At 42.8% G+C, this 72,089-nt stretch overlaps 1 protein-coding gene and 2 long non-coding RNA genes across 4 annotated transcripts; 2 read left to right on the top strand and 1 right to left on the bottom strand.

Annotated features, from left to right (window-relative positions):
* The first annotated feature begins 19,126 nt into the window (after positions 1–19,126).
* On the top strand, positions 19,127–40,632 carry LOC133266504 (uncharacterized). Of its 2 annotated transcripts, none has more exons than XR_009742430.1 (3): positions 19,127–20,890; positions 23,364–23,475; positions 40,417–40,632. It is a non-coding gene; the product is annotated as an uncharacterized LOC133266504 (long non-coding RNA). The 2 variants fall into 2 exon arrangements; XR_009742429.1 differs by lacking the exon at positions 40,417–40,632 and adding an exon at positions 31,985–32,671 and having other exon boundaries at positions 19,130–20,890.
* Positions 40,633–42,335: 1,703 nt separating this feature from the next.
* LRATD2 (LRAT domain containing 2) lies at positions 42,336–49,083 on the bottom strand. Its single transcript, XM_061447724.1, has 2 exons — positions 48,865–49,083; positions 42,336–48,507 (listed from the first exon to the last, which is right to left on the bottom strand). The coding sequence occupies exon 2, from the start codon at positions 48,500–48,502 to the stop codon at positions 47,606–47,608; it is 897 nt and encodes a 298-aa protein (XP_061303708.1). The 5' UTR covers positions 48,503–48,507; positions 48,865–49,083; the 3' UTR covers positions 42,336–47,605.
* Positions 49,084–49,561: 478 nt separating this feature from the next.
* Positions 49,562–51,740, top strand: LOC133266503 (uncharacterized). Its single transcript, XR_009742428.1, has 3 exons — positions 49,562–49,699; positions 50,587–50,667; positions 51,605–51,740. It is a non-coding gene; the product is annotated as an uncharacterized LOC133266503 (long non-coding RNA).
* Positions 51,741–72,089: the final 20,349 nt, after the last annotated feature.

Raw genomic sequence — 72,089 nt, 5'->3', positions numbered from 1 at the left:
CATCAAGAAAAATGATGTGGCAGTCTAAGTTCCCATTAGGATTGGGTGGAAAATATCATCCTGTGTTCTCAGTAGCAGACCTAGCTACATAGACCAGCCTCTGCAACCTCTAGGCTTCAGTACCGAGAGTCACAACAGTAATGAAACGCTGCCTGCTAGAGCTTCAGCTGGCACAGACTGCAGGAGCCTATCTCTTTTTGTCTTATGGGTCACTTCCTCTACACAAATTTCTGCCCCTTTGTCAGCTCCCTGGCTGCTGTGGGGTCCATTTCAGTGTCTCCAGAGCGGAATTTGTGCCTGACATTCCAGCAGGGCTTGTTGCTTCCAAGCAGTCACTTAGGATAAGAGAAAAATGAATTCCAAAGTGACAAGATAGCTCTAGACGCACCAGTGAACTAGAAATAAGTGGAAAGGTCAATAAAATATTCCTCTGCTGAATCAGAATTTGTGCTATGAAAGAAGACATGGAAATGGAACAATAGTTAATGCATTGTCTTTACATAGTATATTCTACTGAACTTTTATCTCATTTACACACTGAATAGTCGTTTTAGGTAGGGATAGACCCAACAGCCCATTCTCATCAAAAATAAAATAAAGGAAAAGTACAAATAAAAAGGTCCCAAACCTGAAAAACACAGAAGTTCATTAAAAATCCTTTTATTTTTCTTCTTTTTAACTTCAGATTGTAACAATTTTAGGTGAAACATTTTGCAAATTTCCTGTGCCATAGAAGCATTATTAACGGAGCACTGAAATGTTCTATTGAACACACACCAGGTGTCAGACTTTTAAAATCAGATCATTTCAATTACTATTGCATTTTCCCCTTTTTCTTACTGCAGATGGACATCATTTGAACAGACAATATTTTATGAACTGACCCACTAGGAGACAAGGCCACGAAACATTTGAAGCCGGTATTCTGACCTGGCACACAATTGCAAGTGATGGTTTCTATTCTAATAGCTCTCTGAAACCACTTTACAAAGGAAATGGTCAAGAAAAGCATTGCTGAATGTGACAAAACACTTCTGTAAGCACAGTGCATAGCTCAGTATCCTATTGTGCTCCATTCCTTAACACAACAGTTAATGCCAATGCTCCAGGTGCTGCAAAAAGAATTGGTAACAAGGTTGAATAGTTTGTTAGGAAAATTGCCCAAATGAGAGGGTGACTAAACCAGGACTCAGGTTTACACTCTCTTTCTTGGTAGTTCTGAAGTCTTCCTAGAGGCACCCCTTCTTTGTGTCCCACTTTCCCACCTGGAATGGGTGGATCACAGCACAGTCCTACCCTCTGGAGCAACGACTGCAAAGTTTATGGTGGTAGTGATAGGATGGGGAAAATACCTGTAACAATTAGGAAGGGGCTGGGGAGAGGGTTGCGGCAGGTATAATGTATGCCTTCATCAGGTGCTTGCAGGAAGAAAGGTAATCTAAGGAATCCTTAGCTGTCCTGGTGGAAGCACAACTGCTCTGACATTTGTCTGAGGGTGACATTCGGGCTAGCTGCTGTCAGAAGCTCTGCTAGTTGCTTAGACAGCACTTGAGATATGAAAGATGCCCAAACACTGAATCACGCTACAATTATAACAAGCTGCTGAGCTGTTGCAGAAAACATCTCAGTTTCAAACCATCAGTTTCTGCATATTTGGAGTAAATTTTACTCTAATGAGCTTGTTCGTCTAACAGGCTGGAAAATCTAGTAGAAACTGCCAATTTGTACACATTTGCCACTAATAGGCTTCTTGAGCACTGTGGAGCTTTCTATAGCAGTGTAGCCATCCGTGTGTCCTCACAGTCACTCCCTGGGGATGGACATTAGACCCATCACAGCTAGCCTCGAAGTTATGGTTAGTGTAATGGGTTGTAGTGAATAGAAAAATTGTCAGTATCCAGGGCTGAATTGTGCTTGGGCTGTCCAAAACCAGCCAGAAAGATGTCCCCTTTCCCAAAAAGCAGCACTCTTCATGTACAGAATGAAAACTCACCATCTGGTGTGTATGCAGCAGCATACAGGAGATGGACTAAAGGCGTCAGAGCCAGATTGTGGTGGATGAGTGTCACCAGTGAAAGGACAGTATGGACACTGGCCCAGATGCACTGCACTGCAAGGGATGAAAAGTGTTCTTAGACTTAGATTATTAATTAATTAATTACAGGTTCCAAAGAAAACGTGCATCTCTCTGCATTTCCTACATTTGGTGTTTGCTTACATCTGTAACTGAAATCTCTCCAGTATAGCTTTCTCTTATCTCTGTCTCTCTCTGCCTTTCCCTCATCTCTGGCTATAACGTGACTGCACAGCTATGTGAGTTTCCCAAGATGGGTGCTGGTGGGATAGGAATAGTATTTCCTTAAACCCACAACAGAGTGTTTTAAGTTAGTGTCCTGGGTTCAGCAGGAAGCAGGAGGAGTGAGCATGTGGCTGCATGGTTCTGGGTTGCCGGCTGGGCTTAAACCACGGCAGCTAGACAAAACCATTTCTTTTTTATCCTTTACAGAAGGTGAATTTCTCATCTGCTGGTAGAACACTTTGCTCAGTGATTTGATGCTTCCTGACTGTGTAGTTACTTTGTGGACTTAAATAGGATGAAGCTTTCATCCAAACTATTCCACCTCAATGAAGGAAAAAGTCTGAAAAATAGGACTTTGGAAAGTAATATTATCTCAGGTTTTGGCGGTTTCTATTCCAAGTTATTGGGGTCTCAGGAACTGGTGCCAGCTAGCACTGTAAAATATTGTCTTCCCCCTGCTGCAGATAGCAAGCGGAAACAACGGGTGTTGCTCCATTCTGCCTTCTGGCAGGGTTATTTAATCTAAGTGTGACTTTCCAATGGCAAGGAAAAATAACAGGAGGAGGAGGATGACATGACCTTCATCCTGGTAGTCCTTGACTAGAAGTCTAAGGTTTAACAACATTAGAAGGTTAACCCAAAGTCAGCAAACAGTTTATCAGTATGTAGTCATTTATCGAACATGGGATCAATTTGATGACCCCAGAAATTATTGCCTCGGGTTCTATTTGTGGTAGTTTGATTAAACTTACTTAAGTATGACAAGAATGAAAATTAATAAAGCTAGTGCTCCGGAGGGGACTCTGCAGTACTAAATCATTTTTCAGCACAGTAGCAAAAGTACTTGCAATCTATCTATAAAGTCAATTAAAGCAAAATGCAAGACCTTCAATTGTTTCTCTAAATTGTTTTTTGCTTTGTAACATCTTGTTTCTTCTGGGTTTGTTACCAAAGTATGGTCAAAAAAATAAAGATACATCTTGAAATTCCTCAGGTGGTTTGAAGATAATGAGAGTTTTAAATGTATATTCCCTTTAGCTGCTCTTTGAACTGTTAGAGTTTAGGATTTTGATTCTTTTGTATTCAGTATTTAAGTTTTCCCACATCAAGCAAAAACTGTCATTGTCAAGAATACACAGGACTCCAGGAGACAGGGCTTCTGCTAGAAAGCACCAAATAAGGTCAGAATACAAATGGTGCCAGAACTGTGATGGGCAAACATTTCTGCCAGTGGAGGATTCATGCGTTTGTAAGCTGAGAATTGCAAACAAGAAATTTCTGGTATCCTATAATGCATAAAAAAAGAATTTCACAAGATTATGACCACTAAAATGGAGTCATCCAAATATTTAGAAGTGGCTTTATTCACCTTCATAACTATTGTTCACTTTATTTCTATATAAATGTGACTGTATATAATGAAGACCTGTCCTTATGCTGTATCAATGTGTTTGTAATGTATTTGAGGAGATTTGGAAATTGCAGTTGAATTAATCCTTATGGGTATTAGGCCTTAGCTCTAAGCAGATACTGAGAAGTGGCTTAGTGCCTTATTTTTATTAGGACCCTGGTTTTGTTCATTAGAACTATGCATTAAACCCCACAGTCTCAATAGAAACTTGGGAGTAAATTGCTATGTTGCTTCAAAACTGCTGCAGCGTAATCTCATGTAGCTGCAAGAACTGCTTGTCCACAGTCTGACAGCTCTGCTTCTCAGATTGCTTTGGACTCGTCCATCTTCTCTCCTGCTTAGCATCATTGCTCCACTGACAGCCACTGGATGTGCAGCTCCCATCATTCTGTAATGTCTCCAGCCAGCCAGCAAGCGTTAGCATCCATCTCTGCACTGAAAGACTGACAATGTAGCATCTTATTTTAACTCTGTAGGGAATACTAGGTAAAGGGACTGCCTTTCACTGTCAACTTGATTGTTTTATGAGCCAATTCTGTAGGAGGAAAAGGGTTTTGGTCCCCCTTTAGAATTTTCTACGTTCAGGTAGAATAGTGCAGCCTGGATTAAAACAGTGAACCTCCACTTGGGCTCGACTGTGAAGAATCATTGAGTCATGGAATAATTTAGGTTGTAAAGGACCTTTAAGATCATCAAATAAAATTATTAACTTAACACTGCCAACTCCACCACTAAACCATGTCCCTAAGCACCATATCTACACGTCTTTTAAATACCTCCATGGATAGTGACTCCACCACTTCCCTGGACAGCCTGTTCCAATGCTTGATGACCCTTTTGGGAAGACATTTTTATGAATATCCAATATAAACCTTCCCTGGCATAAATTGAGGCCATTTCCTCTTGTACTATCACTTGTTATTTGGGGAAAAGAGACCAACTCCCACCTCACTACAACTTCCTTTCAAGTAGCTGTAGAGAGCGAAAAGATCTCCCCTGAGCCTCCTTATCTTCTGGCTAAACAACCCCAGTTCCCTCAGCCATTCCTCATACGACTTGTGCCCTAGAAGAAGAGATTTCAGCCTTCATTCTCCTAGCACTAAATGCCTTCAGGGAAACATCATAAAAAGTATTTTCCCACCACTCATAACAACTGGTTTGAAACCTGTATGTTTCAGATAGGGTATTTCTTCTGTATTTTCACTATGGTGGGTATATCTCTAGAGATAGTATTTGACAACATAGATGGGGAGCTCCACAGTCTGAAAGTACAGGAGCATTACTGGGGCAGGTTACTTGGAGCACTGCTGCTGTGTACTGGGTTCATGCTGTTCATCAGCTGTATCATGCAGTGTGTTTGTCCTTGCCTGTGTGGTCACTTGTGTCTGCATCCCAGCCCTTCGTAAACGGAATAATTGCAGTTGAATATGGGCAAGCCTGGGAACTGGGGGAGAGGTAGAGGGTTGGGGTGGGGCCGTATTGTCTTGGCCTTAAAGAAAATCCTTAGTTTCAGTCTCAACTCTGATGTTTTTTGGGGCCCATATTAACATCCCTAAAAAGTTTTGATTCATTTGGATTAAATAAAATACCATAAGGCTATTGTATGCCAAAAATTATTATGTGACAGTTCATTTGTATTTCTGAAGTCCTCAAATAAATTTTGCATATTTTCTTCATGGAAATTTAAAAAAGAAAAGCTATCAGACAAGGGAAGGCATGCAGAGTGGGGAATGGAAGTGTCAGAAAAACAAAGCCACCTTAAAAACTCTTCTACACTTTACCAGTTATTCAAGCCAAAGGGTTAGTTAGGCAATTTCTGCACTGTGCTGCTGTCTGTAACAGTGCATCACAGTGCCACAAAACCATGGGTTTCTGTTCCTGTCTTTAACATGTATATCCTTTGCCTGTGAGTTTATGCTCTTTAGGACACTCACTACCTCCTCTGGTGTGCTGATCCTGATAAAGGAATTTGTTTTTCCTGACAAAATCAACACACCCAACGGCTATTTTATTAGCTACTTTTACCATAAGAACATGGGGCAACAGGGAAGGAGATAGCAGATGTCTCTGCTGAGGGAGGCCTTTAGGAGGTCCAGGGAAGCTGAGATCAAGAATGCAAAAAATGTAGCCCTAATCCTCTCACTATTCTCCTCTTGGAGACAAAGCCGTGTCCAACACATTAGTCTTGGAAGTGATCATCTAATTGACATTACATATGGTAATTTTCTTCCTATTTTTGATTTCTGATTTCAACTGTGTGCTGTTTAGAAATTTTTTTTGCTACTGCATTCTGAGAGGGCTTAATTTGGGAGTTCTTACATATATGTATTTTTTGTGTGTACCAGATTCCCATTACGGACAAATATAGTGACCTGCAAAGTCATCTAAAAAGCAGTACTTTGGATAAAGTATTCTGTAGTGTGTACTTATAACTACAGTTGTTTTAATTGACTCTCTAACTGTTGTGACAGGGTATTTCCATTCGTGAGAAATGGAAAAACACCCTTCTTACCCTCTTCCTTTAAACTGCCTGAACAGTTGTAGTGGGAAAAGTAGAAATTTGGAAACCTGGGATTTTCAGAGAAGGTTTTGAACCAGAGAGCTGTTTAGAGTGTTAATATATGTTTAAAAGAGAATTAGAGATTGCTCAAGGAATCCACTGGGCATAGCAGTCAGTGAGGAATAATTCTTGCCAATTCCCAGTGCTGGTAATCAGCTCATTGGAGGTTTGTGCCCTGTCAGGAGCCGTATTCTGATTTGGTCTGGTTCATGATAACTAGTAAAAAATGGAGACAAAAGATGGCTTTGTGCTAGAATGAAGCACTGTATCTTGTAAATTGGCAGGTCTTGCAAGGAGCTATGAAGCAGTGTGGGCAAAAGCGGCTTGAGTTTAAAGCTTTTGTTTGTTGGTTTGTTATATTTTCCAAGAGAACACTTTTCCTTTAAATAAACAGCACTTTGCTGTGCTAAACAGAATTATCACTGGTTAAGCCTTGTCCTTCTCCCTGAGGAAATGTGGTGTACCAGGGCTTGAAGTAAACCTAAAGAATGGCAATAAATCGTGAGACCTAGAGTCACAGGATTAATCCTGGAGGGAAATATCACTCAGGAATAATTCAGACTGGGGTTATGCAAACCCTGCATTCTGCACAGGCTCTCAGAGAGGTCAGGCGCTGCCCTCCCTATGCCTCATATGAGACACAGCAGAGCTCTGAATGTAGGTCCGGCACCACCCTTGGATTCAGTAGAGCCAGATCTGCTCATAGAAATCACCTTGCACAGAATCGGGCCTTTGATTTGAAAGAAGATGATTACAGTCTTTATTCAAGCAAAAGATCTGAACAGAAACTGAACTGTAAGGGAGCAGTTAGTCCACCAGCTTCAGTGAACTGCACACACTTCAGCTTTACCTATGGGTTTTATGCTAAGATAAAAATGAACTTACCAAACATTTTTATTTCCACAGTGTCATTCCATTTTCCAGTTCAGTGAAAAGAAAACATCCTGACTTAGCAGAGACTTTCCCTGAACAAGCAATGCATAAAAGCAAAACAAGGCTATACGGTGCATGGAAAATTACGTTCTTCCATGTCATACCTTAGCTTTCTCTTTTAAATGATGACCGATGGGTTTCTGATTGAAGTTCAGGGGCTTGATATCAAAGACAGCAGCTCATAAGAGAGCTGCTCAAAGAGAAATTATGACTGTGTATTAGTGGCTGCTTATTATTTAAAAACAAAGCCTAAAACATATTGGCTACCCCTTTATCAGACACACTCTTGTGAGTATTCTTTTATGATTGTTCCATTTCCTAAGTCTCACAAAACAATTTGAAGTTAAACATAGCAGAGCTTATTCTGCTTAAGATATCAAGGGATTTTACATAATGACTAATTTAAAAGCAAATGCACAAATTAACTAAATTCACATGTGAAGAAATATGCTTCAAAAGTTACCACATTTTTTGCTGTCTGGGATTCAGTGGATAATTAAAAAACCTCAATCCTCTTGCTGATCATCAGTTGAGAAAACGTGGAAGTAGGTTTATAGAACAAAAGGCGAAGGCCCTGTCCTTGGCATCCTGTCTAGACAATAAGTTGACCTTATTTAAACTGGTGAAGTAGGGGGCATCTCCTGGGACTTGAAATCTATGGTAGTGAAGGGGCTAATTGCTTGAGATCTAATCAGAGATGTCTGAATATAGGCTCCAACAGGGAAGGTGTCCAAAATTCATATGTGCTTTGGGAGTATTTTCAAAAAGAAAATAAAACTGAAGAACCTGGGAAGGAAGGCTGCTTAAACAGGCAGCTGCAATTGCCTTGTCTGTTGCTCAAGCTTTCAAGCCTGCTTGTTCATCTTGTACTCTGCTAAAGAAAAACTTTCATAGAATAATAGAAGAGTAGAACAGTTTGGGTTGGAAGGGGCCTTCAACAGTCATCTAGTCCAACCTCCCTGCACTGAGCAGGGACATCTTCAGCTAGATCATGTTGACCAGCGCCACATCCAGCCTGCCCTTGAATGTCTCCAGAGATGATGCATCCACCACCCCTCTGGGCGATCTGTGCCAGTGTTTTACCACCCTCATTTTAAAGAAATTTTTCCACACATCCAGCCTGAATCTCCCCTCTTTTAGTTTAAAGCCATCACCCCTCATCCCATTGAACAACTCTGTAGATAAAGAACTGGCTGGATGACCGCATACAAAGAGCTGTGGTCAATGGCTCAATGTCCAGCTGGAGACCAGTAACGAGTGGTGTCCCTCAGGGATCGGTGTTGGGACCGGTCTTGTTCAACATCTTTGTCGCTGACATGGACAGTGGGATTGAGTGCGCCCTCAGCAAGTTTGCCGATGACACCAAGCTGTGTGGTTCAGTTGATACGCTGGAGGGAAGGAATGGCATCCAGAGGGACCTTGACACTCTTGTGAGGTGGGCTGATGCCAACCTCATGAAGTTTAACCATGCCAAGTGCAAGGTCCTACCCCTGGGTCAGAGCAATCCCAGGCACAGCTACAGGTTGGGCAGAGAAGAGATTCAGAGCAGCCCTGTGGAGAAGGACTTGGAGGTGTTGGTTGATGAGAAAATGAACATGAGCCGGCTGCAGTGTGCACTCGCAGCCCAGAAAGCCACCCGTATCCTGGGCTGCATCAAAAGGAGCGTGACCAGCAGGTCAAAGGAGGTGATCCTGCCCCTCTACTCTGCTCTTGTGAGACCTCACCTGGAGCATTGTGTGCAGTTCTGGTGTCCTCAACATAAAAAGGACATGGAACTGTTGGAACAAGTCCAGAGAAGGGCCACGAGGATGATCAGGGGCTGGAGCACCTCCTGTATGAAGATAGGCTGAGGAAGTTGGGGCTGTTCAGCCTGGAGAAGAAAAGCTGTGTGGAGACCTCGTAGCAGCCTTCCAGTATCTGAAGGGGGCTTATAGGGATGCTGGGGAGGGACTCTTCATTAGAGACTGTAGTGATAGGACAAGGGCTAACAGGTTAAAACTTCAACGGGGAAGTTGAGATTGGATATAAAGAGGAAGTTCTTTCCTGTTGGGGTGGTGAGGCACTGGAATGGGTTGCCCAGGGAAGTTGTGAATGCTCCACCCGTGGCAGTGTTCAAGGGCAGGTTGGGCAGAGCCTTGGGAGACATGGTTTAGTGTGAGGTGTCCCTGCCCATGGCAGGGGGGTTGGAACTGGATGATCTTAAGGTCCTTTTCAACCCTAACTATTATATGATTCTACAATTCTATCTCAACAGGCCTTGCTAAAGGTCCTTTCCAACACTACAGTATTCTGTGATTCTATATTTCTTTAGGCCCCTTTCTAGCAACTGAAAGGCCGCACACAATAATGTCTCCACAGAATCTTCTGCTTTCCAGGATGAACACCACCGTCTCTCTCAGCCTTTTGTCATAAGAGATTGTACAGTTGTGTTGTGAGCCACACTGACAAAATAAAGCAGTTGAAAGCTAAAACTTTTTCTCTTTAGGCGTTTTCCAGACAGATCAGTTCCTCAGTCTGATGGATCACCAAAGGGTCTTGCACAGGCACAGCCTGAGGAATGATGCTAGGACAGAAAGGAATAGCAAAGAAATTAAATAAAGGTATAATTATCCCTTTACTGACCATTGAATACATAATTCATGTAAACCCATGCTAGGAAATATGTTTATATGTCTTCTTGACTTCCAAGCTGACAGGTAACTATTGTAATAGACTGTGATAAAGTTTAGTACCTCTCTTTTCCCCAGTCCAATGTAAAGACCAAGATGTTCAGCATATTACTAGCAAAAGAGGAGAGACTAAAACATTCTGAAAAAGCTACATCATACCTCAATAATGACCTAATTAACCTGCTTATTCTGATGAGACTAAAACTATGATCAAATTGGCTGTCATTTAATTATGCTCTTTTCACTAATATTATTAGAATATTTCTTAGATGCACGGCATAGCTCATTTAGTGTAAATTATGCTCTGTTTAAATAAAGCTGTGATTGTGGGAACATGTGTAAAATGATCTTTTAAAGTTTTTTCACTGCATCAATCATTCTGTGTTTCAAAATCATCTGTAGATTATAACTGAAAAGAAAAATATGTGTTTATGTTGTACTTCTTATAATTATTTTCTTCTGGGCTTTGAGGTACATTTAACCATCCTAGTGAAAGCATGAGTCTTAGGATAATCCGTAGCATCACTGTGAAGATTAAATATCAATAGGGGAAGTAATAATCAAAAGCTTGACTTGAGGAAGGTCTGGATGTTTTGACTCAGCAAAAAGCTGCAGCACAGAATTTGAAGATAGAATGCTTTTTAATATCCTGAAAAAATAATTCATTGCACAAAACGAGCACTGAAGCAGTATATGTGTATATGTATGTATATGAAAGTACTCAGCTTGTATCTGAATTATTGTAGCTATTTCAGATTAAGTCTTGAGAAGATCTGCATGATTGTTTTAATCAGCATTCCTTGAGATAACATCATTCTCTATGGGCTAAGGAGTAACAGGAAAATTCTGAAAACATGAAGGTTTCGATTTTAGGCTACAAAACACAGGTTTTGTGCCATAAATTCAGTTATGTGGGGTTGTGGAGGAATTTAAATTAGTTTGGAAGTGATCGTTCTAGACTTTTGAGGTTCAGACGTGCAACAGAGCACAGAACGGCAGCTAGCTGTGAAGCCGTCTTTGCACCTGCTGCAATCACCACCTCTGCTCTCCCACTTCCGTCATGTCCTCTTTTCCTCCTTTCTGATTGCATGTCCTGTGGAAGAGTCATTTCATACATCATTATATCATTTACAATGTAGCTGGACTCTTCCAGAGCCTGAAGTCTCTTTGGGGGATCTACGCTGCATGACTTGAAGCATCCAGCTGAGATGCTTAAATCGGAAAGCTTTTTTCCCTTGCTGTGTCAGCAGTCAGAGGAGGAAGAGAAGCTCTTGTCTTTCCAGGTTTATTGAGGCACATACATTGAGCTTGTGGCTGGATTGCCCTCTCTCTCCATTGACCATGTAGGGAGCCTCATGAGACCTATGTCCTGCATTAGGCATCTAACATCAGATGACTCTAAATCGGCTTTGTGTGCTGTCATGTTTACAGGTGGTTTTTTTTCCTTCCAGCTTTATTTACAGCTTTAATAATTTCAGTTATTGTTTTTGGAGCTTCTATGACCTCTCTTTTTGATAGCAAGATGCAGTTTTAGGTGTTCTATCTTGGCCATACAGGTTAATTTTCTTATTCTAATAATAATTCACATAAGAAAGCCTTCACCTGCAGTTCCAATCCACTTTCTAAGCTGCTGTTAAGCACATCCTCCGAGGCCCCTATGAAGTAGGAAGGGAACCCATAAAACCAACATTGACATCCCACTGCAATTATCTACATCTGAGATGGAAAGTGTTGTCTGTTAAATCAAAATACCATGAAGCTACAATTTCACTGAAGTCATAGAATCATAGAATAGTTCTGTCAATTTAAAAAACATCAGCAGAGTAAGAAGTGGGTTTAAGCTGAGATTGCTGAGAAAGTGAAGTCATAGTTAAAGCTAATCTGGGGGAACAGTATTAGCTCGTCTTTGCTTATAAAAATGCTGTGGGAGCTTCATTGACCAAAGATCCAGCACATCCCAATTCTTGTGTGCTGTCTGGTCAGCAAAGTTTCTGGAGACAGAATTTTACATGATGCCTTATTTGCCAAAGCTGTCCCCAACTTCTGGTCTGTCTGACTTTACAAACTTGTATAAAATAAATCCTCCCAGGTTTCTTAGCATAGTGGAAAATTATTTAGTTTTATACACTAGTTATTTTTAATGAGTTTTGTCCATGTATTTTAGTTATCGCTTTCTGGACATAAGCCTGTGTTTAGGTTGGTTTTTTTTTTTACATTAAGCAGTCATTTTCTACACAGTGAAGCTAAGCTGGTATCATATATTATGTGCAGCTCCTGAAATTAGTGACTATCAATTCAACCTGTAGAGCAGCAAATGCCTAAAGTGCTTGACATCAAAAAAGTGTTTTTAATTAGAGTTACCAACTGATCTGTTCTTTTATTAGGCACTGTCCTTTCCAGAAGGAACAACCTTCTACTTTTGTGCTAGTTATTTCCCTGGGAAATGAAACAAGAACATTGTTCTTGAACTCAGCCATTTTGCTATTCGTGAGAAACACGAGATTTGATCTGTTAAAAAGTGATGTATGATTCATACCATTATATCTTGGGTAAGATGCATTCAAATATTTTTATTTAAGGTCCAGCAGATACCTGTTAGCTTGTTTTTGGCACAATGAGGGCTTACAGCCTTTACATTTTTGCATTCTTCAAAGTATGCTTGCAAATAATATTTTAAAAGTACCTGAAACTTCCACTATATTTGAAAAAAAAAAAAAAAAAAGATATTTTTACATACATTTAAATGGCTGCATGAAGTAGATTTCTGCTGGAATGGAAGGCAAGAAATAAAAACCCTCTTCGATGCAGCAAAAATTTATTTGATGTCCTACAGTTCCTACTTTGTCTTTTACTTTTCTATTATTTTAGAAAGTGTTTTCTGGCATATAGTTTCTAATTCGGTACTTATTAGAAGCACATTTATGTTCATATAAATCTTTCACTAAAGAAGACATTAACCACCTTATTCTGATCACTGCCATCTTCAGGCACAGCATGGATCTTCTCTTTTTGCTCCATAAGACCAACCCAAAATTTGGAATATTTTAGAATCCATTAATTTATGATATTAAAATGCCACAGCTGGACTTCACTTTGAGTTTTAAAAATCTTCTCTCTGAAATAAGAAACAGAAATGAAATCTACGGTGTGAGACCTGCTCTGTTTACTCAGTGTTAAATCTGTTATTATAATGACTACAGTAGATTTTAGCTTCTTTTAAACTTATAGCTTTAGTGTTTCAACATGAATAAGTGATGGATCTTGTATTCTTCTTATTAATTTTACTCTTTACTAAGTACCATTGCCAACATGGGGCATTTTGTAATGCCCACTATTTTCATGATGTTCTCTGCGAAGTCTGTTAATTTATGATGGTGATAGGATAGCTTTTAACAGCCATATCTGTCAGCACTTCCTTTGAGGTATCTCTTTAAGCCCCTAGATCCTAGCATTGTGCAAGAGAGGGTAATTTTCAAATAGTCTTCTTTCAACATCTATTTTCAGAGATGTATTTTAAACTGCCAAAAATGATACTTGATATTTCGACATTTTGATGCTCTTAAAAGAGATTTTTTCTCCTTTTCTGATCAAAATAATATAAGTAATATTTTATGGTTTTAATGTAATGAGGGTGAAGTTGAAACAAGACATGCTTAATTGAGGCTGGCTGTCATCCTTCTTAAAATTTTTAATTTGCAAAAGTTCCATTTCATTATCAATATGCGATGGGGAAAATATATCAGGATCTCAACAATCAGTTGCAAATTGGGAAAAAGAGCTAACCTGTCAGACTGTGGGTTAAGCTGAAAAGGAAGCTAGGAAAGTTGGCTGGGTGAGGGTTGTTGATTAAATATATTTATTCTATGAAAGGACAATAAACATGTAATGTTATTGTGGCATCTTTATGCACTCAGTTTAAAATGAGAACTGTAATTTAATGTGATCATAATTTAGACAACATGCAATGAATTCTTCTTCTCCTTCTTCCCTTCCTAATTTTTTAGGGCTAAATAAAATAGAGCCTTTCTTTGAACATTTTAAAGACTTTACTACTCTTGGGCTGCCTGGATACTTGTTTTTATTAATATTTTATCCCACCTCTTCCCTTGCATTACATTTTTTGTGGCAGCGCTTTAATTAAAGGAAGCTGAGGACTAGAAGAATTGTTCTTCAAATCTTCAATTGAAATAAAAGTGCTTTTGGTGCTGTTGAGACTGGATGGTTCATGCTTGAGGTTTAATTTATATCAATTATAATGACCATCCTGCAAGAATAACATGTATAAATGTTAAGCAGGAAATACTGCTATGATTTCCCAAGCACAGGTGTGTGTATAGTTTGCAGAGTCTTTAATACTGGGTAGCTAATGAGGTATATTAATATTGTGTGATAACAGCCACCTATACAACCCAGGTTGCAACATGCCATCCTTACTAACTCCTGTATGTCCTTCTTGCATGAGAGTAAAATGAAGGGAACATAAATATATCTGACAAAGTCATCAGGGATTAGAAAACAGAATCCAGCAATAAATATGGTAATTAGGCAATTTGAGACTTAAAGCACAGGGTTTTTTGAAAATGCAATTTCGGGACTGAGAACCAGCACTGAAATTTTTACCATTAAGGAGAATTATGATAGAACTGAAACTTTTTAATGACATTTAAACATTTTTTATTGGGAATTTAATAACTTTTCTGCTCATGCTAGGGAAATTTTAATGATGAAGCCATGTATAGAGAGTTTTCTGTGCTCACCAGTCCTCCCTACTCCGTCTGATCTCCAGCAGCTGAATTTGGTCTCCTTCAACATTCTTCCTTCTATTGCAGTGTGATGATGTAATTCCAGACAGATAACACTATAACTAATTTCACGGATTTGATAACTTTGAATAAGTTTTGCCATTTTACAGTATTATGCTGCCTGCTAATATCTGCACACATTTTTGTGGTTGGTGTTTTCTATTACGATAGCACATTAATAAAGCAAACAGTTTGAGGTTTTGTAAGTATGTGCTTCCTATTAAAGAAGCTATAATGACTTTTTAAACAAAGGTTAAATAACCAAAGCCTAATCTAAATGTGTGAAAACAGCAAAAGTTTCTTTTCATGAATGACATTTTTCTGCCACGTTACCTGTAATCCTTCCTGCTCTTCAGTCTGTCATCAGCTGTAGAACTGCTCCTCAGCATATGGGAAAACCTCTTGGGCTTTCAAGCAATGGCAAAACTCAAATAGGAAACCTACTAATGGTACCTTTGGGGAGTGTATGATGGTAATTTGGTCTCTTGGTGATGAGCCATAAACTCTCTGGCACATTTGTGGGGACCATACTAAGTATAATAGCAGACTTACACCCTTTCAGTAGTGCAGAGTATGAAGGGGTGGTGGAGGCCTTTTTAACAGTATCTGCAGCACTGCTATGTTTAATTAGGACCCATTGCTGAGGACTAATAAAAGCATAACTAAGCAGGCCTCATTGTGACTAGCAAAATTATTAAAACTATCCTTGAAAGCTGTGGCAGAGGGAGGACTGGTTTATAAGGATCTGTGCATCAGTTGCATTTCCTCTCTGTTTGGCTAAACATAATGAAAGGTGATCCAGCCTTGGGAGCACTTGCACTCAGCTTGGCAGGGCAGCTATAAACTCACAACACCACCTCATTTTTGCAGTGACCTCTGTCTCATACATTAGATGCAGGCTTTACAGTGCAAAATGTACATATGTGCAGGTGAGGAGTGCTGTGCTGCTTTTGAAAGTGTGTAATTAAAGATGAACCATTGAGCTGCTTCTTAGACCCTAAATCTGTGCGCAGAAAAATAGTCAGGCAAAAAGTTCAGCCAGTTCTGAGCCCTTTTGCCAGGGTAGGGTAATCAACATATCTCTTTCCCAAAATATGCTTTCCTCCCATCTGGTTGCAGTGCAGGAGAGAGGATGGAGAGAATTATGCGCCGGTAACAGTTAATGAATGCTTTGTGTATGACTCAGAGAACAGACCCCCTTATTTTTAAATCTCTTCTGCGCCACTTCAGCTCCCCAGACTGATCAGTATCTCTCAGACAAGGCTTTGTCATCGGATTGCGGCCAAAGCATATTTTGGCGTACGCAATACTAACAATCTGGTACACTGCGGATAAACCCCCTCCACACATTTACAACGTTGTGTGTTTAAAAACTAATCCTGAAAGGCATTAGCTTGTATTTGCAAATGTCCTCAGGGCAAGTCTGAGTATTCCCGATGTCCTCAAGATAGTTATGTGCTGAGCTCCCTTTCTCGGCATTTCACAGCATCCATGATTTCTGCCTGAGCACTGTATGGCACTTTCTCTTCTTTCTCCTGTTTTTTACATTGAAAATACCAACCCAAATCATGTCTATGCAATTCAGATATCTTTGCTGTTACTGCTTTTCTACAAAGTCAAGGTCAAGTTAAAAATTATCTCAACTGGGCAGCAAATCTGCAGTCCACCTGATAGTTTTGGATTGCTCTTTTACATTACATAGCACCAAAACAGGTGGAACAATACAGAGGGAAAAACTGTTATGCATGTACATATATTGCACCATTACAGTTTTCAAAGAAGGGGCAAACAATGCTTTTACATTAAAAGGAATCATTGACCTTGACACTCCAAAAACTTCCAAACCCCTAAACAAACCCATATCCATTTCCAGCCCTGAGCTGATCCATGGGTGTTCCCTTGAAATCATGGTGCCTTAGTTTGATGTTTATAAGTAAATGCTTTACAGTAAGGATAATGAACCCAGAAAGGAGGGAAGCAACATCAATCCCAGAGCACATTTGGTTTCTTAGAATAAATCCTTATACGCTGTGATCTTGTGTTGCTTTTTGTCCCTCAATTTTAGCATCACCGCAGCCTGCATTGCTGTTTCCTACTGTCTCTGTGGGACTGCAGGTTCATAAACCAGTGAATGAATTATATTCACCCATTTGTTTGTTTTTATCGTCTGTGGCAGATACGATAAGGAAAATAACTTTGTGTAATAAGGAATCTGTGACTGACGCTATGTAAGCTGGAAACAATATAAGTCATGGCTGCTCCTGTGTGGGTAACTGAGTGCAGTTTGGTGTAAAGAATTCATACAAATGTACCTGATTTGTGGCATTTTTGCAGCCTGGAACCACAACCACATTTCATTACTGTTTCCTTGGTCTCAGTGCCTCCTAACCACTTCCCCCAGTTCTCTGGTGCTGCTGGTTCCTACTCACTCTCTGACCACACGGCTGCAGCCACCTCCTGGCTGCAGGTGAGGACCAGAGCTGCTGCAGGACCCAAGCACTGCTTGTTCCCAGACAAATGGTGCTTACCCCAGCTTTCCTGTGGAGCTGGATCCAGATGCAAATGCCTGTTCCATAAGCAGCTGCACTTCCCCGGTGTTATTCAGAAAGGTTCTGCACTGGCTTTGTGGTACAGCAGAAATGGTCACAACTGGTTCCTAGAGAGACCCCACAGCCTGGGGAGGGCCCCACACTGCAGCAGGGAGGTATTTACCTGCAGGAGCTGGAGCCGCTGTCCCCAGAAGCAGGCTGTTCCTGAACGATGCAGGCTGGGGAAGAGCCTGTGCCTCAGCTCTCTTCCCTGTAGCATGCCACAGACTACTTCTGCGTATTGAATGCCTTGAGAATAATCAGTTGTGACCTGTGATATGTCCAGTGGGCAGGGCACCCCTCAGGGCATCTGGGAGAGCTGCTTTCTCTTCTTGATCACTCTCAACACACATATAACACCAACGAAAGGGGGGAAAAGCTGTTTTAGTGAAAGGTCTGAGATTTGGGAAATGTCTCAGGGATATTTTGAAGTTTTTGATTTCCATTTGGAATATTTTTGTACTACTTAATTACTTAGTAGCAGTCTTTCCATCATAGAGGACAACTGATCAAGGGCAATAACAGAAAATATGCAAAGGTTTGAAAGTGAGGTTGAGAGTTTGGTCATTATACACTGAGAAAGGTGAGTGCATTGGGGGCAGTTGGGCTGGTCTGTTTGCACAGTTTTAACTCCCTGAATGGAATTTTGTGTGAAGACAGGGTGAGATGCTCCTGTCTGACCCTGCACACTGGACCTGAATGGAGGTTGTAGCGAGGTGGGTGTTGGTCTCTTTTGCCACGTAGCAAGTGATAGGATGAGACAAAACAGGCTCAAGTTGTGCCAGAGGAAGTTTAGATTGGATATTAGGAAAAATTTCTTCACTGGAACAGGCTGCCCAGGAAAACGGTTGAATCCCTAGAGGTATATTGTAGATGTGGTACTTAGGGATATGGATTTAGTGGTGGACTCAGCAGTGCTAGGTTAATGGTTGGACTTGATGATCTTTGAGTATTTTTCCAACCTAAATGATTCCAGGATTCCGTTCTATACTTGTATGATTCTCTGACACTGTGCCATGACTATGAAGGGCTGACTCAGTGCTGGAAATTCATTGAACTATAATACTCACTCTCTAAAGAAAGGAAAAATTTATGTGCTAATAATATATTTTACAGCAGTTCTTGGAATATGGGAGGTGGAAGCATAGTAGCCTGCCTGGAGTCCAGTATCCCTTTTAGTTCATATAATATAATTAATCTTGCCATTTTGCTTGCTCTCTGGGCATTGCTCTGGCTGTTTATTATGAGGAGAATAACACTACCCTTTTTTACCAAGCCCAAATGATCCAAGATTTTATAGGATAAGACCAACACCTCGGTTTCTAACTGGAAGTTAAATGGCAAGCAGTGAGGAGTGCGGATTTCTAATCTTAGTGTCTCTCCAGTGAACCACTACATTTAATAATCAAGCTGCATGCTGCCTTCGCTCCAGTGCCTGAGCAGTCCCAGAGCGCGGCCCCACGTGGAGTGTATTTCAGCAACCTCACTAATTTAGTTAAACTGGTGGAGGAGCTGGTCAGTTAAAACAAAAACCCCACAACACCCACAGCACATATTGCTGTGTATGATTTGGATGTTAAGGACGGGATGGGATTTTACAGCAGCTAAGACTCTTCAATGCATTTGCATATATTATGTAAATGTCCTTGAAAATATATTGACATATATTAAACATGTGAACTCTGTAATTTGCAGTACAATCTCCTACACTGGAGGAGTTTCTATGTGGAAGCGAGTTAAGTTTAGCTTGAAAATGCACATGGTAAATGTTTAAACAATTAGGCACACACACAAACCATAAGGCTAATTATTTTAATTGATTCATTTCAGTTGTGCAGACCAATTCTTGGAGTAATTGCTTGACAAATCTTAATTGATTAGTTTACTTTTTTTGGAAGGCATTATTAAAGAGACCGTTCCCTGCGGGGAACTTCATTTCCAAGAGAAATATATATCATATACAGCTAATGTCCCAGGCACTGTCGCAGCGCATGCTGTTCAGGGACAAAGCGCTGCCAGCCCAGGGAGGCTTTCTCACCAGCTAGTGCTAAAGGTGCTCAGCTGAACGGTGCGGAAAAGAGCTGCTCCTGCAGTGAGTAATTCTCAACATCCAAGTGCCCGTGTGGGCCTGAAAATGGCTGAGCAAAGAGCAGGAGCTGCCGCCACACGGGTGTGTGTGCAGAGGATGTGGTAGCAGGGAAAGCAAGAGCTGCATTTTCTGCGTAGGAGCAGCCTGAGCTGCATAACTTTACTTAAAATGAAGGTTGCAGAGAGCTTCACCAAGGAAACAATGCTTTTCCCAGCAAAGTCAACAGGAAAATATTCCAACTATTTCAGAGGAGGAAACATTTTGACTGAAATATTTGTGTCTGCATATCTTTATATAATAAGGCTGTATATCTGCTCCATGAGTGCGTGTGCACCTGGCTATGCTAGCTGAAACTTCCAGAGGAAGGATATGAAAATTTCTGTTTGGTATTTTCTGTGGTTGTACTAGTTCAAAGTTATTTCTTTAAATGAATTGTTCTAAAAACAGGGAGCTCAAAAGCCAGTGCTACACAAGGAAGGCTCATGCATTTTTCACAATGGTTTTATTGTTCGTGAGATTGGCACATGGATTAAAATTAGTGAACCTGTTAATTCACTTCACCACAACCTTCCTACCAAAATGCAACAGCTTTGTCCCAGATTCAACAGCCCTACAAAACAAAAATTAACATTAGGAAATATATTTATTTCTTTTTTGAAAATAACAGAATAGTTTTTGCTGAAAATCAGGGAGAAAAAAAAACAATCTGGGGCAAGAAGAGAGCATGAAATGCTTTAGCCCAAGTGGATAAAATGAGATATAAGCAACTGAACACAGAGATTTATCATGAAAAACGTTAAGCAACCTTATCTCTCTGTGTTGCTAGCAGCTCCATCTGTTATACACAGTAAAAATACTGAAACCAGAAAAGCAAACACAGCAACAATCAACTTTATTTATTGAAATAAAGATGCATAAAACAACACTCCTATATCAAAATGTCCTAGAGGAAGAAAACCAATCTCACCAGGCAAGGTTTCCCAGTCCTGAAAGAACTACGAAGGGAATTGCTGGAGGCAAAGAGCTGCTGTTGTGTAGGAAGCGATACACCCTGAGATACAGAGGACAGAAGGATTTCTGACACAACAGAGGCTTTCTATAAAATATTCCAGGTTGTATTTTCTATGGCAGTATTAGAATTCTCTTTTTCATTTTCCTTTCTTGAAATGAGCTGTTCTGAGAGTATACTGGTCAAAGTGATTTGCCCTTTCCCTAGGAGATTATAAAGCGGGAATCTATTTTGATGGTTAATCATTAAATGGAGTCCTCTCCATTTTCAGGAACAGAGCATTTCCTAAAAGAAACGGTGACTGAAATGAAACGCTATGTATTCCAGCAACCTCGGCTTGCAAATAAGCTGACGGTTATGCAAGCAATGGCACATGTGGATCAGGTACTGTCTGAATAAGCAACTGGAACTTTTTGGTTTACAAATAGTGAGCTGGTACCCATGGCACCTTAGGCAACAGGTAACTGCTTCTGTGCAGGTTGTTATCATCTGGGTTATCTAAAATATGCTTTCTGCTGCACTTGCTGCAGGTAAGAACATTTATTTGTTCTACAAGCTCCTGAACAACTTACTTCAATTGGAAGTTCACTCAGGATGCCAGTAATCACACTAAAGTATAATTTTCTTTTTTCCTGGAAAGAAGGAGTAGACATTCTACATGGACAGCCTGATTCAGCTCCCTTCCCCAGCATTGCTGAAATGAGGCTGTACAAGCACCGATACTTCCGTTTGCAGCATTCATTGCAGATTCCCTAAATCAAGGATTAATTTCAAATCAAAACTTTTACCAAAGCAAAATTCAGTCCTACAAAGGCAAATACATCATTGCATTTGATTCAGGGAACTTCTGATCAAATACAAGAAACTTCTTGTTAACTTCCTGCTAACTAGTTCCTTTCATACCCAGACATTATCATTGATGTTCTAAAATACTGTACGTAGTTATGCTAAATTTTATAGCCATCTACTTAGCTGAAGCAAACTTTATATTTTTTTTCTGGAAATAGGAACAAAAAGCAATCAATGTGAATTAAATATTTGCAGGACTATTGCTTGCATGTCAATATTCGCATCCCTATCCAGAAATTTCTTTAAAAGAGCGCCTGAAATGACCAGAGTTCCAATATAACACAGCAGAATATGGTGAATTACTTAGCTGCATCACTAAATGTGGCTGGTGTGTGTGGATATGTACGTGCTTGTGCACATAGGGAGCAATTTCTGTTATACTAAACACAGGAAATAACAAGGGTGGAGGCTCTGCTCCACCAAACAGCTGACTAATCCTGATAACCCTAGTAATGACTCTACAGAGTTTCAATGTAGAACCCAGGTGCCATCCTGCAGTCAAGGATCCAAGGTACTTCCGCTAGTCTTCTGGCACTGGCCCACAGTCATTCTGCAGAGGCCTCAAATACCATATAGTGAATGAACCCTAACCTGTTTTCCTTGTAATGTGATCACAGCTTGAAGAGGCTCCAAAGCTACCTCGATGTTCAGAGGAAAAACAGCGTCATGACACAAGGCTGTGCTCTGTCCTGCAGACACCCATACTCTACATGATTTGTATGCTTCTTAGCATAGCTTTTGCCCACACCAATTAGTGGTTGCCTGCAGACTGCTCTGGCCTGATCTGGGGCCAACATAGACCAGTTGTTGTGGGCTTGAAGATCTTGTGCTGGGGTCAGGGGCTTGGAATGGGGGAATTAGCTGTGTGGATGCAGACTCTATAATACTACTTATTCTACTTCCTAGGACCAGAGAAAGGTCCCTAGCCTGTCTTACTCAATGACATGATCTGAAAGATGTGAGGACAGCTTTTTTATATGCAGCTTCTGCATCACTAAGCCTTGAAACTTTAAAACCCACTTTAAACAAGAAAGTTGGCATTTTGCTCCTATAATATTACCCATCCTCCACAGCATGGATAAATCCAAATGAACTCTTACCTTCTTTCACATTAACACTTGAGCTGTGCTCGCTCCAATCATAATTCAAGGAACTGTTCTGTAGTGTGGAATGAGCACAGCTAATGAACTAGTTTTGTTGCCAGGGTTTCACTAATCATTTTCAGCTCTAGGAAGATACTGGGAAATGTGAATGTGCCATGTTGTTCAAAAGTCTTTATGCTCATAGACTGCTCACAGTGTCAAGTACCGTGGTTGGTCTCCAGCAGCATAGATCTGTCTGAGCTTTCACAGGTCATGGAGGTTGTTGAAACCATCACCCTTTCTCCTCATTTCAAATGTGAAAGCACATTTTTCTCACTTCTGCCTGTTATGTTTGAGTTCTACAGATAACCTTGTTGCCCTGGCTTTAAAATTTGGATTATTTGATTCATCATAGAATCACAGAGTGGTTTAGGTTGGAAGGGACCTTAAAGATCATCCAGTTCAACCCCCTGCCACAGGCCTTCCACTAGACCAGTTTACTCAAGGCCCCATCTAGATTGAAACCTTTATGCTTTTTGTTTTCTTTTCCCAGCTATCACAAAAGAGTGAACCAAAGTTTTCCTGTGAGATTGGTGCTCCATGTAAATCTTTCAGGAGTTCATCTGAGTGAAAGATTTACATAATTTCCTGCACTCCCTTCCATATAGCCCTCTCCAGTTTTGTAGGGATTGGTTTAAACTCGCCTTGTGTATCCATATTAGAGGTAAATATTCCCTCAGATGTTGATGAACCTGCGGTAATCATTTAATATAAGAGACTTTGCTGTGGTGGGAGTGAGGTGGCGAAGGAACCAATGTATGTGCCCTTTTGTTGAACCTGTAGTGTGGTGCCTGAGGGGAAGTGCACAGGATCCTGTCTGTGATGAGGATAATCCCAACCCAAGTAAAATTGTAATGAACCTTTCCTGTTTCACTGGAGAATTTCAGGTTCTTACGATACCCAGTGGTACAATCCCCAGGTAGCATTTGCACAGGAGGCTCCTTCACCCCAGTTATCAAATCCACCCAACTGCATCTTCTTTATTTTTTTGGCATTTACCTTCCATTTCCAGGGGGCTGCAGTGTTTATCAGATTTATGGACTTGTACCTCTGTAATTCTTACAGAACTGGATGGTCATGAGCTGTTCTCCTCATGAATTCTCCAGGCTTGGTACATGGAAAATGTTTGTAAATTGGTTTCTTCCTTTTCCACTGTTTGTTTGTGATTTCTTGAGGACACCATTAACAGATATAGTATGATTTTGGGTTTTTTGTTGTGATGGAATGAACACCAACGCATTCACATGGAGAGCTTCCACCTAGGTTGAAACAAACCTGTGTCTATAGATGCCTGGTTCAGCTTAGTGCTGCTTATCGGAATGTTTACTAGTGAAAGGAACTGCAGCCCCTTTAGAGCCTCATTAGAACTAATTAGTTCCATCATTGCTTTGTTGGTTGCAGTTGCTTTTATGTACAATAAATTGTACATATACAGTATAATGCCTCTGCCTTTTCTCCTCACGGAAATCAAAAATTGATTTTTTCCCTTTCCCTGTGTTCTCTGAGGGTGGAGACCATCTCCAAGGCAGATGCTAGTTAGCATCTACCAGCTATGGTCCTGCTCTTGACATTGATGTATTACATGTAGATAATTCGCATCTACAAGTTCATATAAAATGAACCCAGGGCAGGAGTCATGATCTTCAGAGATGGTTTTGTGTTCTGCTTTGTTTATTGAGTCAGACTGTGTGTCCCTGAATTCTGACTACTGCTTGTGGAATTGCTAATCCAGCATCTTTTGGTCAAGTTCTGTTTCTCTCTGTCACATAAAGCCTTTGAAGTCTTTCATCACTAATACCATACAGCTGCACTGAAGCATGATTGGTCTCCAAGACATTTCTAAGTACATGTTCATTTTGCTTTTTATCTCTGGCATTAATCTCCTGTTTAACTCCCTTATTCTATTACGAAATTTGAAGGTGTCTACAATGCTGCCTAGCTTTGAGCTTTCAGTATTCTGCTAAGATCCATTACAAGTCTTGTGGACATATGGTTCCTGGTTTCTGAGATTGCAATGAGGCACATCATAGGGCGTTAACTTTTACCGCCACACATAGTGAGAAAATTGCTTTCTGTTTATCTTTATTTATAATCCTATTTGCAAGAAAATAGGGGCTCGACCTTTTTAACCTTCTGAACTTTCTGTATGCTTTCAGACATCTGCTATGTTTCACTACCTTCCTTTTTTCTAATCAACCTGTTCATGAAGTGTTATCTTCTATTCCCAAACAGAATTTCATTCCTTGAATTACCTGGACTGAATGTAAAAGGGATAATATTTAATCTCATTTCTGTATGAATAACAAACAGTATTCATCTATCACTGGTCAAAGTGAGCACTGGATATGCATCATGAGGTTTCTTTTAAACAATGGATCCAGCTTGGGGAATGTGAAATATCTGTTATTTTCTTTTCAGTCTGAACTTCTGATTGGGCTCATGGTAAGTCAACTTCACAGATGGAACGATAGAAAAACCTGGAGAAATGCAAAAAGTAAGGCACTGCTGGTCATATGCAGAATTTATAGTAGGCTAGTTCTTTAATGTCCAGCTTTAGTCAGCCTGTTTTGCCACTCTGTCTGTTTATACAGTTACACCTAAAATGTTAACTAATGATGTACCATGCTATCGTGGCTTGTGTACATCATACTATATCACAGACCAGACGAGCGATTCACTGAATCAAGAGAGATTCAGCGGCATCTACAGAGCCGATGGTTTATTGTTTTTTTATTAGATTCATCACAATTACAAGATTCATTACAATTTTACTTGTGTTGAGATTATCCTCATCACAGACAGCAGTATTGGTTTATTAATCAATATATCAGTTGGAGATCTGTCACTTTATATGTAGGCATACATTCATACATACAAGAATTATAGATATCGCCTACATATCCTGCATATCTATGGTCATTAAGTTCCATACCCTTGAAAAGGAGAGTTGATAGATGAGGCATGATGAGTGTCCAGGTGATTATATGTGCTTTTATTTTACAAATGACACCACAGATCAATGAAATAAGCCAAGACCCTGCGCCACAAAAGGTTCAATACTGATTCTGACAAGAAAAATGCACAACTATGTTCTAGTCTAGTCTAGTCTAGTCTAGTCTATTCTTTTAGTCTGCTCCCATGTGTGCATGAGCATGTGTATGCATGTAAATGTGTCTTTAGAGTGTACACATGCGCTATGCAACATACACATAACATCAGTTAGAGTATCAGCTTCCCATACAGCAGAAGCTGTATGGAGAGCATGAACAGGAGCAGAAAAATGTGTGAAAACAGCTGTCTCCAAAAAATCCCTTGCCTCTCCTGACTGCAGGTTGCCAATGTTTCCTAGAGACTGCACAAGATACAAGGTTGTGCATTATTAAAAAGGAAAGCATATAAATCCCTCATGAGGATTCAACATGGATGTGCTCTTTAAAGAGAGAGGTTGGTGATGCCTGTGCTTGAATGTGTTATAAAATTGTGCATGTGTTGAAATCTGGCACTTTTCCATGGAGCACAGTACTTGCACTGAGCAGTCATTTGATGCCTCAAAAACATCTCTGGCCAGATACTTCATTCAGTTTAATCCTTCACCTTGCCAGGACTTTTGCAAGGCATTTCATGCTAAATGCAATGTGCCCTTCAGCTTCCTTTCTGAAACCATCAGCCAGCTCTATAGAATACTCCACTGCTCATATTTTTTGGAGGATATCAGCTGTAATGTAGAATACATGACAAAAAATTACTGTATGGATCCTGATTATCTACCCAAAGCAAATATGGACTTTGTTAGAAGTCTTTAACATTCGTTATATGCAAAGATACTTATGGTCCTGTCTCGTGTCGTCTGCCCCCCCCCCCCCCCCCCCCCCAGGGAATGCATGGAGGTGGAGGAGATGAGATTGGGGCACCAAATTTAAAGACACCCAGCAAAGTGCATTCACCACAGCCTGCTACAGACACAGCTATAGCTTCTCAGCCCTCTTTTATGGTGCTGCTTAACATGATGCTGAGAAAATTACATAGCCATTTTGAGACTACCACAACTCAAACTTTACCTGCAGGGCTGAAAAACTTCTTGGTTACAGGATCTGTTTGTGGCTACTGTCATTGCCTGGCATGTGTGGGTGCAGTTCTATAGGTGTTTTCTGCCTGGCAGTTACCAAGTCTGTGGTTCTGCTGACTAATCAGTGAGTTTCTGGAATTGTTTTTTCTGTACATTTTCTGCTCAGAGATTAAACTGAGCAGAATAACAGCCCTTGATCTGCTCTCAGTTCAACATGAAGGAGGAAAATTAACACAGACGTGGGTGGAAGAATCAAGAACTGAAGTCTAAATCAAGAGGAAAGGCAGGTTTTGAGATGGGCTGATGAGTGATACAGTAGGTTATGAGCAGTTTAAGGAAGAAGGATGAGGTAGCACAAAGAAAGGCCATCTCACGTTATAGAATCATTAAGCAGGTTGGGTTGGAAGGGACCTTTAAAGGTCATCTACACGGTTGGTGAGTGTCTACATTCTTTTATTTTGGCTTATTATGACCACCCATTGCTGCTGCCTTGATAGAACATCCAGTTCACTATCTCCACTACTAGCTTTCATGGGTTACAGCCACTGAGGACCACTGCATGCCAGATCATGTTTATGTGCTGGACTAACATCTCTATGCCCCCTAGAAACTGGTTTACCTGCAGAGGGAGAAGAAAAAATATCATCAACAATGCAAAGGTGCTAATGAGCTAGAGGAATAAATTAGTGACAATAGAGTGAAAATGGATCAAGTTTGGACAAACTGAAATACTCCAGCAATGAGTTTGGAACATTAATAAAGACAGAGGGAAACACATGAAACCAGCTCTACAGAATGCAGGAGTTAACAGACAAGTAACTCACTAGTGACACAGAGATAAGCCACTTAGGCTGTCAGCTCATGATGTATTCATCAAGCCATCTCAGCTTAGATATGCTCAGTAAACCTTTGCTTTCTTAGAGTTTTTACCATCTGTGCAGTACATTTTGGTTATTTTTAAAGCTCTTCCTAATTTCAGAGGTGTCTACAGGTACATTGCGAATAAAAGGCAGACTAGGGACAATGTGTACCCTCTCCGGCAGCTATCAGAAGAACTGGCTACCCTGGATATGGAGAAAGCTGAGGTTCTTAATGACTTCTTTGCTTCAGTTTTCACTGGCAAATGCTCTACCCACACCACCCAAGTCTTGGAAGGCAGATGCAGGAACAGTGTGACTGTAGGCCAACTGTAGGAGAGGATCTGGTTCGAGACCATCTTAAGAACCTGAACCATGGGACCTGATGAAATCCATCAGGTCCTGAAGGAGCTGGCAAATGAAGTTGCTAAGCCACTGGCCATCAAATTTAAAAAATCCTGGCAATCAGGTGAAGTTCCCAATGACTGGAAAAAGGGAAATATAAGCCCCATTTTCAAGTAGGGGAAAATGGATGACCCAGGGAATTACAGACGAGTCAGTGTCACCTCTGTGCCTGGCAAAATCTTGGAGCAGATTCTCCTGGAAGGCATGCTAAGGCACATGAAAATCAACAAGGTGCTTGGTGACAGCCAGCATGGCTTCACTAAGGGGAAATCCTGCCTGACCAATTTGGTGGCCTTCTATGACGGGGCCACAGAACTGATGGACAGGGGTAGAGCAGTTGATGTCATCTACCTGGACTTGTGCAAAGCGTTCGACACTGTCCCACACGACATCCTTGTCTCTAAATTGGATAGACATCAATTTGATGGATGGACCACTCGGTGGATAAAGAACTGGCTGGATGGGCGCACGCAAAGAGTTGTGGTCAATGGCTCAATGTCCGGCTGGAGACCAGTAACGAGTGGTGTCCCTCAGGGATCGGTGTTGGGACCGGTCTTGCTCAACATCTTTGTTGCTGACATGGACAGTGGGATTGAGTGCGCCCTCAGCAAGTTTGCCGATGACACCAAGCTGTGTGGTTCGGTTGATACGCTGGAGGGAAGGAATGCCATCCAGAGGGACCTTGACACGCTTGTGAGGTGGGCTGATGCCAACCTCATGAGTTTTAACCATGCCAAGTGCAAGGTCCTACCCCTGGGTCGGAGCAATCCCAGGCACAGCTACAGGTTGGGCAGAGAAGAGATTCAGAGCAGCCCTGTGGAGAAGGACTTGGGGGTGCTGGTTGATGAGAAAATGAACATGAGCCGGCTGCAGTGTGTGCTCACAGCCCAGAAAGCCAACCGTATCCTGGGCTGCATCAAAAGGATCGTGACCAGCAGGTTGAAGGAGGTGATCCTGCCCCTCTACTCTGCTCTTGTGAAACCTCACCTGGAGTAATGTGTGCAGTTCTGGTGTCCGCAACATAAAAAGGACATGGAACATGTCCTCAACATAGAAAGGACATGGGTGAAAGCTGTGGTGTCTATAGATTTCCATATAGGCTTACCCTGCAGTAAATCAAAGCGAGTATGTGCTTAAAAACCTAGAGCTGTCTCCTTCTGTTGGAGTGTATTTCAAGAATGAAGAGCACTGCAACTACAATTAGGGGAAATAATATCTACCTAAGGTCCAATATTTGGTAGGTAGAAGGTATTAGAAAGTCACCTTTGTTCTTTAAGTGACTTACTAAATGGAGGACTGGACGTCATCAGTGAGGCCCAGCAGTCATGTTCATATGAAAGGATGAAGGGTTGATTTGGCCAGTGCTGCTGTGGATTTCTTGTATTCAGGCTCTCTGTTACAGTCACAGTAAATGTAGTCTGAGATGCCTAAAAATGACTGGCTGCCACATGCAAACTAGGGACCATGCTCAGGATGTGGAGCTGGCAGTTCAGTGATACGTGCGTCACCTAATATTTGGTGTCCTCCTTTAGCCACCAGCTTTGGATTTTTAGTTAGAACATGAGAAGAAGACAGCAATCATTAATAACAGTATTAATCACTCTTATTGGGGTAAAACATTATGCAGTTACAGAGCTTTTTACTCAAGAATCTCAGCCAACACCAGGAATCCCCGTAAAACCTGTGAGCGGCATTAGGTAACTTGAGTAAGTATTTGCAGTAAGATAAGCCCAGCAATTGTTGATGTTCATGGTATTTCTTACACGGGGAAGAACTGCAGACACAGAGTTTACCTGTTTATCTCCAGTTATATTTAAAAATCTTGAAAGATCATGGAACACAGTGGTAACAGTCACATTATGATAACCACAATGCTACTACAAGCTAAAATGTTTTGTGTCTGACTGAGATGGAGTAGCTTCTGCCCAAGCTTCTCTGTAGTCAGCATTTAGAAAGATATATATTTACTCTCTGTCATAGTTCTTGCAGTGACCTCCAAACAAGAGTTAAAATACTGTTCTCCTGCATGTGAGAGGCCAAGTCTTCTTCCCTGAGCACTGATCAGGGTGCATGCTGCTCAGTAACATTCATGCATTTTACATTGGTAGCTGCAGAGTTTAGTTTCCACAGCATGCTCAGAGCTGAAGTGCAGCCACCTCCAGGTCAGAGAGATCCGTCTGGTCCCAGGGCATTGCAGAACAACCCATGAAAATGGTCCCACAGGGGCGCACAGGCAGATCCAGGTTCTGATCAAGGACAGGTTCCTCAACTGGTCTGTGGAGGGCTGAGGTCTTGGGAGCTCTGCAATTTACATGAGCTGAAGATGTGACTACATATCTCTCAGGTATGATATTTAGTTTGCTGAATCATGTATTAATTCTTTAACTACCAGCTTCTGTTTAAAGCCACGTATATATTATTCTGATATGCTTTATTCTCAAAGCCTTAACGCTGATATGAAGTAAACCAGAGAAAGTCAGAACAAACTCCTTTGTGCAACAGTTGTAAAAACAGTGGAAACTTAGAATCATAATTTGCTCTGTCAAACTTCCATACTTGGATTTATCCTGTGTAAATGTAGGGAAGGGTCCTGTGTTCGGAGTGCAGCTTGCTGGGGACTGTTGACAGCTGCACACATGCTTGTGTACACAGGCAAATGTGTGTGTAACTTAGATACTCACAGAGACATATGTGTGTGTAGACATATAAATCTTCCCTTGTGTGTGTGTGCCTCTGTGTGTCTGTGTACATATATATTTATAGGGAGAGTAAGAAAGAGATTGAGTACATATGAGAAAATAATTCAGTTCTCCTATGATCTGAAACGCCCTCTGGATGTGCTCGCCCCTCTTTACTAAGTACAGAGAATACCTAGGGAGGCTGAAAAAATGCTATTTTTAGTAATAAATTTCCTAGCTTGTGCTACTAATACCATTGTAACTTATTACACTGAAAGGTATTTGGAATTTAATTAACTTGGATTTTAATCCTGTTTGCTTTGCTCTTTCTTCCACTGTGAGCAACAAGAATGAACTGTGTACTTTCACCTTTATTACCAATCAGTGTCCAGTTGCTTTCACTTTTACAGTCTCAGATATATACACAGTACTGCTGTGTGAGAATATGCATTTCTCAAGTCAACAACTCCTTTTGCTAGCAGAGATAAAAAAGTTAATAGAAATTCAGGAAGCCTTTTTGCTTCATAAAACCATATATTATATACTGTATTTTTGATCATAATTCAAACTATTCCAATTCAGTTCTGTCTTTAAAGCTGTTTAAGATATCTCTGGACTTAATCTGGGGGTGTTGTGGTGACAGGAGGAGATGCTAGACTGAAGTCCGCATAGAACACTTCTTATCTTCTCCACTAAAGTGGCTCTCATGCCTGCGGGTCCAGGCTGCACATTTGAGTCAAAACAGTTGAATTCACCCTACCCAAACCTCCGCTCAACTCCAGCCAGTCCACACTAGTTCTTGCCCACTTTGGAAAAGCCCAGCTGCAGAAAGTGGTTTGTCTTTACCCAGGCACAGTGACCCTGGGTACACAATGGGGCACATAAATGCTCTTTCTACTTCACCAGTTGCAACATTTTCTTCATTCAAAGGCTGCATCTGAGATTACTGCTTCTTTGAGAAGGAGGAACATTTTCCCAGTTCTGCCAGTGGGTGTTATTATTTAATATAGGAAGACTGTATTGAACAATATTGCCTAAACTAAATGACAGTGCCTACCTGTTGGTAAAGCTGTTGTGACAGTGTATCTCTGTAGAAGAACAGGAAAAGCATAATTGCATTTAGTGACCAATTGGCACATGAAAATAAGGGGTTTATTGTCATCCCCTTTGCCTGGTCCCTGAAGCAGAATTTCTCACAGCTATCTACAACCCAAGGAGTTCAGTGCAAGAGGCTGAAAAAAGCACTTACCTCTCCGCTCCTTATTTATAGCACTCAGCTTGTTATTCAGAACCTGCTACCTTTGTGACAATACCTATTGATGAGCATTTCAGTTCTGTCAAGTTTTAGTCATGTAAATTGTTTTGAATTTCATAACTTTTAATGCTCAGCTGAGACAGCACAATTCCCTTCAGATCTGAGTGATGGAATTGCTTCTTGATCTCACATGAACACAGAAGTAATTTCTATGTACAAATGGCACTGCTGCTTATGTTATCCATGGTCACATTTCCATGCAGCCACTGGCCTGCTGTGGAGGACAGGCCTGACACTTCCTCAAACCAAACCTTTGTTTCTTTGTACAGTTCTGTTTCTTATTTGCTCCCCATTCCACTTTCCAATTTGCAGATGCTCCTTCTGCAGGGAACTGGAAAGAAGAAAATCTCAACTTCAAGATTGTGTTGCATTTAGCTCACATCACTGTAGAATTTTTGACACACAGAGATGGAATAGTGAATGCTGCTGTCAATAAATAACCGCATCTTCCAAGTGCCCTTTCCTTGTAGTGGTAGCTTCTGTTTGGCCTCTATTAGAACATACCACCTGTGTTTTGCTATGCTGTGTTTCGTTTTCCCATCAGAGATACTGAAGTGTATTTCAGTGCTTGAGTGGAAATCCCACTCAGCATTATTTGGAAAATGCCCTGTTTGTTAACCAAACAGTTTGTGCTAGTTATCACTGAGTCTAAAAGGATATCAGACTTCTGGAGATTTATCTAAGGCAAAAATGGCTGCTAGAGATCAATGTCCAGATCGCAAACTTCATTCATTTTCCTTCTGCATACCAGAGACAATGACTCATGTTTTCTATCTCTTCGTTTTGCATGAGCCTTAGTAGATGGCTCATTTGCAGCCAAAGAGAATAAAGACCTGCAAATGGCAAATTAAATTCTTGCAGTTCAGTTTCATCATCTTTTCCTCAAATTTGCAAAAGATTTTTTGCTAACACAAAAATTTAAAATCTGCAACAGATATTTCACCCCAGTCGTAGGTGGGCTTCCTTATTAAATCACAAAATCTTAACTGCAGTATTCTACAATAACAGTCCTAAGAGTGGCGGGGAAATTACCATCATTCCCCCCTGGAAAAATGGGCAAAACATGCACAAATTCAAACAATGTTTCCGCAAAAATACCACACCCCCTTTTTCTCATTCAGGAGCTCTCTTTCCCATGCTAACATTACGCATCACTTACTGGCATTACATTTCTTGTTTTCCAGGAGCTAAATAATAATATAGTTTAAAAATACGAACCACAAGTTTTGTACAAATTCATGAAATTCTTTCAAATTACTTTTCATAATACAATGTGATCAATCGCCCTGTTTTCATATTTCATAACAGCATTTCAGCCTGCCACAGTGTTCGCCTGTACAGGATATATAGGAAACCAATAGAGCTGCCAGGCTGCTGGGACTGTGCTTCCTCAGTCTGCTTCCTTACACTTTAAATGTTAACATTGCTTTAACCTTCACGCTTCTGCAAAAGTGCACGAGGGATTTGAAACCTCTCACATCCTCCACAACCACATCTTGTCAGAGCACTTTGCTTTTCTGGTTACCGAGCTAATGGAAGGTGGCTGAATGAGCCCTCTGCTCAGACTTGGACAACAGAGAAGAGGAAAATGCCTTGCCTTAGGAAGAGTTAATCCTACCTAGCCTAGCATGGCTGGCTGCATCATGGTGACTTCCCTGCAGGACTGAAAAGTTTGACACCACTGTTTGTTTAGGGCTGAGTCCAAAAGCACTGTCGTGCCCTGTCAGGAGCTGCAAGCGTCAACAGAGTTCCCCTGGTGCCAGCTCTCTGTCCAACCCCTAAGGACCAACAGGGAGCAAAACAGCCTGGTGAGGCAGAGCTGGAGCAACAGCAAACACTGAGACGAGGCTTTATCGCTTGATCGTTCATTTACTTCTGATGTCAGAGCATTTTAAGGTGCTGGCTTACAAAGAAGCAGTAACTTCCTCAGTGTCAAAGGGTGTTCTTTCAAGTGCACTTCCCTCTCTAATAGGCTTACGAATTTCCTGTCAGATTGGTGCCTACTTAGAGCTGAAATTTGTTTTCCTGTAACAAAGTGGAAAGAATTAAATTTGCCTAAAATGAAGATCTTCCAGGTTTATCCGCATTTTTAAGTAAGACCTTGATACTGTAAAGCCATGACTCTGCTCTGTTGCACTTTATCTTTATATGCACATTTCAGTTGTTTGCAGAGCCAAACTCTGCGCCTGCAAGAGACCTGTTTTTCAAAGGCGTGCTGTGGAGACAAAGGTTGAAACCCAAATCACTTCACAGCAGTCTGCAAGTCTGCCTCTCTCTTCAGAAGCTGTGAATGTGTCTAAGCAAAAAGCAGCAGTTCTCCTATCTGTAAATAATGGGCTTGGGTGAAATAGCTCAAATACCTGAAAAAATCCTTGTTTGAAAAGGAGAAGGAACTTCTGGTTCTGGGCACCAGCCTGGAATACTTTGGGGCTGGTTTAGTATGCAGGAGGTAAAGAAATGAAAAGGCAAACCATGGCTTAAAAATGTCATTGCACAAACATGCATGCATACTCTATCAGGCCCTGCTTGGTGGTTCAGTACTGCAGCAGGCAATGATAATGATACAATTTCATAGTTCCACTGATCCCAGGGGATGCACATAATGCTTGACAAACTGATGTTATGTATAAGCAGTAGGCTGGGCCTTTCCTTTTCATCTGTAGAGAAGCAGGAGAGATTACAGTACAAATATAGCAAAATCTGTCTGGTAAACTCAGAAGCAAGTGGAAACATAATATATTCCATTCAATCAGCACATTAAAATTGTGTTAATAAAGAGATTCAGACAACTTTACACTTAATTAGCAGACAAGCAGGAATTGTTCCATTATTTTGAGGGCGAAGCAGTGTGGTATAATAAGAAACCGAAACCATGTAGAAGACACATAGACCATTTGTGTGCATAAATCTCTGATTCAGAAGAGAATATGGAGGTCTCTGATCTCATTATATCAGGGAGAGAAAAAAATCCAGCCCTGGCAAACTTCATTTATAACCCTTGTGTTGAGCTCTAATTTCTCCTACGGTTGTCTTTGCTTTTGGCAGTTAGTTTGTTTGTGATTTTAGTAGAGGTGATACTAGTTTATCAAATGACACCATGTTAGGGTGATGTAAAAATTTTCCTGAGTAAGTGGTCACCACGTCTGAGCCATAGGTTTTATCTGTGTGGGAAGCTGAAGTCTAGCAAACTGGGGTTTGTTTCTGGTTGAAGCCCCTAAACACAGGCTGGCTTTCAGGGAGTCTTGTTTGGGCAAGTGGATTCTTTCTGAGAGAAGTCTGTACTTTTTCATAGATACAGAACCCTGTCACACTAGGTTTATCATTTCCCCACCTAACATTAGGCTCACAAAGTACTCTCCTGCAATGAAAATGAGCAAATTCAGTTGGCTTCTTGATTCTTGTGCAATGTAAAGTTACAAGCTACCAGGCCAATAGTAGTGTTCACAAGCTTAACACATTGAGATACATCAGCTGCTTAAAGACACAAAAAGAAGATTATTTCATAGGCCATCAAAAGCTTGCAAAAAAATTATTTCAACCCCTTGCCATCTCTGGAACAAAGCAGCCCAAAAAGCCAAGAAAGGACATCTGCTTTGAAGGTCTTGACAGAGATGATACCACTGCTTTGCAATGTTATCATCTGCTATTTCCCTGTGGCATATTTCTGCAAGTATCTTCAAGAGGTGTTTATAACTTGAACGACAATTTCTCATGAGAAAACAAGAACTCTGAAGTGTTCTTCATAGTCACTTTAACTGCAGCCTATTCCAGCAATATGTAGCAACAGCTAACAAGCATCTCTATCACACAGGGAGGATGCAGGAGTGGGATGCTGGCACAGATCCCCATGCCTAAACAGTAGTATCTGTGTGGGGGAACCTGCAAGACTGTGAGGCTGAGAGTCCCCAGTTCAGCAGTGAGCAAGGTAAGTGCTTATGCTGGATGGTGATTCCTCATCTACCCCTCTCCCAAAAGCAGAGCTGAAATCCCAGGCAGAGTGCACATACATCAGCAACAGCTCCACTCATCAGAGTGGCTTAGCCTCATACCTTTAAGAAATCAGGCTAAAAAAATTTATCATGAGACCACTTGTGACAGTTGCAATGTCATGGATTATTCAAGGTCTATCAGATGCAAAGGGACAGATGCTGTGGGCATCTGCAGCATTTACAGACTGTTCATAAATGTTATGAATTTATGTATCTTCTGCAGGTTCTGCTTACCAATTATATTCACAGTTAAATGGGTCAGGCAAGGAAGTACATTCACTAAAGGAACTGCAGTTTCCTAGACATCAGAAACTTTAGCTCCAGAGGAAACATATTGATTTGTTGTGGTTCAAGAAGGTGGCAGGGAGAGGACTAGAAGTTTTACAGCAACACCAGCTTGACTCAGAAGAGGGGCTGTGTGCTGCAGGCTCAAGACTCTTATGGGTGAAAGAGCCCTAGAGAACAGCAAAGAAATATTCCTGGTCTCCATGTAGAAAGTGAATAGAGACATTCTGATAATCTCTGTATTATGTGAAGACCCTCTTTTTTTTTTTTCATCATGCTTTTTATTCCAGAGACAATGCTACTGTTCCAATAGCTCTGTCAGAGCTACTGAGCTGTGAGTTAACCCTGCTGTTGCCCCGGGAGAAGAAGGTGGAAGCTGCTGAGCTAAAGCAAAGCCTGTGGATAGACCTTTTAAAGCTGCAGAAACCATCAGCTCAATGGAGGGGAAGTGACTGCAAAAGGAGGCTAAGGGAGACCTAATAATGATACCCTGAGGAAAACTGCTGGTCAGAGTAATTAGATATGAATCTAAGAAAAGCCGTAATTGAGTGGAGAACAGAGGGTTTATTTTTATTCCTCAGTGTCTGGGAGCACTTTGGATGCAAGCTAAAGGAGTAAGTTTCAAGATGAAACCCATGATATCCCTAGGATATAGGGGCTACTTGGTGGCCAGGGCTGCCTTCCAGCCCTAGCTCTTCATTCCTCATTATGGCACATTATGGGACAACTGGAACATTAAATATGTTACATTCATTATGGACATCTGTGGTCTATAAATGTGACTGTGTGGGATATCTGGTTTCTAATGCAGGCTGTGAAGGGATGTCCCTTTTTACCATGGTTGGGGAGGAGATGACAGGCTCATCAGAGACTTCAAAAAACCCTCAGCCTTTCAGGCAGCAAGAAACCGAGTGCTCTCATGTACCCAATTTGTTGTAAGGGGAATGCCATGCAATATTGCTGTAGTAGTTATAAGGCATTAGCTGCCATCTGATTTCAAAAAGTCATTTCTCCGCAGCAATTCGCCAATGATCAGCTACACAGTCATACATCCCTGATCAACTGTCAATGGGAAGCTTTCTTTTGATGTCACTGGGCTTTAGATTTAGCTTGTGAGAGACCAGGTCAGTTAATTATGTGCTTTAAAATGAAACATGATTATTACTGATTATTTTCCCCCACTGAATTCAGTAGAAAAGTTCACTTAATTCTTTGTCCTTTAATCAAAGGAGTAAAGCATTTCAGCAATCTGTAAATCTGGCCATACAGAGTTACAAAACAGGGAAAATTCACAATAGTGCCATTTTTCTTTGCAGTTCCTTTATCTCAGTGAAAGATATTTAAGCAAATCTGCCACAAAACACACTGCTGTACAATGGCGCATAAATTGACTGATGTTCCTGTTAGGAATTTTTGCTGTAAGTTTTGCGGCAGAGGGGAAAGGCAAAGCAGAATCATGTTGAAAACCATTGGTGTTGGTGTTTAAAAAATCACTGCTCCTTTTAAAAACCCGATCTTGTATCCTTACCAGGCTGTACCATGAGACACTTACAAGCTGTGTTATATTAAAATGTTTAATTAGAAATATGAGTTATACCTTGCACAGTAACAAGAAACCACCATAAATATCAAATAATGTATACTCTTGATAGTCTCATACTATCAGAGCAGTCATGCATAGTTCAAATCCCTTTTCAGTGGGACATTGATTAAATTCTTTGATGAATCTAGGCCCATGCATTCAGCAGCTTCTTCCCTTTCTCAGCATGGGTTTAGTTATCTGAAGCCAGAAACGGCCTTTGTATGTTTAGATTTTGGGAGCACATTCAGCTGGAATCTAGCCTTGCACCTAGGGCTAGACCTCCGCAATAATCCAACTCTGCTTGTTCCGGCTCCGAACAAAGAGAAGCAGGGCTACGGGGTTATGTTACTCACTACAAGTTGAGGAATCAGCTTTCCATGTGGCATTATCCTCCCACCCCTTTTCCCACAGGAACTGTGCAAAGTAAGTTAAGCTTGAGCCTTTGCCATTATCTTGCTCTAGTGGCTCGGTTCCAACACACAGCCGTGTTCCACCTCATTATTTATACCCTGCTAGCATCTTATTTAGTACCTCAGCTTCCATCAGAAATGTATTGGGATAACTGCTTTTTCCTGGAAAAGAGACTCATTGTAATTGCAGCTTCTCTGTGGGGGTCAGCACCTCCTCCCCATGAATACAATAAGGTGCTCCAAGTGCCACCTCACCTGCAAATGGTGTTTTTTCTCTTCATAGTCACTTCTTGTGGGCTATAAGTTGCTATTGAATTTCTGCAGTAACATTTTAATTTAATAACTTAAGTTTAATGGCTTTTTTTTCCTGTGCATTGTAGCATAATTAATTAATATGATGGGAACTCATGAGACTTGTGGATCCGAGATGCATCTGGGCATGCAAGGGCTGTAAACACGTAAACCTGCATTAGGGCCTATTGAAGGCGGGCAAATGCAGAGCTGTGCATGGAAAGAATAAACTATTTTATCCTTAGGGATAATCAGAAAATAAAACCAACTAAACTCTGATCCATTGACATTTAAGGTAGCTAAGCCCTAAGCTTCCTGGACCTCAGAGTTTTGGCTCAACACCTCCAAACATCATCTTGCATGCACGTATGCATGCCCAGGAGCTGTGGGCACTTTGGCCACTTGAAAAAGTAGCTTAAACAGATACTAAAGAGACAACAGTCCAAGGAGACTTGGTCTCCTTGGCTTACTTAGAGCTGTGGTGCTCTGCATATCACATAGAAGAGATAAGGCCTTTTGCTGGCATTGAACATCCTGAATTGCTGGAAGAGCTGATGCCTTGGTGTCCCACTCCTCCAGAGAAGTTAAAGGACAGACTGTAACTCCAAGACTGTCAACTACTTGAAGATGGAAGGTTTTTGCTCACTGCTGGTAGTGTTTTCCTGCTATGATGGGTCAAACGTTCATCAATCAAGAGAATACACATGGCTCTGGCCCAAAGACCTGCTTAAAGCATTTGCTCAAATTCTGTGTTCAAGACCATGCTCTGGATTAGGCAGAGCAGAGGTTTGAAACCAGTTTCCAGGTAAACACTTGAGCTCCCCAATACTCTGAGAGTCTGGGCATAGATATCTCATTTCTTCAGTTTGCAGTGAAGGCTGAAGAACCCAGCTCCAGGAGGCAGGTTGTAGCACAGAACACGACAGCCAGGTGTGCACACCAGTCTGCCCCATAACAATACATTTGCCTTTTCATAAGTATGTTGCTTTCTCAATGAGCTGAGGAACAAGAGCACAGAAAACACAAAGAGGACAAAAATCAAAGGTGTTTCCATAGAGACCTTTGGCTTTCAAGGATATGCTCCTCACTGTGTAAGCAGTGCTGAGGTTCCCAGCAGAGCATCATTTTCCCATTGGACATGGCCAACAGGTCTAGTGAAAGCATTGTAGAGTGCTGCCAGCTGACTCCCATGGGAGATGTGTATGGAGACCTATTCTCTACAGACATTGCACACATTTGTCTGTGTGCTGTCAAGTGCCTTGATCCTTCTCTCCAGAGGCGCATCTTCCTCTATGTAATACCTATGGTGAGCCAGGTACGCTTGTGTACCTGTTTTGCTCAATTAAACCTTTTCCAGTGCCGTGAGTCATCTACTTCATGGTCTAGAACATGTTCATTTCATTTCCTCTACCCTCTGGTGATTGACTTGATTAATACTCTATAAAACGCTTGAGACCTCATTGCACTAACTACTGTACAGAAAGAACAGAGCTTGTCCCAGAATGCTTGTCTGAATAGGACAAAAGCAGCTCAGGAGCAAGGAAAAGTTAGAGAGAGGTCAGATTTGTATATGATCCTCAATTAACTTGATTACAGTCCCAGTTAATTTCCACTGACGAACTTGATACAAGCAACAAATCTGGTTCCAAGACAGGGACTGACCAGTCCTTGGTGACCCAGAGTGAGACAAATGAGTCTCATTGACATGAGTTTCTACCAAGCTCCAAACCCTTCTAGTAAGCTCTATAGAGCAGAGGAGAAGTCAAGGAGGGAGCAGCAGCAGAGGGACCCCAAGGGAGGGCAGAGGAGGAGGAGGAGGGCAGGATGCGCTGCAGGCTTGGAGCAGGGATCCCCTTAGTCCCAGAGAGACCCCACAGGAGCAGGTTGTCCTTAAGGATGCAGCCAGGGAAGGGCCCGCACTGGAGCAGAGGGACAGGTGAGGAGGGAGCAGTGGCCAAGAGGGGCTATAGTGGGATGACTGCAACCCCATCCGCACCCCTGCATGGGGAAAGTGGGAGGAAACAATTCATTTTTTCTATCATTCTCACCATTCAAATCCATTGTGATTGACAGTAAATTTAACTTTCCCTGTTGAGTGTGTTTTGCCCATGACGGCAATTTGGTAAGTGATCTCCCAGTCTTTATCTTGACCCATGAGCTCTTCCATCTCATTTTCTCCATCACTAGGATGACAGGATGAGCAGGGAGTCTGGGCCCTTAGCCAAAGTTAACTCACCACAAGAAGGATGCAGCTCTGCAGGTCTCAGACAGCAAGAAGTTCCTGGGGCTTCTTGCTAGGGCCAGGAGAGATGGGCTCCCTATCTGCAGGTGTGTGCTGATGAAGGATCAGTGTCACTGCAGGAGGCAGCAGACAATGCAGCATCAGGGATGGTGACTAGGAGATTGACCAGATCCCCTCTGACACCTGGATACAAAGAGAGCCTGACTCTCCAGCTGTACTGAAGGAGGGACAGGCATAGTCTGTGCTTACTGGGTTGCAAAATGGAGACTCCAATGACAGTGAAGGCTGGAAACCTGTTACTTCTGGAAATGGGAGGAAGACTTCTGCTTTTCCTGAAGATTTGCAACTACTGAATAAGTTTAGTGCTCTGGTGGCAAACGACTGGCTGAGAGGTCTGTGCAATGAGCCATGAGGCAGCACCAGGAGGGAGCAGTGAATGACAGCAGGGGTGACATCCTGCTGCTGGGGACAGAGGATCCCATAGAATCATCATAGACTCATTGAAAGGTCTGCTTTGGAAGGGTCCTTAAAGCTCATCCAGTTCCAACCCCCTGCATTGGCAAGATACCTTCCACTGGACAAAGCTGCTCAAAGCCCCATCCAACCTGGCCTTGAACACTTGTAGGGATGGGCCATACCTGTTCCAATGTCTCATCACCCTCATAGTATAGAATTTCTTCCTCACGCTTAATCTAAATCTTCCCTCTGTCAGCTTAAAGCCCTTACCCCTTGTCCTGTCCCTACACTCTCTCTCCAGATTTCAGTGCTAGGTGCAGCTGGTCAGGGATTTCAGGTATTGATTCAGCTACACAACTCACATTCCTGGTTCTTCATGTTCTTTTTCAGATCTAATACCAGAGACCTGAGCACACAGGCACTCTTCCAGGCACACAGAACACAGCTGGGTGCCTCAAACATCCTGTTCAAAGTCACCTAAGTCCATGCCAGAGCTATAAATTAAATGTTATGGTGGGATACCACCTGCTGCCCTGAGCCTTAAAAGCTGCTCTCTGTTAGGATTTGTCTCACCCTGTCACACTTGTAACAAGGCTGTGAAGGACAGTTGTGGCCCACAGAGGAGCCAAGATCTCCACTATTACTTTCAGCAGAAGTCTTATCTTGCTACAGCTAATTTTTTTGGGGATGGAGTCACTTAAAATATTCTTGCTTCAACTGACTCAATGCTTTTGTGCAAGATTCAAACAACTCCTCCCGGTCAGGATCTCAGGGAAAAGTACAGTTTGTTGTATTGCTGGTTTTGTCATCATGGATGTGCACACAGTGGAAGGCTGTGATGAACTAAGAACCATTACCCTATGCATATAACATCATACCACAACGAATGACCCTCACCACCTTCAGTAAGAAACATCCCTGCACCTGGTGTGGGTAGAACATAGATCCCACTCCATCCCTGGAGCTTCCCTGAGACAAAACATCACACTGAACAGTTGTAGAGATTTTCCAAAAACTCCCCATGAGTTCTGATGTTCTCCCGTTTCTCCCTCTCGCAGACACTACATCTGTTCCTTTAGCAGTTGCTGGCAGACAAGCCGAGCCTGGGTGCCAACTAATACTATATGATCTTCTGCTGAATTCATTTTCCACTTTTAAAATTAAATTATGGGCCAGATCCTCATCGGATTTAATATAGCTATTGCCTATTGAGCAGATGATGGTCTGGCCTTGTACAGATTATTCTTCCTCTTTCTTTGGAGCAAGACTTAGATTTTGATCTGACACGTGAAGTTGGTGAAAACATCAATTGTTTTGTGTCTGATGCATCCATCATGAGAAATCATTAGTTTTTAGAAAGCTGGAAAAAACCCCACCCCATTCCAAAAGCAAAGAAAAGCAAGAAAGGTTCTAAAAGATACTATAAATCTTTTATTTCTTTTTAGTTACTATGCGATGCCCTTCATTTTGAAGGAAATGGTACAATCAATGATCTGTACTTCTTTCTCAGGAAAAGAAGATATTTGCACTAACAATTCAACATTTACTGACAAAAGACAGCGTACAGAAAATGTTCATGGCGGGGAAATAAAATCATATTCTGTGATTACACTTGTTATTGTGGATGATTCCATGAAGTGTTACAATGTCAGGAATTTCAAGTGTGCTTTTAAAGAAAGCTTCTAATTCAGTATTAACGCAAAAGAACCCTCTAAACCACTGGTGTTTGAAGCCACCCCGATTTCTTCCTATCCAGTTTTAAAACAAAAAGTCTAATCTGAAAGTCTAAGCCCATTATACAATACACCCGGCCTTATCACTGCACACTGATTTATAAGAGTAGTCAACATGTACTGAATTAACAGTAGATTTCTTACAAATAAAAACTGCTGTTGGAAACAGTGTATTTCTTACCTCTACTTAGTTACTATTCTCTGATCAGTTATACAAAATCAAAGTTTTGCTTTCAAAAAAACAGTATTTGTTCCTACATGGCTGTTAGAATGATGGTTGGTGCTGTTACTTGTCAGAAAAGCACAGGTGGGAAAGCACTTGACAACACATTTCACACACCCAAGGACACACCTTTGGTAAAACTTAACCAAAGGAGAAGAGAAAAAGAAAACCACTGTTACATTCAAAATCAGAAATATATTCATCACATAATATTACCTACGTTGCTACTGAGAGTGGAATTTTGAATTTAAATGAACAAAACTTAAGAACTTTGCCTAGGGTTTTATTTATACAAAACAATTCCATAGTCTAGGGTCCTTCAGTCTGAAGAATGTATTTTTCCAAGTAAGAAAATATAGGGTTTGAATTAGCTTTTTGGGTATTTTCCCTGCCTACCCTACAACTGTCTACTATGCTGGTCAGGTGAGCTCTAGAGCATTGCTGTAATCAAATACTTTGCATTCACACAGAATCAGGGATAACTTGAAACAGCCTTCAGTTTATGTCCTTGTTCACTGCCATGGAAGGTGAATGTCTGAATTGTGTTTTTAAAATTACTCAATCAAGGGATAATTGTAGGTTTTACTATAAAGCATTTTCCAAGACATTATTTGCATCAAACACACCGATACTCTGGGGAAATAAGACTGCTCATCTACATTTCCTAGCTGGAGCTACATTTACACATCTGGGGCTCAGTCTTGCCAGCCTTAACATGTGCGTAATGATAGTCACAGCAGTCATCCTATCAGTAGCAGTAGGTATGCCCAAATGAGTAAATTCATACAGAAGATTTAAGTGTTTGCACAGTCAAAGGGCTTTTAAAACAAACGATATTAACTTTAAATGTTAAAAACGCAAGGGAAATTTCAAGACAAAAATACCAGTGAACATTCTGCAGCACGATCACCAGCTTAGTTTACAACTGCTGTGCAGTACAATCCTCACTGAATCAGTGCAGCTCCTGGATTTCCAGTGGGAAACTGAGGCCAAAGTTTGGGCTAGATGCCACGAGCTGTGTTTGGACAAGAGGCCCTTTGAGAAACAGCTTTCACAGCACTGCTTGTTCTCCCCTGGTCATTATGCAACCTCAGATCCTCCACGCTCCCACCAGAGACCTCAGATTGAAATTCCAGGCCCTTATTCACAAAGAAAAGTAAATACACACTTAACTTCAAGCACATGAATAGTCTTACTATTGGCAAGTGGCTCAAGGTAGGGTCTATTCACAACTTCAAACTTCAATATAGGCTTAGGACCTTTGCTGAACCAGAAGTTCTGCAGAAGGATCACACCTGAATTTCTATATGTTAAAGAAGAAGCTGCAGAGAAGAACACTTTTATCTATTCTTCTCTCCTCTCTTTTGTGATCTACAAAAACCTCTTGAAGTAGACACATACATAAAAAAGTCTGTTTTCCTGGGAGATCTGTTTCTTTAAAATCAAGCTCTAGATTTCCCAGCCCTGTCTGCAGACAGTAACTGAGTAAAGTACAGCAAAGACAAGAAATGAAGGAGTTGTGATGTGCTTCTACAGCAATTCCTGTTCTCCCATCCAGCTCATTACAGGCCCATGGCTTAAAAAGTAGACTGCTTAGAAATGTTTGCAGTGGTGTTCAGTAGCACCTATTAAATAACAGTGCCTGGGGCAGGGAAAATGGACCCGCCTGTTAAAGATTAAACAGTTGCATCTTTATCTGCTGGAATAAGAAATCCCTGTACGGAGGTAGCCCTCTTCCAAATTAAATAAAATATTCCAGGCTTCCCCCTCCTCCTTCTACACAGAATGGAATGCCAGGAGACAGAATAAATTCCCAAAAACAGCTTGCAGAGAAATTCAAAGATTCCAAATATCTATGCTTTAAATACTGAACACCTGTATCCCAGGTGTTAGAGGAGCATACAGGTTTTATAACACAGCAGAACGCACGCCAGACTCCACTATGCTGTGAGGCAAGCTCCCCCCTTCATTCTCCATCCTCAGAAGGCAATGCAAGCTCTGGGATTCTTTGCTAAGGCCTTATGCCTGTGTGGGAATTTATCCCCAAAGGCATGACCGGTACAGAGAAGCACTAAGATCAGTACCAGACATGATTTCAGCTGGTTAAAGAAGCTTTGCTCTCCATTCCCAGGCAGATTTGGTCCTTTTTCATTTTATTAAGCAAAACTGGGGGGTAAAAAAAAAAGAACAGAAGACAAAGCCAGACTATGCAGGGTATCTCAGAAGAGAAATAGCTACGTGTCATAGTTCTGATGTTTCAGACACAAGGGAAAAATATTTTCACAACTAGTTTACTGTTTAGTACCCTGTAGATACATAATATTTGACATTTATAGCAGTTTCTATACTTTATGACCTAGAATATACTTTAGATCACTAATGAAAAATAAACCCATTCAGAGACTGGAAAATAATGTGCATAACAATTTACTTTCAAATGAAAGGTTATGAAGGGATTTTTTTTTTAACTTTCAAAAATATCTGTAAGAAAATATTATTTTACATACCTATATTACACAGTGAAATAAACTTTGTTATGTACAAGGTTTCAGTATGAAAGAAACCAACGCCAGACATTTACTCATGGTCTAGATAATCTGTTGTCTCTTACCAGTCAGTACAACAGAGACTCTCCTTCACTCTTTTTCAGACTATTTCAGTGATCATTTCAACTTTTAGCTTCAACTTAGAACTACTTACCAGTAGTTCTATAAAACCTGTGTGCATCCACATATTAACCCTATTACATTTAGGTATGGGCAGCTACGCTATCAAAGCAAGGTTGTACATCTGCTTGGCAACCACAGTAACTTGAGTATAACTCAGTTGCATATTGGAGGAAAAAAAACAGTGCAGACACCTGAGCTATAGCATTCTAAGGGAGTTTGGTGCTAAACTCTCCTTTGCATTTGGGTATTTCACAGCACAAAAATGAGAGCACAGGAGTCATTAAGGAAATAGTATATGGTGTATTTGCATAACCCTAAAACTTATTTTCCCTCCTGAAGCGAGGATGAAGTAGTCTTTCACAGCTTTTTCCTAGTTTGTGTATTTTAGGCAGAAAATACACCACCACAATCTATTTGGATCACGTTGGCAAAATTGCTTCATATAGCCTTAACTTATCAAAAGCTGGTATCTACCTATTCTTAAGCGACAAACTTTGCTCCCATCTGAGGAGTGGAAAGGACACAGAGTACTTTGCTATTTGTGGTATAACTGTAAACAACTGCAGGGAAGACCATATTAACTATGCTTCAAGTTTACATCAGACTGTTGCCATTATTTAAAGGAACTGAAGCTTATCTTCAAGTTCACCTCATCGCTATTGTGCTTTAAGGGGAAAGAATTTTGCACTACAAACTGTCTCCAAATCTGTGTTTGCTCACACACTTCAGATTCCAGGACAAAGATCTGACAGTGCTGCCTGTGCAGGAGATCAGTTCAACAGCTGAAAACAAGTTCAGGGAATATTCAAGGCAGACAGCACCGCATCTCCCTCCTCTCCTGTTTAATGAGGACTTGCACAACAACTTTGGAGGCATGTCCTCTCCTTTGCTCTAATGCTATAGCTCAGCTGCATACCATAAATAATAGCAAAAAAGGAAACATGAAAGCCCTAATGAAAAGGAAATTGCTTTGTGGTAAGGAAGGAAAAAAGGAACACGCAAACCCCCTGCCTGTGGTGCCTTCCAGCCTGTGCTCCCTCCCATCACTTCCCATCTCAGCTGGGTTTACTGTGCTGCAGAATCTGCAACATGCCCACAGTCAAGAGCTCCCAGCCACTCTCAAGGGACAGCTTACTCAAGACATACTCTTGCACATGAGCAACCAGCTTCTGCTGCCTCGATGTGTACCACAGACATGACCAGGAGCTGGAGCTCTCCCATTTGCTTTAGGAAAACCAAGCAGCCTATACAAGCACTGGCACAGCTCAGTATCTGCTTGAAAGAGTTCCAGCACAGACCAGCGTGCAGACTCCTCCTTAATCAGCATCCCCTGGGACCAGTCAGTAAGAAATACATATTCTAGCCTCAACACCACACACTAATAGCAACGGAGGAGGTCCCCCAGCCCACCTGCAAGTTTCTATCAGTTAAGAAGGCACCAGGCATGTCAAACCCAGTTCATTAACATTGGTGGAGATTTCTGCCTTACACCTTCTGGGCTACCTATCCATGTAACCTTGCACCAGGCAAGCAGGCAGCTTGTTGCAATACCAATGGGTGCCACAACTGAACAGAAGCAGGGGCAGAGAAAGGAAAACAATACCCTCATGCTTCTCACCTACCAACTCAGAGCTACATGGACATGTCCTGAAAGTAGCTGGCTCCTTCTTAATAGTATTAAATACTCTTAACATCTGCTGATAAGTAGATGTCAAAGGCATTTAATATCTTACAGAGTCAGGCCTACTGGCAGATGGCTGAGGGAAAGGCTATGCACAGAAAGGGCAGAAAGGAAGGGAAAGAACTGGGAGCAGAGAGGTGTAGAATTGCCCTGAGTTTTATCCTCTACAAATAAGTCAGGGGTTTTATCATCAAGCACTGAAGGAGTTAAGCACTAAAGCACAGACACGTAATCAGCTTTCCCCCTTCCTTTCACATGTGATTGGAATGAAGCTGCACCGAAGCAGCCCAAAGGGCTTATAACAGCTCAATTTCGCAGCCTTCAGTTTTAATCCCCATCACCCAGGCTAAGCACCATGGTGGTGTGGGGCTGCTACTCCACAGCAGTCTGAGCACCTGGATGATGATGGTCTTCATCCTCCTCTTCCTCCTCCTCTGCAGCCTGTAGATGGCTGGAGAGCTCCTGGATCACAGCAGCTCTACCAATCTGATCATTTCTCCTCTTCTCCATAATCAGATCCTCCAGGCTCTGGAACTCCAGCGTGTGGCTGCGCTTGTCACCCAGCCGGATCTGCAGTCGGTAGGGCTGCTTGCCTATGCGCAGCTCCCCACCGATTTTAAACTCCCGCTTGCCATACCGGCACCAGGCAGCAAAGCACTCAGAGTTTCTCCAACTCAAGTCCCGGTCCTTGCAACCCACCTGCTCCAGGGCATTGCGTACCACCACGGCCGGGCTGAGGGGTTTGTAGCGGTACAACTGGTTGGCAATGCGGCCCCGTCTGCCCTGGCTGGCGTCGGTGAGGAAGCTGTTCACCACCTCCAGCCTGTGCAGATGCACAACTTGAAAATCTCCAACATAAACCACCCAGTGAGGGTACTGGGCCTGGCACACAAACTCCACCAGGTCACCCGGTTTGCACCTATTCAGCAGGTTCTCCGGGGTGTAGGTGCTCAGATGCCCCCCACCTCCTTCATCACCCTCCTCTGGCAGCGTGTCCTCCTCTGCAAAGCTCTTCTGGTAAATACACTCATCCCGGTAATAGACTGAGCACTCCACCTCATGCAGCTGGGGGTCATAGGGCTGCAGGGCTGGGTGCTCACCCCCCAGGTCGTGCACTGAATCCTGCTGCTGCTCCAGCTCATCATCATCATTCGAAAAGATGTAGGAGACCCCGATCCTGGGCCCTTCATCTCTGTCCATACCTGTCGGGTCGGCCGTGGGAACTTCCTTGTAGTTCAGATGGGTCAGCTTCTCCACCTGGTTCCCCATGCCCGCTGCAACGACAGACACACAGCGGGACCATGAAGGCAGGCGCCAGGTGGCAAACCACGGCTCCCCCTCCACGCACGCACACACCCGGGTCTCCCCGCTGCACCGCAACCCCTGCGGGAGCCCCTCGGGGCGGCAGGAGGTGCGCACCGCCCTACCTGCGCGGAGGAAGGCGCGGCGGCAGCGAGGAGGAGGAAGAGGAAGGCGCAGGGAAAGCGGGCAGGCTCCGAGCCACCTGTTAGAGGGGGGCTGCGAGCGCCGCGGGAGGGCTGGAGGGGCGCGTTGGGGATGGCTGCGCTGCACCGAGCCGGGCTGCCGCCTCCCCCCGCGCCCTCCCCGGCACCGGGCGGCTGCAAACTTACCCGGCGGGGACGGCTGCGCGGCGCCGGGTGCAGCCCTAGGGTGAGCGGGCGGCGGTGCGGAGGCTGGGGCTGGGTGCACGGCGCGCTTGGATCGCGATCATGGCTCCGACCCGGCGCGGCTCCGCGCTCCCCGCGCAGCAGCAGCGCGCCGCGCCGCCGGCACCGGGGCTGTGCATAAGCACCGGAGAGGCACGGCCGAGGGGAGGGAGGCTGGATCCGGCTGCGGACGCCCCGGCGAGCGAGCAGCCCCCAGCATTTAAAGAGGCAGCTCTTTTTTTTCTTTTCCTTTTTTTTTTCCCTCTCCCCCCTCCCCTCCCCTCCCCTTCCCTTCCACCCCTTTCCCTTCCCTCCTTTCCGCGCCTCTCTCCCTTTCCTCTCCCCTACATGCCGAGCGCCGCGCTCCCCGCCGAGGCCGGTGTGCAGGCGGAGATCGGACGCCGAGGGTCTCCGCGGCGCTTGGCAGCGGGTGTGCAGCACGCTCCAGCACTAACTCGCTCACACGCGGCCCCTTTAAGGGACCGGTGCCACGAGGGAGCCCAACCCGCCAGTTTGGCCAGGGGGGAGTAACCGAGAGCCGGAGTTTGGCCGGGACGGCGCGGAGAGGCGATGCGGAGGCTCCGTGCGGGGCTGTGGGAATCCCCCCGCTGCAACCCCCGGGCGCGGATCGGCGCGGAGCTCCCACGGGAACAGCGCCCGCCCCGCAGCCCCTTTCCGGGAGGGCGGGAGGTGCCTCTGGGGGCCACAAACAATAGCAGGGAAGTTGTAAAGGGAACAAGAACCGACGAGCCCGGCTCTCCTGGGCTGATTCAGTGCCTTCCATTCCTCCACGAGCGGAGTGCGCAATTAGTTTTATTCATTTCTTTCCTTCCTGACTCTAAGAGATCGCTCTCTTTTTCAATATAGAAGATGATGATTCTTCCCCCCCCCCCCCCGGAAAGGCATTATCAGAACTGGTGGGAATATTTTCCTTTCTGCGTTTTGCAGAACGCAAACCAGTATTCTGCTTTTTCATTAATGCCTAGTTAGCCAGCTAGGTGGGTTTATTGTTCGTACTATTTTAACAAGCACTGGTAAATGCATGCTGGTAAAACAGACTACAGAGATAATTTATGGGAGCTGGGAGTAACGTCTTTAATTTTGTCTCATGTATTCCCTTTGTCTGTTGTCTTGTAATTTATAAACCCAACTGCACACTGCTGTTTTGAGGCGAGTGAAGGAACAAATGTCATGTTACCGGGGTGCTGAGCGCTGCCTACAGACTCAAAGGGTACCGTTTCCATCAGATTATACGCCTCTGTGGTTTCGAATATAGACCTGCCCTTTGGGGTAGAAAGAATTGCTGCTGCTGGGGCTGGAGGAGCGTGCACCCTCCTCTGCTTGGGACAGTACGGCAGGCACAAGCAATTGCAGCAGGTGACAGGCAGCCAGACCAGGCTGTTTTCAGTTCACCTGGTGACTATGTCTATAGGAGCATTTTAGAAGGCTGAAAAGCATGCCAGGAGTATGCTTTTGAAATGAATCTCCCAAACACCCACCTCCAACACACAGAGCGTTCAGTTTGCATCCCAATGTGGTTTCAAACAGTGCTTACAGCTTCCTTTCACATTCAGCTAGATGTGCTCCAGGTGCAGGATTGGACCAAGGCTAGTTGAGCAAACCTCCAAAATGTGTTTAGTGTAGGTTTTTCAGCACTCTACAGTTCACTCTATAGTTCCTTTATAGCTGCTGTTGGACAAAAGAGGACCCCGCTTCATAGACAGAGCTTTGTGAAATTGCCCCAGTAATCCATGGGCATGTGTAAAGGTGTGAATATCCTAAAAGTAAGAGCTAGACTGAGCATAGCAGTGAATTTTTCATGTTCTCCCATTTGTAGCGGAAGCCGTGTCCCAGTACCATACCCTTACTATTGTTGGAGCCATTATGTTTCTTGACTAAAGCAGTCTGGCAGCCTGGTGTCAAAGGCCAAGCTTCTTTTAGAATCTGCTGCAATGTATAGAAAGTTGTGTCTGTGCAGGAGTAGAAAACTCCCTCACTCTGTGTGCATGCACATCCACACATACTTGCAGCTCGCTGTCTTGTTCTCTTATTTTTTCCTGTCTGTTGCAGTTCACCCCAGTGCCTAATTTTTTGCACCTTCTCAGCTGCTTTGATTTGTGATCTCTCTGAGTTTTCTTTCAATGTCTGGTCTTCAGAATCCCCATTCTCTGACCGATCTGCTGCTTTCTAGGATCAGAAACTATTGGTGAGTATTGCTGTGTCATAGAACACATCCATAATGGCATACTGCCCATTCAGATAAGGCCTTGGGTGGAAAATCCACGAAGAACTTACAGTGCCTATATATCACCTGGGCTGGTGCCTAAAATGGTGATACTTAAAACTTCTGCATGCTTAACCTCTAAGACCCAAAGCAGCGTCACAGGCACAAGGGAAGGGGCTGGTGGCAGTGACATGCTATCCTAGTGACTGTGCTTTTCGAAAGAGCCGTGACCTCTTGCATAGCTTTCTAAAACCAAAAAGGACTTTGGTGCTTATCTGCTAAAGATAACACAGTCTGTGGGTATGGAGTTGGGGGAGGAATGGTTGCGCAGTTGCTGAGCTGGGGTCCCAAACTGCAGCAGGGCAGAGTGACATACCTCTGACCTTGCTACTGGAGGCTCCTCAGTTAGGTGACTTCTTGCTCAGTCTGCTGGCATTTATCTGGTTTTGAGATACTCAGCTCTGTGCACTTGTGTTACAGAACCAGTAAGTTGACGCTAAATGAAATTTATTATTCCAACTCGGTAAAAGCTCCACCAACATTAACTACATATTCAGGATGTCACTTGGATTTGTCTCTACACTGCAGAATCTTAAACTTCATGGCCAGTGATCCAACATTCACAGTCACTCACCTAAAAAAAACGAGGGCTCAACCTCAAGGAGTTCCCTTGGATGACATCCGGACCCAAGTGGAGAGTTCCTGACTGCAGGAGCTGCTTTGAGGAGGACTGACTACAGGTGGCTGCCCAAGGGGCTCCATTGCTGCCCTGCTGAGCTGTGGTCAGATATGGTCATGTACCCCCATAGGCTCAGGACCCAACTTCCTTCCTCTGCACCTGCTAGCCACCACCCTATGGCTATATAGTCCATTGATGTATACAGAACACAGAGGGGACTCTACCTCTTGGCTTAGAGACTGTGGACCATCTATAGAAAAAGTACATTTATTATTAGTCTATCTGACTCTAGCTGGTACAATCCAGGAACCTCTGTGGTGCTACTTCTGGTTGCTTTAAACTTAAGCTCTTTATTTTTGAGAATTGAGGTCTCAAAGTTATATTGTTGCCCCAATGCTATTATCATCTTCATGTTCCAAAGCTGTCTTATGTTTAGTGTTAATACAGGTCTTATATCCAGAGATTAAAAGGGTGATACTGATTTGAAATCACAGTTTGTCCTTGTGTTCCCATTATTATTGTCATTAAGAAAGTATCTGCTATGAGAAGAAATAAGTCTGCTTGTTATACATTTATATTTTTTCCTTAGCAGTGCTTCTGAGTAAGACAAGGTTTAGTGTTTTGTAAGCATGTTGTGTTTCACAGGTATTCAGCCAGTTGATGGCTATGACACCCTTGAATTATTTAATAGCTTCCATTTCTTTTTTCAGTAGAGTTTTATGAGAACGGAGGTAAACTATGCTCCATTTGGCATGTAAGCACTCTACATCATAAACCTAGCAAAGAAAAGTGCTTAAACACCATGGTGGAATTAGGGCAGTGGAGGAATAAACCACTTCCTAGTGAAGTCTGTGGGTGCTCTTCCAGAGAGTTCTGTAGAAACTAGTCATGCCCTTAATAGAGGGAGGTGTGTGACCTGATGGATGTGTCCTTGAGAGAGGGTGTCCTTCCACTGCAGCCATAGTTGAGTCCATCATGGAAATTTGGATTCAGGATTGTAACATTTCATTTGTTCCCTCTTTGGCCTCCAGTGGAAACTGCATTCCTGAATCAGGCACCAAGTTCCTGTAAAGCTAGGAATGACACTAAAATCAGATACATCAAACCTGGCATGCCTGAGGTAGCTGGTGGGGAATAGGACAGAGTTAGCATCCTGACAGCCATTGGAATCCGGCACTTCCTTTCATTCATCGTGTTCACAGCCTAATACTCTCCCAAGGTTAAGTACTTTAATGAGATTGGCTGTTTCTCACACACAAGAGGAAATGGTGCCACATCAGTTAATAAAAAGCATTAATATTTCAGATTGCTTCCTTGGGGTATGAAAGACCAAGGTTGAAGTCTCTCATCTTACTGAAGGAACTTGAACTGATATCTCCCAGAAGAGTACTGAAAGCCACCAGACTGTAGGCTATTTTGGAGCAAGCCAAGCTCTCTCTGTCCCACTGAAGCTGCTCTGCTTTGTATGGGCTCATTAAATACCCATTCAGTCAGCTGGGAAAAAGAGAAAAGTATGACAATGGCTCTTAGATGCAAGAAGGAGTTGAGAGTGCTTTGAGGTCCTTTCTAACAGCTATTCAGATATCTCATGATCATGCAATATCTTCAGCAGTAATTCAGTCAGAACCACCAGAAAGATCTGAAAGTTTTGCTTTCAGAACATGCTCATGGAAGAGCTTTGTTCATGTTTTCTCAGGAGCAGGCTGGGGCTCTGGGCCTCATATCCTGCATGACTGGTGTAACCCAGATGCTACTACTACGTATCAGCTCCTCTGGGTTTCTGTTGCCTTAGAGCCATGCTGATAACCTCTGCTGGAGCCTGGGCAGGGCACAACTAGTTTGTGACTTTGGGCGTGTGTGTGAAATGAGTGTGGAGCTGTCACTGCTTGCTGGCTCTGCTTGTACCTCCAGGAGAAATATTGGGAATTCAGATAGCCATAAAATTTATGCATCTCAAAATGCTGAAAAATGAATCTTGGTATTTCTAAAACTTGAGATTCATGATATTCTGACAGGAGAGATATAATGAGCCTCTGGTGTCAGGAAGATTTTATCTGCATTTAGCCTATAGACCTTTAATAACACAAAGAGATTGACATCTATGTGCTTCTAACATATGACCTTTGGTATTCGGTATAGTGTAGCATGGCCCACTATATATTCAAGACCTGAAAGTGAAGCAAGCTGCTGATCAGAGAGAGACCCACATGTTGAGAACCGAGAGGGGAAATTCTAAGTGCCTTGGTTATCACATCAGCAAACTCAGTTTGTCCTAAAACTCTGGCTGGAAGCTTATGGTTCTGTTAACTACTTTCAACATTGTAATTTGTGACTAAATGTGATCTGTTGCAAAATAAATTGCTGAGATTGCCGAAGCCACAGAGTTTTTGACTGAGACATTCAAGCAGTATCTCAGAAGAAGCTCTTCCACTGTGAGATTTTAATTGGTGCATTCCAGCAAATGAAAATGAAGTAATTCATATGTCAGTAGAGGCCTGGATTCTTAGGAATTGCTATCAAACTGACTTAAGCAGCAGGCAAAGCTTGATTAAAATGCAGTCTTTTTTTTTTCCTCCCCCAGAAAATAGCAACTGTATTTCAAACATAACAAGGAAGGAGGTACTGCACATGCATCTTTCCAGCATGAGAACTGCTAGCCTCTTGCATCTCTTATCCCTCTCCCACACTGAGCTTCTATACCAGAAGCTCCTCCTTTAATGTGTCTTAGCACATCAATGAACTGCTGGCTGCCTTGGTAGCACAGCACGTCCTTCTGTATGCAGCTAGGAAAGGGTGGGACTGCTGCATTCAGTAGAGAAACTTGAGATGATTGCTCCTGGTGTGCAATACCTAAGCAGAAACCATTAGTAAAGGGAAGGAGTCTTTCCTTTGGCTGTTGCCATGCTGCTAATAAAACAGTTGAATATGGAAAGTAACAAACATCACTCCTTCCAGCAAATCTATGATGTAACTACAGGTTGCCCAGAGAAGCTGTGGCTGCCCCATCCACGGCAGTGTTTAAGGTGAGGTTGGATGGTGGTTGGAGCAACCTGGTCTAGTGGAAGGTGTCCCTGCCCATGGCAGGGGGGTGGAACTGGATGAGCTTTAAGGTCCCTTTGAACCCAAACCATTCTGGGATTCTGTGAATATGTGCTCATGCCTCCATTTTAAATTGGTAGGAACAGAGGAACCACCGAGCAAAGTGTCCCTTTCTGTGACACTGGTGGTGTCTGTGCCAGATTATGAGGTTGGTCATGACAGAACATGTAGCGATGCACAAAGTGGTAACACGTCTGTGAAGTCTGCTGTCCTTATCGCATCTTTGGATGCTTGCTGATTTGACCCAGAGGTACTGGCCACAGCTGCTCCCCACAACCATCTCTGCAGGCCCATGGCAGGGTAGAGGAGCAGGAGCTGGGAGGGTAATCAGCCTTGTCATTCACCCATTACATGATGAAACAGGTTAATGTCTTCCCCAGGCAATGGAAAGCATCAGAGACACAAAGCCTCAAACCACCTGCGAAAGTGATGTTTGAGGCTGGACCTGTTCCAAATCCAGCCGAGCAGCACTCATCCTTTGCTGGCCTGAGTTGCTGAGGCTGCAGTGCTGCAGGGGGAGCCCCTGTGGGGTTTATACACAGCCATCTCCACTGGGGAAGACCTGGGGCTAACCTGGTTCCCCATGTGTGAGTGCAGGGTGGAAGGGAACAGTGCACAGCTTGTTCTCTGCTCTCACCTTGTGTCACAGTTGTTATTGTTTACAGCCCTCACCGCAGATGAATGCACAGAGTGAACCTGCATCTGCCCCGGGTGTGTTGTGAGTGGCTCATGGGGCAGGGATTTGCTGAGCAAGACAGGGAGGGAACAGGCAGCTGAAGGATCTGCTCTGGGGCATTAGCGTTGAGGCAGGGCTCGGGGAAGCTTGTGGGATGGAGTTGCATCAGTCTGAGGCAGCAACAAAGTTGGGTGAGAGCAGTATGACATCCTTGAGAGGTGGAGGAAATGGAATGGGAGGATCTATTCTTCCAGGTCTCTGGTCTCCATTTGTGGATAGAAGCTATTCCTACCTGTTGCACTGAAGAGCTGCAAAGATAAATAAACCCATTAAGGTCCTGAGGTGCCTGCTAACAAGGTCCATGGAGACAGAGAAGGAAATTGCTAGGTAGGTGCTGTTTTTCCAGGCAGTAGGAGTGTCTGAGTTTGAATCAGTGCTCAGGGAGGTTCTTAACTCTTTACCCAGGCTTGCCTCTGGACACAGCATACAGCACATGCCTGCAGCACACATGCCAAACACCTTCCCCGGCTGCAAGCATCCTTCTCCCATAACTCACCAGTGATGCTGCCGAGACCTTGGAGGCCACAGGGGACCAGCCCAGCTAAGGCAGGCTGAAGCCACTTCTGTGGATTCGTTCCTGCCTGCAACCAAGAACCATTTTCTACCTTGTTTAAGTGCACACCTGGAGACAACCTGCTCAGCTTCACAGCAAATAGCAGGTACTTCTGCCCCTTTGCAGTAGGCACATGAGCATCATGGAATGCCACTGTGCTGAGCATACAGAAATGCCGCTGTACTTCTTGTTTCAGAATGCATCAGTATTACCCTTGACTTCTACTAAGCCCTTTTTGTTAGTACCTGTGGGAGGAGAGCAAGGAGCAGATGGTTATTCCTTCAATCCTGTGAACTAGTTAGATGAAAATCGTATTCCTAGTAGAATCTACTGTCAAGGAAGCTTCTGGCCTGCTGGGTGCTGCTGGGTTGGGTTTATAAAGTGCTCTATGGATAATGATGTGTGTACTCATAATAATGATTTTAATTCCTGTTAGAACTGACAACTGTATGTGTTTGGCTTTCTGAAGACAGATGTTCTCCTGCTTGGTTATGTGTGTTGATTCCACCTGGGGAAATAGGGAAAGAAGGCATCATAAAGCAATGAGCTGTTCATTGCTCTTTCATTTTCTCTCCCTCTCCTCTTTCCTTCCCTGGGCTGTCTGCTAGGCAGGAGTCTGACCCATCACATCAGCTGCTTCAGGGAAGCCCTTGGCCATTCCAGCTCATCCTCCTCCACTGGCTGTGAGAGCAGAGGGGCAGGGCAGGGCTCTGAACACATCTCAACTCAGCAGCACACAAAGCAGCGTGATGATGCTTTCTGTCTTCGCATGTGAGACCAGCTGCAGACTGGCCTTGACACTCATTCTTACAGGCAGTGCTTAATTTCAGACAGTCCCTGTATACGTTAAAGTTGTCAGCTCCACACCAAATCCCTTTTCGTGTCTCTTTCTGTGCAGCATGGTGTTCTCTTGCTCTGATTTAAGTGTTTTATGGTTCCACATGAAGGAGATAACAGCATGAGCAAAGCTGTGGGTAAAGATAAATCATCTGCAGGGGGAAATATGAGCACTCTTTTTTGGAAAACAGCAAGGCCACAGTGCCAAGGGACCAAAGCACTTTCTGTATAAGTGTCTGCAACAATCTGCTTAAATCTCCACTGCCTCAAATCCAAAGTGATTTCAATGTTAAACCATTTTTCGGTGCAGCTTTTGTACTAGAATAAGCAGTATAAAGGCACTGTTCTAAGGAAGATGTAGATTCCTACTTTTCACATGAAATGTCCTTCATTTGTTGTTATAAACTAACTTTAATTCATAGTTAAGTTGAAGGAAAGACTGCAACAGGCTTTAAGTGAAAATGAGTGAAGTTGTGAATGCCTTGTGCTCTTCTAGGAATGCTCAACTCAACAGTCTAATTCTACTGAATTCTACTGGGTGTTCTCTTTTTTTTTGCATTTCAGAAGCAGGACAGTGTTATTTTGCTGGTATAGACTTGAAGATCGGGACAAACAATTACTATAGCTGTGCCATTTCTTTGTTCAAAGGTCTAACAGTAAAATCTAGGTGAAGGTAATGTCTTCAGGATTAGATGTCATCAACTGTAGTTTAGTTACAACAGGGAAAATGAGAAATCAGTCTGATTTTGGTGCTCTAGAGAGGTGCCTCCATGGCTGTGTGACACGGGGCAGTTTTGTGTATTAATGAAATTCAGCAAGATTCACAAGTCCTGTGAAACATCACTCATTTTTCTTCTTACTTTTTCTTTTTCCCCATTTCACTCTTCACCCGTGAGGAACTCTGACCCAGTTTGTGGCCTTTTAGAGTCTCAGTTGCATCTTCTTCCATAAGCATGAAAGCGAAACATTGCCAGTTCTGGGTTTGCAGTGCAGACTAATTAAAATCATATAATAGCCGTATTTCGAACATGTCCAGCTGCATCCTGGCTATATTAATAGTAGCATAGCCAGCAGGTCCAGTGAGATGATCTTTCCCCTCTGTTCAGCACTTGTGAGATTGTATCTGGAGTGCTGCTTCAGTTTTGGGCTCTCCAATGTGAGGACAGTGACAGAGCCAACAGATGTAAGTTGGAATATGGAAAATCCCATTTTAAATATTAAGGTGTTGGGTTTTTTTTACGAAGAGGGTGGTCAAATACTGGAATGAGTTGCCCAGAGGCGCTGTGTAATCTCCACCTTTAGAAGTGTTAGAGACTGTATTGGACACATCCCCAAGAAACCTGATCCAAGTAGACCTGTTTTGCACAGAGCATTGGATTAAATGACCTCTCAAGGTGTCTTTCAGCCCAAATTATGATTCTGTGGTTCTCACAGGACACAGTAGATCTGCCTATTAATAACACTAGATCCAGTGCATCCACTTTACAGCTTCCTTCAGCTCCATCCTGGAGTCTGATTCAGGGAGAACTGGATAAAATCTGTTTGGTTTGAAACTCCATAAAGAGATAAAACCCCTTGAGGCTCTCCTTGCTTAAATACTTGAGTTCTGATTTTCCTGGACTTCAAAGGTAGAAACACTTTTCTGCCTGGAAATGTCTCTGTCTATGGAGGCCTGAGAAAATAACTTTTCTTATCCTTGAAGATATACCAGTCATCTGAAGAGGTGACAAAGCACAGAGCTGCTTCCCTGAGTCTCCCCAAGGTGTATGTATTTTGTAGGACTGTGTGTGCACTCTGTCCCTGCTGAATAGTACCCTCTTAGTTTGCAGTGGTACCCAGGGGACCTTGTCACTGCCTCATGGTGGGACTGACAGGCTCAAGCAGTGATTGCTCTTCTTTTGGTCAAGGGTTTCATGAATTCTCTTCCCCATTAGAAATTGTGACATACTGATGGACTGAAGTCTGAAACCCAGGCTCAGCACAGTGCTAAAATGACTGCAGCATTAGGTTTTATGAAAGATACGCATTACAGATACCAAATAACTGCATACCTTATGGCCAGAGGTTGCCTCCATTCTTTACTGATCTAAACAGGATTGTGAGAAGATGCTACTCTTGTAAGCAAGGCTGTGAGAGCTCAGCTCTGAAAGGATATGATTGCTTTGGTACTTCTGGATTCAGTGCTTGTAAGGAAGGGCAGTTGGGTGTTGTCTTCCATGCTGGAATGAAGTCACTGAGTGCCCTGCATGTCCAGGGTCCTTTAGCTCTCTTGAAGCTAGCCTTATTCATTCCACAAAAGAGGCTTTGAAAATTTGATTACTTAGGTTTTAACTTTTCCAAAAAGGTTTCTCTGTTAAAGGCTTCGGGTTGGAAATACCAAACCCTGTTGTTGCTAAGATTAAGGTATTTGTTTCTTAGAAATGGCTTATAAGCAGAGACCAGCACACAGATTATAGTTCCTTCTTTAGCCAAGTGGAGCGAAGGTGCTTCAAGTAAACTGTGCTTTCAGTAGGATCAGTTTTGCATGTGATTTTAATAATGGCTTTGGGGAAGGAGAGGTGAAATCTAAATTCCTACATTTGCAACTCCAGTGGAAAAGAACAGAAGAGCAGTACTTACCACTAACATATTGGAATTTAGGCTGTTTTAAATGCAGGCAGCAAAACCAGCTATGGTGTTTCAGTAAAAATTTAGATTGTGATTTATTTTTGCACAGTAATGAAAAAATGCGCCGTGATCAGATTTATGTGTTTTGTTTTTCTGGAACAGGATTTTTTTCCCATTTTATTTCTGGGTTTTTCCCCTGCCCCCCAAACCAAGATTAATGTCATAAGTAAAATAAAATCAGACTAATTAACTCAGCCTTGGGAAGATTGTAAATACCTCTCAGGAAACAGAAGATTTTTTGCTGTTGCTAGACAATGACCTTAATGGTGACCTGGAAAGATCATGCTTGTAGTTTGTGAATGAAGTCAGTAACCGTGCTGTGGTACTTCTGGCCTTATTATGAAATACACATCACAGATTGTGTCTAATTGCACATGGTGGTTTTATGGTATCTGTAGCTACTGAGCCAAGACTCAGATGTCGGATATCAGCATTCTCGCTATAGCTAAATGCTGCTGCCATGTAATAGGTTCTGTTTATCTCTCCTCCAGCTTCCAAATTGCTGTGTCTTGGGTCAGTGCCCTAAGTTCATTTTTCTTAAATCCTGACCAATGTTATTAGCTTTCCCCTTTAAAAACCAGGATGAATTAGTTCTGCACTATCCCCCATTCTGGGAAGCATGGCCCCAGCTTTTATCATCATCGCTGGGCTCACTTGTGCTAGTTTCAGCAGAAGAAGATTGGTGGAATTACTGCAGTAGGGGTTATCCAGTCTTTTGCTTAAATGAAGAGAGGAGTCTTCTGCTGGTTTTGGGATTGCTTTATTACTTTGGAAACCTGGCAGAAGGTAGAACTTTGTGTGTGGGGAATAGATCCATCCTCATTCACCCCAGCCTCAAATACATGTGCCTGGCATGAGCTCGAGATGTACTTACAAAGAGAATGTGCAATAAATAATGGATATTCATGTTCTGAAAAGTTCCAGGGTGCAGTGCTGATGCCTCAGGCAGTGTCACCATTAGGGTACTGACCTCAGTCCTCTCAGCCAGTCCTCCCTGTGCCTGCCTGATTCCAAACAAAACAGTCTGTTTCTCTAGTGCAAAACATCTCTTGTGGTTCCTGTACCTGGATGGAGCCAACTGTAATGGCCTCTGTCTGTCCCTCTCCCCTCTGACTTTTCCAGATCACACATGATGCCCACAAATAGCAATATTTTTACAAGGTCTTTCCACCACCCATACTGGAATAAGATACTGCTGAGAGCAAATGTGTGGTGCTCTGCCCCATGTCTGCTTTTCGGACAGTCACCACTGCCTATAGCCACTTTCTGTCTTTGCATACGTGGTGTCAGCTGCCAGGAAAAGGACTAAGGTGCTGAGCTCCTTTCTGAATTTTGTCTTCATGCAGCCCTGTGCTGCTCCCAGTTTCCAGTTTCATAACAGTTTTTGCAGTGTGTTTTGTTCCTCTCTCATGCATTTGGTACTGGCAGTAAAATGTGAGTTGTTCTCAATGTTTAGCATCAAGTCCTACATATGGAAGTGATTTATCAACAAGATTACAGGCTGGAGGCCCGTGGAAATTGGACTCTGAGGTCCCATAATTCTTTGGAAAATGCCAGCCATGGAAGGTTTTGCCTCCCAGCGGCTGTCCATTATTGATAGCCTTATTCAAATATTATGTTCAGATTGTAAACAATGACCAGTCTCTCAACTTTATACTTATAGAGGTGCAGCTAATTCAAGCCTTCATTATGACACTCACCTTTGTTCTTTCATGTCAGTCCCCTCTTCCTTTGCCCTCACAGTCTTTGTTTCTTTGAATTTAAGCAAGAAAGGTGACATCTCGTCCCAAAACCTCTTTCCGTTCGAAGTACTACCATAAGAAGTCATCATCACTAAGATATTCTCCTGGAAACATGGAAACGTCGGTGCCCAGAACATTTCGATGTGACAGATGAGACAAGAACTTGGTACAGTTGCACAGTGCTATTGAATCTCCATATCATTTATAGCTTGTGCTCGGTGGCTGAGAGAAAAGGATGGTGTAATTCCCCTGGGACATTACTGGACCTATGGCAAGGGAGAGGAATAAAATTAGTACAAATGCCCAATGTAAGATACCCAGCCACTGGGTATTTCTTTCCAGGGAGGACTATTGGCTGCTTTAAGAACCATGCTCAATGGGGTAGTGGGGCTGTTCTTGAGCCTGACAGCAAGGAACAAAGTGGTATTTCCGTCTCTCTAACTGCCAGTGTTTTCCCCTGCTTTCTCTTACTTTCTCAGCTCCACACCAGAGCTTGCTGGCCCATGAACACTGGTGATACCCTTTGCTGATAGACAGCCAGCCCACTGAGGCAGAGGTCCTTAAACTCCCCTATGCAACATCAGAAGTCTCAGAGACGAAGTCAGCTGGAGGACCAAAGAAACTGAGAAACTTGAGATGTTTTTCCCATGACCCCATGAAGCTTGGAGAAGTGCCTGGCTAAATTTCTCTTTACCTTTATTGTTTTATATCCTTTTTTATCTGCCTGTCGGGGCATTGTCTCTCCCCCTGCGAAAGTGAAGAACAGCAGGCACTGAACAAAATCAGAGTGGTTGATGATCATCTCAGTGAACTGCTTGGAGACTGCAATCAGTGGTCACAGTAAAGCTGGCAGGGAGGAAGGTATGGAGACTTCTGCGACAAGCTGTTACCTAGAAGCTAGAATAAAATATCTGAGAAGTCATCATAGGTAAAATTTACCCCTAACTGTGCCAGTCCCTTTTTAGACTGAAATTCTTTGATATCGAAATAGACGTCACAGACTATCCATAAATATTTTGGAACCATGATATTTAGGAGGCTACTGTGATATAAATAAAAGCAATTCCGAGGGTCCTTGAGCAAGAAAGATTAGCAGAACTCCTACCGACTTCAGCAGGAACAAGTTTGGGCCTGGAGTTATTTGGCTCATAACTCTCCAGCAAGACTGAAATAAGAAAGGTCTGGGATTTTATTTCTGATCTAAGATTTTATTAATGTCCAACCTGGATGTTGTTTAATCTGTAAAACAAACACCAGCACTCAGAACACATCAATTGCTTGGATTCTGAGCCCTGTGTTACACTTATTCTTGGACAGGCAAATTACAATGAGAATAATCATTGTCAGAATACTAATGTTATGTAAACTAATGTAGAGATATTTATTCAATGGAATGCAATTACCAGCAATACACTATTTTCTGAACAGTATGACTGTAATCCAATTTAGGCTGTTTAACCCCTGGTGATTTGTTTCCTTTTGTGTTGTGATAGGCTGAAAACAGGCAGGATTGCTGGGGGCAGCAAAAGGGAGAGTAAGGGGAAATAGCACCACATGTAATCTGAGATCTTAATGACTAAATCTACATAACCACAGGGCTGTTCATCATGGCTGTGCTGCTAATTGAATTTTAAAATAAGGATAGATCCTACACTCACTTTCTCCCAGCATCATTTCATTTTCTGATGAATGCTTAGTCACCAGTTTAAGAAAATCCCTTATGGCTTTAACCTGAAGTTAAAGGTTTCATACAAGACAGGATACTCAGGTACACAGTGGCAAGTGACAAAGAGGGTGTACAAGGTGACTTTCTTGCACTTCTCTTGCAGAAGTTTTCTTGCAGCAGGATCCCACGGGTAGAGGACAGCTTCTCTCCTTCGGAGAGAGAAGGGAACCATGGGAAGGACAGAGCATGGGAACCTTGCTGCAGGCACTTTCTGAAGATGAGAAACCTTCAGCTATATCCTGGGACATTCATTAGCACAGAGGAGTCCCCCTGAAACTAGCACAGTTTCTGTGCTTCTGAAACTAGCACAGGGTGGAAGTCTCGAGGTCTGGTCTTTAAATAAAAGAAGTGTTAGGATAGTCAAAGTGCATATTTTGTAAGCACACAGAAATAAGCGGAGAAGCCTTCAATATCTGTCTGGTACAGAGTTCTCTAATGGTGATGGCAATTCTGACACTTAGCTGAGTGCACATGTAGACTGGATCCTGAAGGGTGGAGCTGGACCAGTAAGGGGAACTGAGGGTCTGGAGTATTTTGCTATTCCCCAAACACTAGGAAAAAGGGTTGAGGAATGAGGATAACAATCACTTGCAGGAGGATGTGCCTATTTTCCCAAAAACTACACACAGCTCTGATGTTCAGGTTGGAAGAGGCTAGGGAACAGCTATTCATACCTTTTGGTAGTGCCACATCGTCCCCCCACCTACAGTAAAATTAGTCCCTTTAGTTACAAAACCCAGAAGGGGCAGGGATGCAAGGTTTCATCACAGTGGTAGGTCAGCATGGAACAGGCTAGAACATGCACATTACATGCCAACCCTGCCTGTCTGCACAGGACAGGGGTCTGTGTGGGTTTTCAGCTCTGCCTCTGTGGTCATCATAGTGGAGGACAGCAAATAAAGTGGGAGGTATGAGATAGGACGGAGGCTTAGCTAATGGTTTAGACACGCATTTCTTGAAGGTCTGGTGATAAGATAATATCAACATTTGATTACCTGTTTGTGTCTGTACAGAAGAATGTTTTACCTCCTGGCAGGCTTAGAAAGGCTGGGTTCTGGTATATCCCCAGGTGTTACCTTAGCAAATGAGTTATGCTTTACATTCCCTGTGCCTCACCCCTGCCTGAGAGAAGATGCCAGTTCTTGAAGGTTCACTGGTATAACCACTCATAGCTGTGGAAGCCCTAGCTCCCTAGCAACTGATTTGAGAGTTCGGTATTATTGATGATGTGCATTGCAGCAGAGATCAGAGGCCCCAGCTTTACTGTGGTTAGCACAGTGTAAATACAGCATAAGAAAACTATTCATGGTCAGAGGAATGCATGACTAAGGCCATGGCTATCCAAAGGTAATTTCCCCATGACAGGAAACCTTCAACCAGAAACCGTTGCAACTGCTTCCAGACTACAAAGCACAGAAAAACAGTTCTCTCAAGAGAAATGGGACCTGGATGGGAACCTGAGTAAGACTTCCAGCTTTAGGGAATTTGCACTTTTATTCAAGTTTTTTATGTAACGTAAGCAGCTATATTGTGGAAAAGATGCCAGCTAGGGCTTGCCCACAGATGCTGTCTGTTTGTCTGTATTCTTGCAGTGGTAAGAGGGAAGCAGAAATAAACTGAAATAAAAAGAGCCAGTAAGAATGGCACAGTTAGGACAGAGTGGTCTTAACTCCCAGGGATTCTGCATGTGAGAGATTTGCCAAATCAAACCCTCAGTATTTTCAGCACTCATTCAGCCATGAGAACATAAGCTGTGAGTGGAAAGCACAGAGTGCCGCTATTATTCTTTCAAGTCCCAGTCGAGCTGTTTGTTTCTTCACTTTTAATTTTTAATATGATTTGTCTTGTGTGTTTGCATGAAGTATCCGTCCCCAGTCATTTACCACGAGTGCTGCAGGGACTTCTGACAGTGCAATGAGGGCTCACCACATCAGTGAAATAAGGAAGAAGGCAGTTGTGTTCCTTACAACCGTCCTTACTTAGGCCGGATTAGATGTAAATTGCATGCCGCTATGGGCTTTGTACAAGACATCTGTAATAGCAGAAACATCTGCACAGCAGACTTTCAGGATGACAAATTTTCTCTCTCTCTGGACTAGCTCTTTCTGTTCTTGAAGCTGGATTCTCTATGCTGACTTGCATAGTCCATGTTATTTACACTGGTGTAAATGAAAGGAGAATCAGAGCCTTTCTTTCTTTTGCTGGGAGGAAGTTATCCAGCGTGTGGCTGCAAAGCCAACCTGCCTGCACACTGCCCAACCACCTCCCCTTCAGAGTGCCATTCCCAATAAGCAGTCTGCTCAGCTTTGAGCAAATTGAAACATAAAGCCTCTGTGAAAAGCCAGACCCTCTTTGCACTTCTCATACCACTGAGCTTTGAAAGGATGATGTTTTACAGTGAAGCCGAGTGTCAGTTTCTGTTCAATACATAAGAACTTTGAAATGAATCATGGTTTCATCTGAGCCACCTTCATCATTCCTGCAGTTCGATGCTATGGATTTCACTTCGTGAAGATTCAGTGCATAAAGTCTGAGGTAATGTTTTTGTCTATGAAGAGAAGGCCAGGATCAAGACTGGGAAGAATTAGCTCCCCTACTGAGTACTGATTCTCAATGGCTTCGATTTCTTCTTCCCTTGATGTGCTTTTCCCCACTTCAGCTAAGAAAGCGTTGTTCTTTACTCAGTACTTATCACACAAGAATACTGACTTCATTAGCTTTCTTCCTCTTGTTCCACTCGTTCTGAAGTTTGATCCTGACCTTTGGCTATAAGACAGAGATGGGTGAAAGCCATCTGTAATCTTTCATATGTTCATGTATCAGTTATCTGACTACAAGAGCTTGTTCCTTGTGTCGCAACCATCTTTAGGCTGTATGACTTGCGAATGCATCCTGTAGTGGTTGGCACTGCTTCATTCATTGCTGCAGCTATGTAATTTTTGTCAGCTGGAGCTCTTGAACACAATTGCCATTAAATGAGCAGTAACAGATTACTGTATGCAAGGGAAGAGGCCCTTCAGGATTTGAAAAGTTAGGATTATTTTTTATTTTTATATTTTTGCACAAGAAAGGGGAGTTCAGCAGGATTTGCTTCCCAGTAACTCCCTGTCGTTACTCAGCCTGCATTCACCATTTTGGAAAGTACCTAGAATAATACCAAGGAGACCTGCCATGCACAGACATGTCTGATAACCTCCCAGGAGTGTCACCTAGGGTATGGTATGGTCAGTGGTGGACTTGCTGGATGAGCAAGAGATCTGGTTGAGAACAATCCCACAGTACACCTTGACATCCTGCCTAGCCATAGGAATAAGAATTTCATTTGTTGGCATTATCCAAAGCACATCATGATTCTCTTCCTACTTGTTTTTATTTATTTGCTATATTCATGTGTCATTGCTCATAGCTGCCAATGACTGGACATTATTTAGAGTCCTTTCTGACAGTTAAAACAGCTGAACTGTAGAAGAATGGTAGGATCATAGAATCATTTGGGTTGGAGAAGACCTTTAAGATCATTGAGTCCAACTACTAACGAACACTGCCAAGTCCACCGCTAAACCATGTTCCTAAGCACCACATCTACATGCCTTTTAAATAGCTCCAGGGATGGTGACTCCACCAAATCCTTAGGCTGCCTGTTCCAATGCCTGACAACCCTTTCAATTAAGAAGTTTTTCCAAATCTCCAATCTAAACCTCCCATGGCATGACTTGAGGCCATTTCCTCTTGTCCTTTCACTTTTTAGCTGGGAAGAGAGACTGACTGACACCCACCTCACTACAGCCTCCTTCAAGTAGTTGTAGAGAGTGATAAGATCTCCCCTGAGCCTCCTTTTCTCAGGGCAATCAACCCCAATTTCCTAAGCTGCTCTTGTTCACTAGACCCTTCACCAGCTTTTTTGACCTTCTCTGGACACTCTCCACACCTCAGTGTCTTTCTTGGAGTTAGTGGCCCAAAACTGAGCACAGTATTCAGCATGCAGCCTCACCAATGCCAAGTACAGGGGGACAATCACTTCCTTATTCCTGCTGGCCACACTATTTCTGATACAAGCCACTATGCCATTGGCCTTCTCTTCATATTGGTTGTGTGGTCTGTAACAGACACCCACCATGACACCTGACTTGTTGGCCTTCCCTCTGATTCTTACCCATAAACACTCATCCCTTTCATCACCATCATCAAGCTCTAGACAGTCAAAACATTCCCTAGCACAAAGGGCTACCCTGTCACCTCTCCTTGCTTGCCTATCCCTCTGGAGAGTTTATAGCCATGATTGCAGCACTCCAGTTGTGCAAATCATCCCACCATGTTTCTATGATGTTAACTATGTCATAGCTTTCCTGCTGCACAGTGGCTGCCAGCTCCTCCAGTTTGTTGCCCAAGCTGTGTGCATTGGTGTAGATGCACTTCAGTTGTTCCTGCTGAGTTTCTGGGGAGAGAAGCCCCAGTTCCTACATGAACAACTGTCAGGTGCTGTCATGGTTTATAGCACATCAACAACTCCTGTGTCTTTGCTGTCACCTGGATTTCCATCCCTACTTCCACTGAGAAAGCAGACCGAAAGACCCCACTAGCACACCTCCCCTCAAACACTGTGCAAGGACCCTTTTCCCCCTTTGAGACAGGCATATGCCATCCGTCACCAGCAGGCCTGCTGTCATGTACATTGACCCATGATCAAAAACCCAAAATTCTGCCAGTGACACCAGGTTTGGAGCCAGATATTTATCTACTGGCTCTTCCTGTTTCTTTCCTCATCATTCCCTGCAACTGGAAGGGTAGAGGAAAACGCTGCTTGTGCTTCAAATGTTTTTCAGCTTGCAACCTTACTGTAATTTGCAGTGATGAATTCCTATTTTTAGAAGTAAATATGGAGGCTAAAATCCTCATTTGAGGGGATGGTGGGAGCCAAAGAGCCACATTTGGCACCCAGTCAAATTTCAGAAGTTTTGCAGCCCAAGCAAATTTTGCAGCTGGGCAAGCCAAGTGCTCTGCAGAGGTTTAAATGGGAGTGTGTGATGAAGAGCAGCCTTTGAAGAGGTTACTAGGAGGAAGGAAGAAGAAATACATTATTAACATTTCATATTGCCCACGCAGAAGCAAAATAAGGTGGAAGATGAGGTTTTTCTATACTATTCACCACTGTCATAGTCTAAAAGGTCATGGTGTGTGCTCCAGACCAAATGGGGAGATCCTTCTGTCTACAATCAATATACTTGTTCCAAGCAGAGTTTCTCCTCATCCTTTCCCTTGTTACCGATAGGGATAATGCTGCAGAAACAACTGCAGGGGCAGTGTTTTGTCACTCATTTGGTGACAAGATTGAACATGGAAGAATCCCATATAGTATCCCATAGTAGCCCCGTCCTTCTTCCATAAAGTATTCCCCACCTCCTCTTTCAGCAAAAGCAGCAGCTGAGGAAGGATGAGGGGGCACAAAAAGATGAAGAACTGCTGAGAAGTTGTGCACATTTATGCCTCAAAGCACACCTATTTGCTGGGCATGTGCCCCTGAACATTGGATCTTTGCTGCTTTAGCACTGGTGCACTTTTCATCAACCTTCCCTCTAAGGCACCATTCATAAATCGCTTACGGAGTGTGAATAAGCCATGGGGATGCTTTAACAAATGGTTCCTCACATAAAGTTTTATTCCCCAGTAATAATTAGCTTATTAGTAAATCCCTAATGGCATTTGTAAGGAGGTCATTATCATTAGCCCTGTTTTATATCTGCACAAACTGAATCAAGAAGGGAAAGTCACCCACTAAGTAAGATTTGTAGATGCAGGTTCCTGAGTCAAGGCAAATGCTTTATTCAGTAACTCACAGGACTAATAGGAACTTGAAATAAATGCTTAATCAGCTGGTGTAAACAGAATGTAATAGGACAGTGATATCTTCTTGGATGATGCTTAAAAACATCTAGAATAGTTACTTGTGTCAGTGATTGGTTGTCAACATTGAATAGCACTAACTGTGCTTAGTGTTCATCTTTAGGATTCTGCATAGTTTGTGTACCATCAGAATTTGTGGCATTGTCTCCTGAATTGCCAAAAAGAAACTGGCGTGCCATTTATTAAGGTTTTTACTCAAATATATCCTTTTTATTCAACTTATTTCTGATCATTTTGAAAATTGTGCTGGTACACTCTATTGTTTTAGCAGTCCATTACTGGCCATAGAAGAATCTGCTGCTGTCTCAATATACACAAAGTGGAGTTAGATCAGAATAGATGTGACAAAGGCCACTGAAATCCTTGCATCATACAAGGCAGTGTGCATTTGAGTAAAAGACTCGCATGCCTTTTTCTGGCAGAAACCAGGGTGGATTTCCAATCTATAAGGATTCCCCTTAAAATGGAAAACTATACTATGTCCAGCTATACACTTGGACCTAACTACTCCTTAAGGTGGAGAGAGTTTATGCAGACAGTGCTTCATGTCAGAATTGTATGACAATGCGGTAACTGCAGCTCCTCCGAGTTGTCTCAGGCTCTGGGAATTTATAGTGTTTTAAATTCAGTAGAGTAAAATTTGTGTAAATTCAATACATTACTCAGCAACTCCTCAATTCCTTGTGTATTGAATGGTGGGTAAAATCGATGTTTAACCATGTGATTCACAACATCTAATGTGCTGAACAGTGATGCACAACCAAGATGCAACGCAAGAGAGAAGTGTGTGATACTGTCATCTGGGCTTATCTGCTCTGTGACTCTGAAACCTCTCTTAAATTAAGGTCATATATTTGAAGACTCTTAAAATACTTCTGCTCCTATTTTACCTGCTGATGTAGTGGTGAGAGCACCCACTCAGCAGGTAGGATTTGAGGGTTTGGAGTCCTCCACCTGAGGAAGTTTGACTCTGTGACTTCTGCGCTCCATGGCAAAACCTTGAACGTCAGGGTATGATGGAGTCTAAGAGAGCAGTGGGGTGACAAAAGGCACTCTCTTCTCATCACCAAGTTACAGGGTAGCCAGGGATTCATTGCTGCAATGGGCAGAGAAGTACAAGAGAGGGCAACCTTTGTAGCAGCCTGTGCCAAAGTTCCTGTCCGATTCCTGGAGCTCTGTTTGCTGCTCCTAGATTTTTTTCCTGGCTACTGTTTTTATTCTGCCAATCCAGGCTCTCTAATGAGGAATGTGTAAAGAGCTGTGGGAGCAGTGCAGATTCCTCAGGCCGTCCCTTGTCAGCTGAATATGCAGAAAAGCTCACACACCATGCGCGTTACTCAGGGGAGCTGGTTAAGGTAGGATTGTGTGTATGAAATAGGCATAGTTAATGCCTGTGAAGTAGTTTAGAACATCTAAAGACAACTCAGACTCAAAGCCTCCTTCTCCTGAGTGCTGCAGAGACCTGCAAGACCCTCTTGAGGAATTTTTATCCCCCTTGCTCCAAAAACTGCCTGTAAATTGATCCCTTCCACTGAGGTTCTGCATGTGCGGATAGCCAACCAACCCCTGCAACACTGAACAAAGTGCAAGGCAAATACCAGCGCTCGGAGTGTGATGTGAAGTGTTTGACATGCTGGTAAGGAAGCCACACATCCCCATAATTACTTAAAATTCCATGGTGGAAATGAGGTGCAGTTCAGAGACCTTTGGGAGAATCTCATAGGCAGGCAACAAAGCATATGACCTTTTTTGAATTTTCCTATTAGTTTTCCTGCAGAGATCCCAAAAGCATCCTTTGATCACCACCTCAGACTTCATTTAGGTTTCATGTTTGCAAACACAAGGCATCTCCATTAGATTCAGAAGCTGCTTCACATGCTTTAAATCATTACAGTGGTGATTATGGCAAGCAAATAGATCCCCCCACCCCACATACTTTTTCTTGTTAAGACTAATGACTCTAGTGATTCTTGTGGCAAACAATTCCCCATTCTTCCTTTAGAGCCTTGTGGTGCTGCTAGTTGGAGCTGAAATGATTGAGACTGCTGCTGCTGAATGTAAGGCTGTTCTTGCATGAGGTTTTCTGTTCTCCAAAAACACGGCAATAGGATCCTGACCTGTGTGTTTGCAATCGGTAGCTCCTTTGGTTGCAGTGGGCTTTTGCACAAGTACTTGGTGTTTCTCTCCTGTTCATAAAATCATAGAATACTTAGGGTTGGAAAGGACCTTAAAATCATCCAGTTCCAACCCCCCTGCCGTGGGCAGGGACACCTCACACTAAACCATGTCACCCAAGGCTCTGTCCAACCTGGCCTTGAACACTGCCAGGGATGGAGCATTCACAACTTCCTTGAGCAACCCATTCCAGTGCCTCACCACCCCTACAGTAAAGAACTTCTTCCTTATATCCAATCTAAACTTCCACTGTGTAAGTTTTAACCCGTTACCCTTTGTCCTATCACTATAGTCCATAACTCGGTGTATTGTTTTTCTCCCCCCCCCCCCCCCAGTTTTTCTCCCTAGTCATTGCTATGGCTCAAGTCCTGCATTTCAGTCCTGCAGACTTTTATCAGGGTAAGGGAGATTTCTCCAGACTATGCTAAGACTAAAGGACAGCTAGTCTCTGCCTATCAGCCTGCACAAAGCTTTGATGGAGAAGGAAAGGGAAAAGGTAGGAAGAGGCCACAACCTGAAAGACAGGACCAGTCCATCTCCAGACCTCTCTCAGTCCATTCTCCAGCTAAGGCAAACCCACTGCTGCTCATGGATGTCTTCCCACTGGTCATAGCAACAACTGGTTTCACATCAGCAGCAGATCTGGAGAGAAGGGAGGGGAGTAACTCGCTGTGTCCAGCTGCAGAATGTGCTGCCAAAGAAGTGTAAGAAGAGTCTTATTTGAGTGCCTCAGTTTCTCGTGCCCCACACATATGGTCTGCTTCTGCACAGTAAAGAAATCCTTGCTTTCAAAGACAGTAGATCCCCCGTGTCAAGACAGGAGCAAATAATAACTTTTACATCTGTCCAG

This window comes from Pezoporus flaviventris, unplaced genomic scaffold (genome assembly GCF_033815535.1).
Source record: "Pezoporus flaviventris isolate CSIRO_AGI_PZ_B2104156 unplaced genomic scaffold, CSIRO_AGI_Pfla_v1 ptg000007l, whole genome shotgun sequence".
NCBI classification, from domain to species: Eukaryota; Metazoa; Chordata; class Aves; order Psittaciformes; family Psittacidae; genus Pezoporus; species Pezoporus flaviventris.
The sequence above is the reverse complement of the archived record's forward strand: the minus strand, read 5'-3'. Positions and strand labels throughout refer to the sequence as shown.

Excerpts from the sequence above, each read along its gene's own strand:
- LRATD2 (XM_061447724.1), bottom strand. The coding sequence starts at position 48,502 with ATGGGGAACCAGGTGGAGAAGCTGACCCATCTGAACTACAAGGAAGTT.